This window comes from Cryptomeria japonica, chromosome 8, assembly GCF_030272615.1.
Source record: "Cryptomeria japonica chromosome 8, Sugi_1.0, whole genome shotgun sequence".
Classification (NCBI taxonomy): domain Eukaryota; kingdom Viridiplantae; phylum Streptophyta; class Pinopsida; order Cupressales; family Cupressaceae; genus Cryptomeria; species Cryptomeria japonica.
In genome coordinates this window covers 130,147,650-130,219,738 of record NC_081412.1, presented here as the reverse complement: position 1 = coordinate 130,219,738, position 72,089 = coordinate 130,147,650, and the positions used below count along the sequence as shown (strand labels likewise).

Sequence of the window (72,089 nt, the reverse complement as noted above, 5' to 3'; positions counted from 1 at the left end):
CATCTTGGACCATCCTTGCAGGAGATTCAACATTGAGTGGGGGCTTCATGGTTCTTCTTCTCTCTTGTGGGGGAGACACAGTTTTGTTCTTCTCATTCATCATTGAGAGCATTGTGTGCTTTCATCATCTCTCTTTTGGGAGAGGGTTTTTTCCCATTGGGTTTTTCTCTCTTTCCTCACTTTATGGGAGATTGCATTTGCATTTGTACATGGGTACCTAACATGGCCTCGTAGTCAGGACCCATCTTGCATTGCTTAGTTGCATTGTAGACTTAAGTGCATTCCCCTAAGTTGCACTTAAGGGGGGGTGTTGGTGTAAATAATTATTCATCATGGATATTATTACACTTTACTTAAGTTTACTTAGGAAATGAATTTCATAGTAGTTTGGGTATGAGACACTTGGGTGTTTGTGCCACATTGGGATAGTGTGTGTAGGAGAATTTCCACCTTTTATGGTGTTGATCTTGTTGTTACACTCCACATTCAGTGGGTGATCCACCTCATGTGGAATATTATATTGTTTCTCCTACCTACCCACACCTATTTCCTACCTACCCTTGTTTCTTATTGAGCCACATGTCATGTTTGTGTGCCCACATATCCATATAGCCTTGTCTATATAAGCAGGCTCATATTCATTGTAATTGAATGCTTAATGATCCAGTTGATCATATTTTTCATCTTGATAGAATATAGTTTATTTCTATCATCTATTTTGTTCTCTCTTATTTGTGTTTTCCATTGCCTCTTGATCTTGGCAGAATCTCACATAGACTGTGCATAGAAGATAGGTCTTTCGATTCAAGGTCCCGGTTGTGACCTATTCTACTATGCCTGAGCAATGGTATGTTGTAACCTGGTTGTAACCGATTGGATGTAATCAAATTTCATGCAATTAATCAATCTACTCTACATTGCCTACATCATATCTTTGTGTTTTTGTTGTGTTTACTTTTGTTGGTCGGTTCGGATTGATCTCTTTGAGGTCCCTCCTTGCCGATGACTTCTTCACATGTGCTCAAGCTAGAAGGAAGGAACTTTTACAAAATCGGGATGATGAAGAAAAGAATTCCCTTAAAGAACAATGTCAGAGGCTGAGTTGGGAGAATAGTGTCATGAAGAATGAAATGCAAGCCCTAACTATGAGGATGTCCAAGGAGATTGAAGACCGGAAGAAGAATGTAGAAAATCTTGGCAAATCTTTGAAAGATAGATTTGAGGAATGCATTAGGTTGGCACATGAGAATGATATGTTGAGAACTGAGCTGGTGCAATCCCTGAATAATGAGTGGGAGTTGGAAAGATTGATAACAGTCCTAAGGGGAGATCTAGATACTTCAAATGAATACAAAGACAAGTTTAAGGACAGTTCTGCAAAGCTTGATGAGCTACTGAAGGATCAAACGCGCAAGGGAGACACTAGAGGTCTTGGATTTGAGCATGGAGAAAGCTTTGGTACTACAAATGAATTTGAAGCAACCAATCAGAAGGAGAATTGACCTATCAATCAGAACCAGAAATCACTGGTAAGGCAACCCAATGCACAGAAAATTCAATGGTAGATGTTTTGTTTGCAATAAATTTGGTCATATGGCAAGACATTGCAGAAATAGAGCAAATCGAGATAATAATGCAGTTCTCGGTCAGTGTTCAAATTGTAAGAAGTATGGTCATAAAACAGAATATTGTAGAATGAACATGAAATGTCATGCATATGGAAAGTTTGGACATATGGCTAATCAATGCAGGTCAAGGAATGATCAAGGATACAGTAAATCAATTCAAAAAAATAATGTCACTTGCTATGCATGCAACAAAATAGGACATATTGCTAAATTCTGCAGAACCAAGAACAATCCGGTAGGAAATGATGAGAAAGGAAAACAAAAAGTTGATGATATTCGAAAGGAGCCTGAGAAGAAATGGGTTAGGAAACCTGAAGATCAACCAGCAAAGACAAACAACCCAGTTACTCAACCAACAGAGCAAAATGTTTCTGCATTGGCAAGAAACTCATCCAGTAACTAAGGCATTAGCCTTATGGGGAGGCAAATTAATGATAGATCTTGCATTGCCCCTAGTAGCAGTCTGAAAGCTTGTTTTGGATCTTGGAGAAGTCAGTTTGAAGGTTTTCTGGTATTGACATTATGGATTTTGAATCCAGTATGATAGGTCGACACGTATTTATGTCAATGTGAAATTAGGGTTTTTGCAAAATAAAAGGGAAATGTTGGTTCATTTATGATCATACAACATTCAGATCGAAGCAGAGTGAGTTTAAGGTGATTCAAGGCGATCAAGAGAATTTCATCAGCATAGGTTGTGATGTATTTTATCTGTTTCCGAGGTAACTTTTATTTGCAATGGCTTTTGAATCAGATCCTACTCTAGTAGGTGTGGCTACCCCTATTGTTGTTGACATCAAGGATCATCCATGCCCCGTTTTCAAGCAATGCCCTTAGATTGTGAAGGTTGATTATTCGGTCGGCGCGTTTTCTAGGGTTCCAAACAGAGTTATGTATATTGAAGATGTTTGTGCATATATCCACTGCACTCTAGAGGATTTAGGTTCTACTAAAATCAAAACAATGTACATGACAAATCTGCTAGACAGGAAGGGATCGATGAAACCGGAATTCCAAATTCTGAAGGATAAGGGTTTCACAGACATTTTGGAGATGTCAGAATTTGAAGATGAAATGATCTGGTATGTATTGAGCTATGTCCATAGGGAATTCATGTGGCTAGACCGACCTTACAAAATCACCAATGAGGCTATTCGTGCAATCACTGATTTGCCCCAGACTAGTCAGACTCTCAAAAAGAAGAAAATATCTAACAATGAGGTGGAGAAGTTAACTGGTGCAACTTTTGACAATTGGTCAATGAGGATATGCACTATCAGAGACAAAGCTATTCAATTTGCAAGCATGATCATCGGTTACAAGGTAACCCAATCAAATTGATTGAACTCTATTTCTAGTTGATGCATTTATTGTGCTCATAAGATAGTCAAATAAAATGATAGGTATGATCTTTGTCAATGGATGTGTGAAGAGCTAATTTTAAACCTAGGGAAGATTAAGGGTAAGAAGAAAGGTGTTTTCCGGTATGGCAACCTTGTTGTTTGCATAATGCTTTTTTTTTAATGAGTTACCGGGATCCGGTAAAACACAATGGGCAAATTGATATGCTAGTAGGGAAACAAATCAAAAATGCTATAAGAGGTTTGGGACAGGACAAGGAGAGATCATTTCACAAGATAGTGAAGAAAAGAGAAAGAGTGCCTAAACATATTGTTGATAAGTACTCTACAGAAATCTGCTTTATGGTGAAGAAGGATGAAACATTGATGGAGGCAGTGCAACCACGAAAGGTTTGGATCACTAAGATGGGCTATGAGGTTGATGTTAATATTTTGGACTTATATGCCAGGAGTCATATTGATGCCCCGGTTGATGAAGCTGAGAAAACCTTTAGGACAGCAAAGCAAAAGGAATCCAAAGTTTAGATAGGTTTTAAAGAATATAAGGGAAGGAAAAATCAATAAGGTTGGGGAAGTTGTGGAGAAAATGTCCTCTGAAATCAAACAAATCATTGGACTAGTAGAAGGGTCATCTCTTGCAGCAGTTAAGAATCCACTGACAGCAATAGCCAGCAAGGGTGTATTGAAGAGGAAGAAACCAGAAACTTATACTACCCTTGTTGAATCTGGTTCTGATACTGATGTTGTGCCTGGGGAGATTCCCCAGACTTACATCAAGATACAGAGGAAGAAGCTTGAGGAAGGAAAGAAATGGAAAGTAAAGGTCACCCCTCCGATAGCCCCAAAGAAAATTTTGAAGGAGAGGAAACCCATAGAGAAGAGAAAACCGGTTAAGGAGTCTACTTCTACTCCCGGTAAGAAGAAGAAATCAGATATAGATATAACTCTCAAATCCGGTAAGAGTATTGAAGTCATTCCTCCTCTCTCAATTGTTGTATTGATTGATCAAATAACTAAAGATGGAATTTTGAGCAATATCTTGCATTACTATGTACATATGGATGATAAGGAACAAATCGAGATTGAGGAAATAGTTTTGTTATACTTAGATATATACAAGAAAGCATTACTTGAGATTGAAAAACAAATACCAAGATATTTGTACAATAAGCTAGATGCTAGGAGATTGTTTGCAGTTGAAGAGGATAAATATATAAATATGCACGAGTTATTGACTGTTTGTGGTGCTATAACTGATGAGGAGATGCAGCAGTGTCTAGAATATGCAAATAAAAAAAAAATTCAGAGCAAACACCGGCATGTGAGTCTCATGGTAGGTACAATAAATAAAATAGTTAAGGAGACCCACGAGGCATGGGTAAACTTCTTTGTAGATAAACCTGATTTCTTTACTCCACCGGTATTCCCTCCTAAGTCTAGTATTCAAGACATCTCAGTTGATGGTAAGGGGAAAGTTATATTAGGTTTGGATTCACCAGTTTTGGAATAGAAACTAACAGAGGATATTCCTCCGGCAGTATCACCTATACATAATATAAAGAAACCGGTAGATAACATTGAAGTTGTACATGATAAGAATGATGAATCAATGATGAACAGTTAGTACCAAATTGATACTAAGAGGGGGGGTGAATCAGTACTGATAAAAACACTTTTCCTTGAACTGGTTTGACTGAGAACCCTGCACTGTGACTGGCAAGCAATAACACTGGTCTAAACCATATTACTACCAGTTAAGCACAGTGAGAGACATAAACCGGTAACTCAGCTTTCCACACAATCTACCATCTTATTTTCACTTCACCCATATGCATACACTAGTAATAATACAACAGAAATATAAAGACTTACTGGTTCAACATGCTTTACCGCTTAACAGAGAATAACAAAGCATCACATGATAAAGCATCACACATAACACAGATATTTTTTACGTGGAAAGCCAACTGGGAAAAACCACGGTGAGGATGAATACCCACAAGCTGTTCTTTGAACCCTTTTGAAGTCCGCTCTGTTAGGATCCTCGTCCAATTAAAGACTTTACAATAGGTTCTGTTAGGAACCGATCCTGCTAGGGATCACCCGATTAAGGGATGGCTAACATACCCGGTTAAGGGTTAAACCATGTTAAAGGTTACCTTGTTAGAGGATTTTTAGAACTCAATGATTTTAAGTCACCCTGTTAAAGGATTTACAGCAAGCCGGTTAAAGCTACCCTGTTAAAGGATTTTCCAACTGTTGAAGTAGTTAGAGGTCAACAGGTATTACAATGATCTGGTAACAGCACTCAATGCCAATGCAGATCGCTTTAGTTCCTTCCTTCTACACTCACACTCTGCAGGTATCTATTCTCATATCTGGTCTGGCAAGAATCACGTATCTTTGTACTTAGATACACACTTAACATTTGCCAACAACCTCAACATGAAAAACAACATCGACCTTATAGGAAACAGATAGGTCGGTAGCATAAACCCTAAACCCTAAACCCTAAACATTTAGGTTAAGCAATTTAGTCGGTTCAATCCTAACCGTTGATCATATTGCATTGATTACAACAGTCTTGAACAAATCTCAAGATGTTCTCCATCGTTCATTCTTCACCGCTTCTTGGAGGCTGATAACCCATCACACGTTCTCCACCGTTTGCAGAGACTTAGCACATTCTCGAGGTAGATAGGATCAATATCCTTCATGCAAGATCCTTCACATGCACAAGGCTAACGTGGCAACACAATCTGTTCTTCATTACAATGCTAACTCATCACTCAATGTCATCGGTTGAATCACACAGGCATAGAATACTTCAACTGGAAACCCTGAAGCTAAGACTACCAACCGGTAGTCATACCATATGAAACCTTGATATAAAAGATTCCATATACCGGTTCACATTCCAACATACTGGTTCACTTGGCCAAACATACCACTTCACTTTTTCATATATACCGGTTCACATTTCAACATACTGGTTCACTTGGACAGCCATACTGCTTCACTTTTCACATATACCGGTTCTCTTGCAAGTGCTTACTTCAATATACCGGTTCACTCTTCATCATATTGACATCAATGACAAAATACAATATCATCATGTCAACATACTCTGCACATATGCCAACAAAGAAGGATACACCGCAACTGAACATTTCGGATGTAGAGGTTATTAATGTGGATATAGACAATAAGAAGGTTGAGGATATTGAACCTCCGGCAACAAATATACATATAGAAGAGGCTAAGGTTGAGCAGGTTACTGCACCAAGTGGTGAAGCCACCGGTGCCAGTCAGTAGGTTGGAGAGTCTAGTCATTCATTGTTGGCACTTGGCTTATCCAGTCAAGTTGATTTTGGATAGAGGAATATTGAGCAACTGAGCAGTTTTGAATTGATGTTTGTTGCAGCTCAGAAGATAAGGAAGGATCGTAAGACAAGCAAGTCATTGAGTAGTCCATTCCGGTTCTGCAACAACTATTTCTAGGGTACACTAGTCTAGTAGCCAGCCCCTCTGGTAAGCTTAAGAGTTTGACAAAACACATTACAAAAGAGTTTCAAACTCTTCAACAGATATCAAACCAGCATTTAATAGAGAGGTACAATGCAGCTAGGAAGGTCACCTATGACAATATGATCACATAAGACAAGGTCAAGATGACAGAGGAACTAACAAAGATTGATGAGTCTCTTAATCAGTGCAGTTGTATATATAGGTCTTGTACTAACACCAGTAAACTTACAGCTGACTTGGAGGTTAAAATAAAAAGCGGGCAAAGGTCAGGTTGGAACATCTGGCTAACAATTTTGATGGTACTCAGTCATTGACCAACGCTATTGATGGTCAAATTTTAGTTACAGAATCTGAGATATCAGCCTTGGAGAGAAATATGGATAGATTAATCTGGAGAGCAAAGGAATTGAGAGGATTGGTTAGTCCCTGGTTAGACACTTTGTTACTTCATAAGCGAGAAAGTATAGAATTGATGAATAAACCCACACCGGCAGATCTAACAGAAGAAGAACTACATAAATACATTCTTAAAGGGTTTGTATCTATTTTGGGAACATTGAAAACCAGTTGGGATACTTAGGATTTTTTAAGGGTGCTTACCCGGATATATTCAAGTACATCTAGATCCGGTAAACACATTTTGATATCATTCTTTCATTTATTTGCCCTGGCCTTTGTCATTGATGTCAAAGGGGGAGAGGTTTATGTGAAAAATGTTAAGGGACATAAGAATTAATGTATAACTCAAGGCGAGTAGGGTCAGTTTTGGGAGGATCCAGGATAGCACTTCAGCGATCTATTTTTCACATGAGTGTTGCCATCAATGCCAAAGGGGGAGATTGTTGGCAATTGAAACTCATATGGTTTAGTTGTGTTGTCATTGATGGCAACACACATCATTTTGGGTTGGACACTTAACTGATACTCGTCGGTATTCATGATTCGGCAACTGGCATTCAGGAAAATCGGCAAACTAGGAACAGGTATATGAGGTCGGCATAGGAGATTGATCCGGCAGCAATCAGCGGCATCGGTCACGAAGTTTAATGCATTTATTTTTGTCTATGCCAACATGTAAATAACTTGTAATATCATTGTAAGCCGACATAAGGCATTTATGTTTGTGATTGGGAAGGGTATTTAAGTCAGTTTGGTTAGGTTATTTTGGATATATACAAAGAGATGTGATATATAGTGATATGATATTGTGCGATTGATGTTGATTGACTGAATGCGAATATAATATTTTGTAGTCAGTCTTGGTTATTGGTTTAGAGGTTTGGGATGCAAAGTAAATTACCGGTAAGGGAGGACACGGTGAAAACCGGTACAGACAGTTCTTGAACCGGAACTCATCCAGCATAGTAGATGAAATCTCTAAGTTCTGAATTTTGTTTGTAACTCCATATTTGGTGTTTGTAGTCAGTGAGGCTCCTTTTGTGATAAGTAGTGTGATCTAGGTTGTTGGCCTTCCTGCATGTGAAGGCCCCTATTGTAATATTTATTCATTTGGCCAGTGGATAGATATTGTGGGTCACCAATCCCACCGTGGTTTTTCCTCTTTGAGGTTTTCCACGTATAAATCTTTGTGTTATGGTGTATGCTCTTGTGGTCACTTCATTTATACTTACTATTATAGTCTTTTATGGTTACCAGTTACTGAAATACTTTGTTAATAAGGTTAAAATTGATCTCACTGGTAGAACACTGATTTCTCTCTCCCCCCCCCCCCCCCCCCCCAGTGTTCTTGGATTCCAACAATCTCAATTTCAAAATTTTCAACCACTTTTTTCGAGGGGGCATATTTACACTATAAGTGTTACCGAGGCATACTAAGGCAGAAAAAAAATCGTTTTCTTTGAAACAACGTCATTTCGACATTGTGTTAAAGAGGGGAAAATGTGGACACTGAAAAATGTCTTTTTCATCATACACTAATTATTTGTCCTAATTAATTAAGTAATTCTTTAATTACTTAACTAAGCTAATTATTATTCTAAACTAACTCAATCAGCTCATTCAACATTTCTAATTATCCGATTTCTATTCTGTAATTAATTAATCAATCAAACCCCTTTCTCAAATATTAATTAAATATTAATTATTTAATTAATTGTGATTAATTTCCATAATTAAATAATCTTTATTATTTAATTAATCTTATTTCTAATGTTTAAATTGTTTCATTTAAATGATTTCAATTAATTAACTTTATTCCTCCAATTCCCCAAATTCAAATTTCAAACATTTCTCTCAAATTCATAATTCCCCAAATTCGAATTTCAATTAATTTCATCTAATTTCAAATCATCAAATTCACATTTCACCAAATCTGAATTTCAATTAATTTCATGTGCATTTCAGCATTCGAAAGTCCAAATTCAAATCCAAATTGAAAATGAAAATCGAATTCAATTTCAAAATCCTATAGCACATGTTGAAATCACAATTGATTGATCAAATTAGTTGACTAATTAGTTAACTCAGTTAACTCTCCAATCACCCCTTTTCACTCCAAATCACTTTTTCTAACTGATCAATCAATCCACTTATCTCTCCAATCAATTCAGTCTTCTATTCAATCAACTCAGTCAACTGACTAATCAGTTGAGTCATTTGGCAAATCAATCTAGTTGACTATTCAATCTATTAAGTTAACAAATCAGTCAAGATGAGTTCACTGATCAATCTAAATCAGTTCACTCCCAATCAAAAATTGAGTTCGAAATCCCTCCCCATCTGTGTTGAAAATCTATACAAACAAGATCATTTTCTCAAATCAATCTATAATCACAGTCTTCAAAACAATTGTCTACTTTATGCAAGAATCCCAGTGCAATACCTAAGAGCCACCTTCATACACAATTCGGAGAAGAGCAATGGAATCCTTGTCAAATCAATTGAGGGAGTTTAATTAGAGTTCATTCTCTATTTCAATTGATTTTTCATTATTCTATTGTCATGTAGGATTAATTTTTAATTAGATTTGAGTTGGTGATTCGCTCTGATAATCTAATTATATTGTTTATGCTTAATTTACCCCTGAAAACAGATGGTACATTATTATGTATGAGTCATGGTTGGTAGAAATAGGGTATTCCAAGTAGATGGAATAGACTTCAATGATATTTTTTGTTCTCCTAAAGTAAATTGCATTAGGATGTTATTGTCCATAGCTACAATTTTTTATTTTGAAGTGGAGCAGATATATATTAAGGTGGCATTCTTGCATAAATATTTAGAGAAAAATTGTATAGTTTAGCCTATATAATTCAAGGTAAGGGGTAAATAAAATAAATCATAAAATAATAAAAAAAATTGTATGGGCTGAAATAGTCACCATGAATATGGTATCAAAATTTTGATTCATATGCATTACAATTGGGTTTTGTAAGGATTCAAGTTGATCACTTTATCTACTACAAGTGAGTAAATGATCAAGTGTTAATCATTATTTTATATGTTGATTATATTATCACTAGAAACAATAATACACGGATTGGATAACTTAAGGATCAATTGGATAGTAGGTTTGAGATGAAAAAATGAGGTGTTTCTAGATATTCTCTAGTGGTTCAATATGCATGACAATAATCATGTAAGTATTCCTTTACTAGTATGTGCTATTGGATGATCAAGTGTTAATGATTATTTTATATGTTGATTATATTCTTATCATTGGGAACAATAATACAAGGATTACAGAACTCAAGGATCAAATGGATATTAGTTTGAAATAAAAGACCTAGGTGCTTTTAGTTATGGAGTTGGTTGATATGGAGATCTATAGAGATAGGGCTAGCAATAATTTATGGTTAAACGAGAGAAGTATCTTGAGAATATTCTACAATGGTTTGATATGCAGACAATAATCATGTAAGTTTCCTTCACTAGTAGGTACTAAGTTAAGTTTGAAATAGTGTCATAAGTTTTAGTCTTTGGAGGACATGAATAAAATTCTACATTGTAGTGTAGTAGGTAGCCTTATGTATACAATTATCTATACAAGGTTAAACCTCACCTAAGAAATTGGAGTTTTAGGTAGCTTCCTGTCAAATCCTAGCAAACAACATTGGGTTCAAGTTAAGATTAACTATTTGAAAGGAACTCTAGATTATTATTTTTTATTTTGTGTTTCTACTAATGGTGTTAAGGTATCAAATATACAAGAATTTGTATATTATGATTGGGTTGGAGATTTTAATAACTAGCGATCAACTAGTGTATATGTCTTTGTTCTTTTTAGAGGAGTAATAAGTTGGATGAGTGAGCAAGAATAGAAATTTGTGTTTTCCATAACCAAAGTAGAGTACATGGTAGCAATCATGGTTGTAAACAAGTTGTGGCTAGGCAATAACTAATTGGTTCTAAGAGTCATATAATCTTGAAGTATGGTTCTCAAAGCGTAGTTTGTTTGGCTAAGACTCTTATTTACCATGTTCAAACTAAACATGTAAATGTGCAATATCATTTTGTTAGGAAGATTATTGAGATAAAAAAAGGTTTGATCAATAAAATTGACACTCAAGTAAATTCTTTGACAAAGCCTATGAGTACTACTACTTTAACAAAACATGAGTACTAGTAATTTTTTTATGGTTTAGGGATGAGATGGGTTAAGTTGAATCTCACGTGTGGATTTAACTCCTTGGGATATTATAAGTTCTCCTAAATTGAATATCAAGTGGGAGAATGGAACTTTGGTATGTTATTTATTTGTAAGAAGTCCTTGGTAAGGATTTGTTCGAAGAAGTTATTATACTTTGATCTATGTTCATGTTAATAATTGTCTTGTATATTAGTGAACAATAGTGATGATTTGTAGAAGGTTGTGGTAATTTTTAGGTGTGTAGTTTAGCATGGAGTTTTGTATAAGTCTGATGTTTCTATACTCCCAACTATAAAAAAATTTAGAATAGAACTCATAACTACAAAATTATAGTTATGTCATTATACATGTGAATGATATTGCAAGTGAACTTGTGATACTAAAGTGCATGTAGTGATGATCAAGAGCATGGTGTTGTTATAATAGAAGCATTGAGGTACCACAAGAAGCTAGAATCAAACAAGAATTTGTCTATGCTAACACAAGCCTTGGCCAATGTCTAGGTATAATATAGAAAGACATATACATATTTCAAGAGAAGTTGGTCAATATCATTTGGCCAAGTTTGAATAGCAGTGGCTTATTACATGTGTTCATTGTCTATTTGGAGGATTTATGTTACATTTAATGTACAACATATTCATGTCATGATATGGTTATGAGATGGTTGAATGATTGTTGGTATTCTACATGGTATTTAGATAATTAGATATTTAAAATTCCTTGTTAGATGGTTCAAATAGATATACCTACCTACTTGTAAAATTGGTTAAGGTTAGATGTTGGATGTGGTTGGATCCTAAGGGTGTGAAATCCTAAGTGGAGATTATATAATGCTAGTCTATAGTTTGAGATTGCATGAAAGGGACTCACTGTATTGGATGTAACTTTCCTAAATAACACAATTTTAAATATCCTTTCATTAGTGGGTTTTTCCAAATAGTCTCTCATAAATTCATGTCTTGTGTATCTGTGACTAGTGTATTTCCTCGTGTTTCCTTTAATGTTTCTTAATTGAATCATATGACAAGCATAATTATTTTCATTTCATGATCCTAAGACATTCAAATATCTTAGATATATTGATCATATGTCTTAGGGATTTATTCCCAATAGTTGGAAATACCTCTTTCATTGCACTAGTCCAGCTTAACATCTACATTGTATCCATTCTTGAATAACAATTGCAACCAATCTAATTTCTTCCTTTATAAAAAAAAAATGTTGAAAATGTTGACATAATATCTAACATCAATCATGTAAAAAATTAAAACATTTGATTGGTCAAAATCTAAAACTCAATTAATCTTTTAATAACTACTTCAAAAATAAATATAATGTCATGGACTAGCTATCTCACCAAGGCAATATTTATGGAGTAAAACATAAAATGACCTATCAATCATTGCCATCTATGGAGAGTAAAAGATAAAATGACTTATTAATTATTGCCATCTACGCTGGATATGCAAAAATTCATAGGAAATATTGAAAGACAAAACTAAAATTGTTATAATTGATTTTTTTTAAATGAATTGAATGTCAAAAAATTGAATAATAAAAACTATTCATTTAGAAAAATGTATCTAATAGCCAACTATAAAATTAAGCAAAATAATATTCATAAAAAATCTAAAATGTTGAAAATTTTGACAACACTTTTAGTAATACAAAAAAGTCAAGCATGTGACTGGTCGGTTCTAAAAATTTATTAAAATTCAATAAATGATCTAGTAACCAACTTCACATGATCTAATAATGGATGTTTAGATATTACTTTCTATTTAGATGTTGTGTAGGCCCTTTCCAAAACCCTACACTTTTAGAACTGAATTTAGGCATTATATTCAATAGAGATTTGTTGCCAGTAATGTATATATGTATGATTAATAGGGTGGACACAAAGAGAAGAGGGTAGAATTAGACAAAGTGATTCTAGGCTTGTAATTTCAAGTCTAAAACCCGAAATTACACTTTCTGAGCCTTTTGAAATTTTGAATCATTTAGCAAAAAATTGCACTTTGAGTTTTGAAACTTGAAGTGCACTTGTTTTCACATCGGGTTTCAAAACCTGAAGTGCACGTATAAATTGTGCACGTATGTAATTAATGTTAGGATTTGTTTGTTCAAATTGAACTCTTTTTATGCATTGTTTTAAGTCTTTTTGTGATCATTTGCAATCTTGTTTTCACATGAGTCAATTTTTCTTTATCCTCTTGTGCTCTTTCCTTGCCCGATAGTCGCAAAAGGTTTTTTGCATTTGTAGGTTGGCTTTCTATTTTTGCAGGCATCCTTCATTCTTTTTCGTTCCTCCTTCATTTTTCCTTCTTTATTTTCATTTGCATTGATTTATGTTTTTATTCTTCATGTTGGGCGGGATTTTCATCCCAACCAACATGCATTTCATGTTGGCCGGGGTGAAAATCCCATCCAACGCCAAGTTTATGTTTTTCCCTTGAAACACTTGTGTTGGGCAAGGTTCACATTTTGCCCAACACGTAACTTGTGTTGGGCGGAATGTGAATCCCACTCGACACTGTGTTAAGGTGTTGGCTAGGTTTTAAAACCCGACCAACAACTAAAGTCGTACTACCCATTTTTTTATGAAACATCAACACATTACATGTTGATCGAGGTTTGAAACAATCAACACACATGAGGTGTTGGTCAGTTTTCAAACCCTGACCAACACATGAACTGGTTTTCTCAATGATTAAATATGTTCACTGGGTTTCAAAACCCGATGAACATATATGTGTGGGTGTGTGTATGTGTTTTGGCTTATTCCAAATTGATCATCGGGTTTTAAAACCCGATGAGCATATTTTGTTGATTTCTAAATTGTTTCCCACATGTAAATCAGGTTTTAGAACCCGATTTGCATGTTAGACACCCCTAGGTGCAAATCGGGTTTTTAAACCCAATTTACACCATTTTATTGTTTTGCCATAGTAACTTGCAAATCAGGTTTTGAAACCCAAATAGCAAGCTTTAGCCTTGCTTTGTTGTAAATCGGTTTTTGAGACCCAATTTACAAGTTTTATCAAACAGTGAGTTTTTCTAACTCTATGAAGACTTTGTCAGACAAACTTGTAGCTCCAAATGTCAGAGCCATCTCCAAGCAAGAGCATGAAGTTCAAATACCAGAAATATTTGACTCAAATGTCAAAGACATCAAGGATGCTGAAATCGAGCATGTAGATATGTCTGAGTTCTTGGAACGGACATAGAGACAACCAAAAAGATTGAACATGCTAGTACTTGTTAACAGTGGCCTCCACTTAGCTGCATCATTCCTGGTTGCATCTCATGATTTAGAATTTGTCCTGGCAGCAGCGGCTCGTTTTGATAAAGAAACAAGAAGTGTGAAAAATTCAAATGGGAAAATGATTCTCAAATTGGATGTTGAATTCTTTGACAGAATATTCAAGTGCCTGGATGTAGAAGACTATGCAAACATCTTCTTTGAGTCCACTTAGGATTATTATGATAAGAATACAAATAAGTGCAAGAAGAGCATAAGCACTAACTCGCTAGAGGCATCTAGACCAACAATCACTAGATGGCCTAAGTTCCTCTACAAGAGTGAATTTAGGGAAGAAATAGGAGACATGGTAACTCTCCTAAGCAAGGTCAGAGGCCTGCATGATTCAAATGTCTTCTAAGAATGGATGTATCAGTTCATCCAAACAATCAGAAAGGGAAGGGATGTGATCTATTGGGGAGAGTTAATTAGTGAGTCTATTTGTGAACAATTGTCCCAAGTGACTACTACCCTAAAGTTCTATATGACTTCTTATCTAGTGTATGCTATTGTGTCCATGAGACACTTTCCAGGGTTTACATTAGAGGGAGACAAAAATGTTGTCCCTATTCATAGATATTATCCCCAGTTGACCTTCAAGTAGAGCCTAAATCATTTAAGGGTCAACGATACTTTATTTGGTGCACTCGTGTGCTCACTTGATAAGGGCTTGGAGAAAAGAAGAGTGTCAAAAGATGCATGGAACACTGTGCAGAAATATGGATGTCTTTTCCTTCAATTTCCTACATTTTCATACACATCGAGATTAGTTGTTATGAAGGATCCCCCTTTATGTTGCCAATGTATCCTAGTGACAAGATTATCCTCGTTGAGTTAAGTCAGCAAATCACAATTGTTCATGGTCAACAGTCTGAGGCACACAAAGTCGGTTTCAAATTCCCTTTCAATTGGCCGTTACATAGTGTCCACTTCATACAAAGCCAAGCAAATGAAGATTGACATGCAATGGGTCACCATGAAAAGATTCAAGAGGAGGGAAGATCTTGATTACCATGGCATGAGACTCAAAAAGAGTTACACTCATGTACATAAGATTGAAAATATCTGAGCTGAATGCAAAACAGATGAAGATGTGAGGAGATTAGACTATAGTAGACTCACACTGGAAAAAATTAAGAATCTCGACTTGGCAGACATTCTTGACACAATGGAGGAAAAAGATGATATTGTTGATCCTAAATATGTGCAAGGTTAGATTGTTGAGACCCCACTTCCCATGATCCAATGGTCTCAAAAGGAATCAACCTTTATCAGTGAAATATTCCAGTTTCTTGCCAATACCAACATTTGGAAACAAAAGAAAGAGATCAAATTGAAGCCTTTCAAGACAAGGTTAGAAGAAGGCACTACAAGACCTTCTGGGAAAAAATCAGTGCTAAGGACCAAGAATAGAGAAGATCCCTCTACTCCAAAGAAGGGACCTAAGCTCAAATTCATCGTGGGAAAAAACATGAAGAAAGCAAAGGGTGAAACATCTACTTAGGCATCGGAACAAGTTAAAGTGCAGGACATTGAGCAAAATATAGCACAAAAAGAACAAGAAGAAGGCTACCAAGGAGACCTCTCGGAACCTCCTGCAACAACAAAAATAGAACCTACCAATGAAGTGGTTTCAAAGGTTTTAGCTCCTCTTACTACAGTCATTACTTCCTCTATGGTCAATGTACAATATTTTCACCAAATTTCACTTGTTTCTTCTTTTCCTACCACTTCCATTGTTGTGTCCACACTCATTGTTCATATCGTTTACAATGTAGTTCCAATAATATATGTCCACTCTTCAACCTCAAGTGAGTCAATCTTGGATAACCCTCAGGATAATGTGGTGAATGTTTTTGGTTCTCTTTCCTCTTTCCCTAGTTTGTCAGAAGTCACTACTTTCATGCTTGATCCAGCCTACATTGATTTTGATAAGCTCATGCCAAACGCCCTCCCAAGTACTTTATCTTTAGAGAACCCATCTGCAGTCATGACACACACTAAACCAATTGTAGTTGCTACTGTGTCATAGCAAACCATGTCTATCCAAACTACAGGCACCCATGCGGAGACAGATCCTACCCTTCCTCCTTGGTTGCAACAGTGGCACCTAAAAGGAAAAAGCAAGTCATCTCTCCAAATGACTTTGACTTTGGTCAACTAGTTCTTGTGAAGCCAAAAGGTGTTATAAAGGCTAAAGCTCTCTCAAGAGTAATGGTGGATGAATCAAAGAACAAGTATGTGAAGGTAGCAATTCCACCTCTAGACAAACCTGCTAATAAAGTACAATTGGTAGATTATCAAATAAAAAAGATTGAGTTAGGGAAACAAACACATGAGAGCACCAAAGAAGATGCTCAAGCGGCACTTGAGGCTTTGATAGTAAGTGTAGTCACATAAATCTGTCCACTTAATTAAATGAATACTTAGTATTTATTTGATTATTTAACCATCAATTAATAATTAATTAAATTAATATTTAATTAATTCATCTTAACCCTCTTCTCCTATTAATTAAATAAATTATTCAATTTATTTGATTTAATTCACTTAACCAAATTCATACCATTAATTAAATAAATAAATCATATTTGTTTAATTAAATCTTCTCTCACATTTAAATAAATTAATATTTATTTAAATCCCCCAAAATCCCACCTCTCACATTTAAATAAATTAATATTTATTTAAATCCCCCAAAATCCCACCTCTCACATTTAAATAAATAAATCATTTATTTAAATCACCTTTGTCCTCCACCCACTTGTATTTTCCTACAAAAGCAAGTTGCACAACTATTTTAAATAAATTATTTATTTAAAATCCTATTTATCCTCACCCACTTGAAACCTTTAATGGTTTCCCTTAAAGTATTCAAACTTGATGGCTTTAAAGTCTTCAAACTTGATGGCTTCCTTCTAGAGTCTTCTTAAGACTTTAATGGTTTTCCTTAAAGTCTTCAAGCCTTTAATGGTTCCCCTCAAAGTCTTCAAGCATTTTAATGCTTTATCTTCCTTTTTCTCATTTAAATAAATTAATATTTATTTGAATATTTATCCAAATACTTGCACACATTTATTGAAATAAATGAATTTTTATTTTAATAAAATCCTATTTTCCCTCACCCACCAAATCCACTTGCAAAATCTAATCCCCTTCTAGATTCTTCTAACCCCTTCCTAATTAACTTAATCCATCCCCTAATTATTGTCACATTCCTAAGCAAAATGGAGTCACTTCTCAAAGACTCCAAAGTCTTTGAAAAGCAATTAATGCTTTGTGTGTTCAACAAATTAACCCTCAAAGTCTTGGATAACCTTTGAAAGCTTTCAACCTTCAACCACTTAATCCCCAAAGTCTCCAATAACCATTAATGGTTAATTCAACCCTCCCACATGGCTAAAACATTTGTTTTGACTCAACCTCTACCCAACCCAAAGGTCTCATCAGGCCATTAATGCTTTGACCATGATTATCTCTTAAACATTTGCACAAAGGTTTATCCTTGGATTAACTCTTAATCCAATGGGTAATCTTAATTTAGACTTGACCCTTACCTTCTAGATAACCATGATGTCTTCTCAGGCCTTTAATGCCTCCAACCTCTTCTCTCAACCCAATTCTATGTTGACACTTGTCACCATTTTATTGGTGCCAATTGTGCACATGGATCCCCAACTTTCAAACTTGGCCCTTGATTAAACCATTCAATCTTAACCCTTCATTTCCCCATTTCTTCTATAAATAGAACCCTTCTCCTCAAGCAAAAGGAAGCATTTTAGAGTATTGTTGTTATACTGGCATTAGCATAGAGCTTTTTCATAGCATCACTATCTACTTTTGCATAGTATTTGCTTATCATATTCAACCATCTTGAATCTCCATATGGCATCCATGGCTAGTGCTAAAAGCTGAGAGCTACACTCATTTGGGACTTGGAGAGGAGAGGAACAAGGGAGGAGCAACTATGAGCATCTTGATTAGCTATTTCATTCTATGTTTATATGCTTTCTATTTCATGCTTAATATCTCTCTTGATATGCCTGTTTAGGATAATCTTTTGTTGCTAACACTAACGTTTGTTTCTTGTGCTCTTGTGTGTGTTGCCATCAAACAGATTTTCTAATCCTTTTTGCAGAGCATCATTTGGTGAACCCGACGTGAATCCAAACACCAAAAAGATCAACTTTTTTTTTTTAACCAATAACATGTTTGAATGTTGAAAATGTCACACAGGTTGCGCTTTTGACACTGTTTTGGTGCGTTTGACATTATTTTGGCGCTATTCACTCTGTTTCAGTGCTTTTCCCTTCTCTGTCTTTCCCTTTCTTTTAGTGCGTTTGTGTTAAATAGTGCCTCTGTTCAAACGCAGACCAGCGCTATTGTAACAAAACGTTGTACAAATCACCTTGTAACCAAAAAAAAAAAAAATTAGGCTTGTAGAAGCCCACCAAATAGGCGGATTTTACTAACTATTTTTCTCTTTTGTGCAGATTTAAATTAGATTAAAAAGTAGATTTATATTTTTTACTAACTTGTTTTTTGAAGTTGGTTTTAAAAATGAATTCACTTTTTATTTTGGTTTAAAATTAACTTCACATTTCAAATTTGGGCTTTTAAAAAAAGAATCACACATTTGTTTGGGGCTCTTAAAAAGAATTTCATTGTTCCAAGGTAAAAAGAACCAGAAACTTATACAAAAACAACTTTTTTTTTTTGCAAGTTAGGAAACAAACTTCGTTTTGGTGCTTAAAATCAACAAGGCAAATTTTATTTCTTGCATCAAGATAAAACTCACAATCCACACTTCCATTTTTGGTGCAAATAAAATTCACAATCAACTTGTCTCATTTTCAAAGCAATTTTACTTCATGCAAACGTGTTTTTCATTAAGTTGACCAGGATTTTCAAATTCTAGTTTACTCAAACAATTGCCTTTGAAAATTAAAAAGAACACCATGATTGTTGGAGCAACATCTCCAAATAGTTAGATCACATTGCAATGATAGATTAAAAAGAACAAGTGTTTTTCGTACTTGGCACACTTGTGCAAAGAGTTGGTTGAGTGGTCCTACTTCTAACACACACTATCCTCTCCCTTGGCTTTCGTGGTCCTAGGTGCAAGAGAAAAGTGTTAGTAACACTCAAAATTTTATCTTTTTAAGAGAGGCCTGCCAAGAGACACATCACTCTTGGGAACGACCTTGAGCGGTAAATCCTTCGAGCCGCTATAGAAATCAGGTGTGAGCGAAAGCTGTAGCCTTGGGTATAGCTGTTCCTACAGTGTAACTGGTCGAAAGGACAAATGGGCCCCACCACTAGTTACAAGGCTCTTAAGTGAGTCACTGCAGAATGAACTTATGTCCAAAAACATCGAACATGACTAAACACCTTTAAAGTAGTAGCCCACCCGTTCTATTGATTGAGGATATTTGAGATATAATTTAGTGCAAGAGCATAGATGGTTTTGCTCCCAAGATACTCACCATACATATTTCCTTGAGTAGAAACATAGCTTTTTGAAAAGTCGCTTGTGGCTTGATAAAAGTGGTGACTCCCCCATCATAGGGATCATCTATTTGTTATGCTCGTGCAAGACTTAGTATATCACATCCTTACCTGCCACGGCGGGATTCATAAGGTATGTAGTACCAAAGTCGAAGAAATATCAAGATGTGGGCTAAATTTATCACAACTGGCCATTTGACCTTAGGGATAAAAAGTGTTTGAAGTGTGTTCGTTTTAAAGACCAAGTGCAAATTGAGCCGACTTCAGGCTTTGGAAATACACCTTAAAATACATCTAAAGGAAGGGTCAAAAACAAGTCCAAGGATTGGGTTGATCTAGACCCATACTCATTTGTGCCTTTGAGGCAACATTCTTGTGTTTGTGTGCTTGCTTTGTTTCCTTGTCAAAGAAAAATCAGAAAATCAATCCCAAAAACACAGTAGTCATCCAACATTTCTCAAAAACAAACAAAAATACCAAAAACAAAGTACAAACAACAAAGAGACAAAATTTATGACCATTCTTCACATCTTGCGAAAGAAGAAGTGTCATCAGAATATTACCTTGAAAAGAAGACCATTAAGCTCAAAGGCTTTGATCAAAAGGAGGAAATTCTTCTATCTCAATAGACAAATCTTTGTCTCACATAGAGTCTTTCTACATCGCATGCGTCTCTATCTTCAAGGTAAAACAAACGAGTTTGATTCCGAATCATTGAACCGCAGAGCTTTTATGCAATATAGAGCTCTGAGTTATCACAAAAATCAAGGAGGAAAGATTAATCCCAACTTCTTCCCAAACATCTGTATCACCTACAACACAGCTCGAGAAATGCCACCAACGCCTGAAAGGGAAGAAGTAGAGTTTGTTCCATTTGTAACACAAAGTTTTTATTGAAGTTGAAAACAAAACATCCATCATCTCATTCATACATCATTATTCCATCATCAATTCATCCCAAAACTCTCAAAACATTAAGAGGTTCTTGTCCCAAGTTCTCTTTTAGATATTGCTTGAAATCAAACACATCACATCACTTTTTAGATTGTTTCTACATCTAGGATAAGCTCATCCTAAGAGACACATCTACGCAGGTTAAAACTAGTTCATGAGTGAATCCTCTCATTGCTAGGTAGTCTAAATCTGTAACACATCTCAGATTTCTCTACACCTTATCACATCCAAAATCTATCAAAACAAGCAAGCAATTCAAAGAAGGAATTTTGGTTACATCTATCTCAAAGTGCTAGAGATCTACATACAAACACAAATCACCAACCATCAATCTTTCATTTCATCAACAACTCATCATCATCTTCAATCAACTTCAAAACCAAACTTGTAAACAAAATGGCTCAAACCCGATCCCGATCAAGGCAACGAGAAATAGAAATTGAGGAAGAAGAGGACAACCTCAATGAATTTCAAGAAGCACTTGGAGGAAATGTGAATGACAAAAACCCAAGTACTCCCACTCCTGCAACAATAGAGAGGGCCCAGCATAACCCTCTCTTTAACAGACTGTTTGACAAAATACTCAGGAGTAATGCGGATGCTCACTTCTTAAAACTCACTCAAGAAGGAGCCAAACTCCCCTCCGACTTTGATCTTTCCCAATTAAGACATGCATCAGAAAGACAAAGTCGCCATGAGGAGGAAAGAGGTAGAGATCACATCAGATATAACATTCCTCGAGGTAACCCACCACCTCCTCCTCCAAATGAAATGGAGATGTTGCGGCAACAAGTCGAGAATCTCGCCCAACAACTTCATAGTGGTGTTAAGACCAATCAATTCTCACTTAACGACATCTGTCCCTATCCGTTTGATAGGAATCTTTATATGCCACCCTTTCCACGCGGGTTTGAAACACCCAAATTTGAAAAATATAGAGGAAAGGGGGATCCCCGTGATCATGTCCGAGAATTTCATTCTGCTTGTCTTGAAGTGGCTTATGAGGACACATACCTAATGCGCCTTTTTCCCCAAAGCTTGGGAGGAACAACCACATCATGGTTTTCCCGACTTCCAGGTGGCATTAGAACATTTGAGGAACTCATCCAGAAGTTCCTATCTCATTACTCTTATAACATTGAACGCGACATCACCATGGCTGATCTGTGCAATACCAAACAAAAACCAGGCGAACTATTCTCAGTATTCCTGCAACGATGGCGCCAAATGTCTAGCAGACGTTCTCTTCAGTTACCTGAACGAGAACTAGTGGAAATTTTCATTTCCAACTTAAACGAAGAAATGGAATTTCACCTGGATGTCAAAGACACAGACTCTTTTAACGATATGATCACCAAGGGTTTAAAATGTGAAAGGGCACTCATCAAGAAAGGACTCATCAAAATCTTTAATGAGCCAAAAGATGGTCCTCGCCCGCGCTTCAATAGCGATAAACCAAACTTCTGGAACAAGAATAAAAATATCGTCAACGATGGGGTTGTGGATGCTCGAACTATCCAAAATGCACAACCTGTGGTTCGATTTGCAAGACAAAATCCTCCACCTCAAAATAACACAAATGTTCCTCCTAATCAAGGTCGCATCACATCTCAAGATGAACCAAGACCTCGTCAACAAAAACAAAAACGCACATATACTCCCTTAGGGGAACCCATTGAAACAGTGATGCGACAACTCATTTCTCAGAATTTGATCACTCTACCTAAGCTATCCAACTATGAACCTCAGGTCAAACCGACATGGTGGAGAGATACTGAATACTGTGAGTTCCATCAAGGAAGAGGACACAAGACAAGTAATTGTCACCGATTGAAAGATCTCATTCAGGATCTCATTGATCGAGGAGAAATTGAGATTGAAGGACATGACCCAAAAACAACCAATAATGATCATCTGATGTTCAAAAATCCACTTCCATCACAAGATCAAAGGGGTCCTTCCACTTCCAAGCGAGGTACTGATACCACTGATTATACGCAGGCTACATATAACTACACTGTAAATCACCTGTATGATGCCAGTGAACAAATTGCAACTATAACCTTCAAAAATCCCACCTCAAATTGCAATGTTGTTACACGTCGCGGCAAAGTCACCATCAAGGCAGCTCCACAAGGCACCACCTCCGCCCCAAAGCAATATAACCTTGTGGAACAATTAGATAAAACCCCTGCGCTCATATCCATTTTAGAGCTATTATGCCTATCACCATCTCATAAAACTATCTTGGATCAAGCACTCCAAGAGGCATCAGTCCCTGCAAACCTGAATACGGACCAGTTTCAAGCCATGGTTGGAAATCTAAAGTCATCACCTTGTCTCACTTTTTCCGAAAGTGACAACTCTTCTTTCCAACAACCTCATAATGCTTCCCTACACATTGAAGGCTTTATCAACCAACACAGGATCAAGCGAGTCTTGATAGATAATGGAGCAGGCCTAAACATTTGTACACTGCAATTGGTCACAGCATTGGGATATGCAATAGAATCAGTGGATCCTCGCAAGAAGATCACCATCAAAGCCTATGATGATGCAAAGCGTTCATCTAAAGGAGCTGTGGTCCTACCAATCTGAGTGGGCCCTGTGGTAAAACACATAATTTGTCAAGTTCTGGACCTTCCTCTGCCATATAATCTATTATTAGGGAGACCTTGGATACATGCCATGCAAGCCGTTCCATCTACCTACCATCAATGTATCAAGTTCCCACATAACGGTGCAGAGATCACAATCCTGGGCGATGCAAATCCCTTCGCATTTTGCCATAATATCAGCCATCAACCGGAGATTACTGTTCCTAATAATAAGGAAGCTATTTCTTCCACATCATATGTAAATCCCGCCTCTCTTGCCAGTTCAAACACTCCTATACCCAAGCAAGAAAAGCTTAAGATGAAAGTCGCAGAGGAAGGTCCTGGAGAATACAACTTAAGTCAGCTCTTTTGTGTGGGACAAATGCCCACTTCTCCTAGAACACATGGTAAACCACAACAGTTACTCTAGCAACCACTAATCACGCCTGCATGTTCCTTGACGCCTTTCATCCTTGGAAAGAGTCAAGAGGAAGAGACACAAGATGAGGACATAGCGGAATGGATCTATAAAGATCCCATCACCACTAAAAAACCGCAAGTTACACTTCCTACGAAACAGTATGGTAAAGGCCTCCTCATTATGCAAAGAATGGGGTATGATGGCCAGAGTGCTTTGGGATCCTGCAAACAAGGACGACATGAACCGCTACTGCCAGAGTTCAAGCCCAAAGGTAATACAGGCCAAGGCTTTGAAAAAGAAGTCCTTCCTAAACTCAGATTCAAAGGCAAAACCAGCAAACCATTTTGCCCACCTACTGCAAAGAGGACACCTTTCATAATCAAAGCACCATCAAGCCATATCCCCACTGCCCCATCGAGGCTCACAAACCCAACACCACCATCTATAATACCAAACATCCCACCAATCGAACCAATACTCCCATCCGCAGCACCCATCACATCAATAATACCAGTAGCAGCAGCAACTCTATCAAAACCCGCAGCAGCATCTATGGCACCGACAGTATCAGCAAAAGCAACTGAGTCAATATTACCACTACTCCTTGTGCCAGATTCCTTGATCCCCACCAAACTTCCTACAACACCGATTACTACAAAGGTCCATAAACCAATCACGCCTGCAGTATTCAACTCCAGCGACATCCCAGTATGGTATAGCAATCGGATGCTGGAAAGTGATTCAGAGACTGACTCACATGAGTGGGAATTTGATTCTGTACAGCTTAACACTTCAGATGAGGAAGACACATCACCACCTCCACCACGCAAAGACATCCCTGTTTACGGAGAAGCACAGATAAAAACCACTTGGGTACCTGAGCTGGAAACATCTTCCACAGACCCTACGTCTCATCCTACGCCGGATTCTAACAGGGAGAGTACCATCAATGACCTTCACCACACTGTCTTAACCCTCACTGATACATCTAATGAACTTAACTTAATCGATGAGGTAATGCCCATTATCCACCCTGAACTCATCGAATGGAATCAACCAAATCCCCCATGTCTTGACCTCTTCCAAAACAATGAGGCTATCATTGACTTTTTGGAATTAAGGGATAATCTACCAAGCGGGGATCACAAAGCTGGATTCACCATTGAACTTAATAGCGCAGCATACTTCGGGGCAGATGCCAAACCCTTCAGCTGCAAAAATATAACATTAAAACATGGATCTTCCAATGAAAACCACACTGTGGCACTGTTTGATCCAACAAAAGTAAAAAGAAAGAGCGTATCCAACGGTGAAAACCTCTCTGAGGCGCCTGAGGATGAAGGGTTTGACATTCTCCCTTCTAATACACAACAGGAACGATCAACGATCCTCATTGAGGAGACCAAAGAATACAATGTGGGGACTCCTGAAAACCCTCATATCATACATCTGGCATCTCTTCTCACTCCAGAGGAACAGCCTCAATTTATCGAGTTCTTCCAGCAGCGCCAGATCAACTTTGCATGGTCATATGCAGACATGCCTGGGCTTGATCCTGATTTAGTCATGCATCATCTCACAGTAGCAAAAGGAGCCAAACCTGTCAAGCAGAAGCTTCGTAAGATGCATCCTCAGATTGCCGTGCTAGTCAAAACAGAACTCAAGAAACTCCTGGATGTTGGTTTCATTAGACCAATTGATTATGCAGAATGGATCTCCAACATTGTACCAGTTGGCAAACCAAAAGGGGGCATCCGCATTTGTACAGACTTCAGAGATCTGAATAAGGCATGTCCTAAGGATGACTTCCCTCTACCAAATATCGACATCATAGTAGATTTGACAGCAGGACATGCCATGCTTTCACTTATGGATGGCTTTTCAGGATACAATCAAATAAAGATCGCACCAGAGGACCAACATAAGACAGCCTTCACATGTCCATGGGGCACATACTGCTGGAATGTAATGCCTTTTGGTCTAAAGAATGCAGGAGCGACCTATCAAAGAGCAATGACCACCATCTTCCATGACATGATGCATACTATGATGGAAGATTATGTGGATGATTTACTAGCAAAATCACTTACTAGAGAAGGACATCTTCACATCTTAGATAAAATCTTTGATAGACTGGAACAATACCATATTCGACTCAACCCAAAGAAATGTGTCTTCGGAGTGACCTCCGGGAAGCTTCTAGGATACATTGTCTCAAGCAAAGGTATTGAGGCCGATCCAGCAAAGGTTAAGGCAATCATGGACATGCCACCTCCAAGGAATATCAGTCAGCTAAGGACACTACAAGGACGGCTTCAATCCATCCGCAGATTCATTGCACAATTGGCTGATAAGTGTCACCCATTCACACACCTGCTACACAAGAACATCCGCTTTCAGTGGGATGCCCGATGCCAGTAAGCATTTCAGGCGCTTAAAGACTATCTCATGAATCCACCATTGTTGATGCCACCAGATCCAAGTAGACCGTTGTTACTTTATATCTCAGCGACAAGTACAGCATTAGGTGTATTACTGGCACAACATAATGCAGAAGGCAAAGAGTGTGTTGTTTACTACATCTCTCGCACACTGGTTGGCTATGAACTCAATTACACACCTATTGAGCGAGCTTGCCTAGCAGTAATCTTAGCAGCCACTAAATTGCGACACTATCTGTTGACACACAAGGTACAACTCATCGCAAAGATTGATCCACTCAAGTATTTACTCAGCAAAGCAGCATTGACAGGTCGCTTGGCCAAATGGGTAATGATTCTAAGTGAATTTGACATCGAGTATGTGGACCGTAAAGCTATCAAAGGGCAGGTCATTGCAGATCAGTTGGCCGATGCACCACTCATAGGCGATCATCCCCTCATTTCCAATTTTCCAGATGAAGAGATATTCATGATCACAGAAGTACAACCATGGAAACTATATTTTGATGGTTCATACACTAGGCACGGCTCAGGGGCAGGCATTTTGTTTATCACACCTCAGGGTGATAGCATCCCGAAGTCTTACAGGCTCACATTTCCATGCACCAACAACATAGCAGAGTATGAGGCCTTGATCACAGGACTCAGGCTAGCCATACAATGGAAATTACAAGAACTGCAAGTATATGGCGATTCCCAACTAGTCATTCGACAAGCAACCGATGAATATCAGACCAAGGATGATAAACTCATGCCATATAAGCAAATGGTGGACACTCTAAAGACATCATTTACTACTATCACTTTTGAGCAGATACCAAGAGATCAGAATTGGGCTGCTGACGCCATGGCTACCATCGCATCTCTCTTAGATCTTCCACAGAATTCAACATGCTACGAGTTCTTGGTAGAACAGCTTTGGATTCCCGCTTATGATATCCCCGAATCCGACATGATATGTCACCTTGTCGGTTCTGAATCCCCATGGTACGGTGAGTTCTACACCTATCTCCGCGATCACACCCTTCCTCCCAACCAATCAAATAACCAACGTAAAACCTTCATTCACCAAACTGCTCGATATACCATTATTGCCGAAACCCTATACCGACGCGGTCTTGATGGTACTCTCCTTCGATGTCTGGAACAAGGTGAGATAACAAAGGCTTTGGAAGAGGTACATGAAGGAATTTGCGGGACTCACTCAAGTGGTCCGTCACTAGCGAAGAAACTCATGCGAGCTGGATACTATTGGCCATCTATGGAAAAGGATTCCTACTACTTTGTCAGGAAATGCAAGAAATGTCAAGTTCACGGCGACCTGATACATGCACCGGCCCAGGAACTGCAACCAATCACAACACCATGGCCTTTCTGTCAATGGGGCCTTGACCTTGTGGGTAAGATTCATCCATCTTCATCCAACGGCCATAAATTCATTATTACCGCCACCGAATATTTCACCAAGTGGATCGAAGCTGTTCCACTTACCCAAGTCACTGGCAAGCAGATCGCCTCATTCATCCTCAATTACATCATCTGCCGGTATGGTGTGCCCATGTTCATTGTCACAGATAACGGTCTTCCTTTCAAAAATCAGGATGTCCGTGAGCTTTGTGAGAAATTTCATATCCAACACAGCTTTTCCACTCCCTATTACCCACAAGGCAATGGTCAGGCCGAAGCATCCAATAAAAACATATTGAGGATCCTAAAGAAGACAGTCAATGATGCCGGCCGTGATTGGCATGTTCAATTGAATCCAGCGCTATGGGCATATCAAACTAGCATTCGGACCCCTACAGGTGCAACTCCTTATTCATTGGTCTATGGTGCTGAAGCTATCTTACCTATTGAGGTCGAGATACCATACTTACGAGTTTCATTGCACAATCTCATCGATGATGAAGCATACAGAGTATCCTGTCTTCAAGACTTAGAGTTATTGGATGAGAAGCGACAAGCTGCATACAATCACCTCAAAGCCTATCAGCAACGCATGAGTAGAAGCTACAATCACCGAGTTAGATCTCGTACATTTGAGGTAGGTGATCTTGTTCTTCGAGAAAATCCTCGCAACCAACCAAACAGAGAACATCAAGGCAAGTTTGAATCAAACTGGTTGGGCCCATATGTTGTCACTGCTGTATTCGGGTCCGGGGCATATCAGTTGGCTACATCAGACGAAGAACCACTCGTAGATCCAATCAATAGCATGCACCTCAAACGGTTTTATACCTAAGGTATACAGAGCATCAGGCTCCCCTACATATCAGAAAATATCAAAAACATTCAGAAAATGTCCTAAAGAAAATACAAAACCATTCAAAACAAAAAAAAAAGTAAAGAAAAATCATGCATCCAAACAGTGAACAACCACTTCGGTTGCACCTTGGGTAAGTGCGATGGTGAAAACCTGGCAAACAGACGCCACTCGTAAGGGCTATGGCTCCATTATCTTTTCAGACTTGTTGCGATCACATTCACTTCATACATACATCCATCCATCCAAAGCCATGGCTTGTTATTCATCTGTCATTAAGAAAGTACTCCATGCGTCTAGCATCCCACCTTTTCATAGTCAGGTCTAAAAACTGGGGGCAATACCCTTAACCTATTGATGGAAGTGGATTCTACATTGTCTTATGTGTCATTACGCTCTTCATTCAGGCAATCATCAAAAATATCAAAAACATTCAAAAATGTCCCAGAAAATATCAAAAACATTCACAAACAATACAAAATCCAAAAACATTCAAAAATGACTCACAAAATCCACAAACATTCAAAAACTATTACAAAAAATCCAAAAACATCGGAAAAACCATCGAAAATCACCCAAAAACATGACAACACCTTGTACATATTCATCCGATCAGATACAAAACAAACATTAACACAGTACTCACACAATGACCATTTATCAATCGACCACACAATCCACATCCAACAAATCAGAAACTGTCTTTAAAAACAAGGATGCATCCTTCCTTACCAAAAACAAAGACAAAAGTGACGTTTTCTTTGACAAGAAAATTATGTTAAGCTATCAAATGCTTGGTTGATTCGTGAGTAATTCATTTGTTTATCTGTATCGGGATCTTTCAGCATTGTTTTGTATCGTGCATTACTTCCGATGAAGTTCTGGGGCATGTACTAATGGTGTCTACGTGGGAAGTTCACTAAGCTACGTAATCTTATGCCAAATAAAGTCATAGATCATTACGGCTTGCTGACTACAGCGTATACCTCGACCATATGAGCATGAACCATTACCAAGGATCCATATTCTTTTATTCTTTATGTATATACTATTTGTTTACAGGTACAATGCTCATTCTTTGGTTCCTCCTCATCCAATTTGGATAAAGGTTTTTATTTCTTAGTACGGTATGCACTTGTCTCAGGATATGATCAGCCTAAGATCAAGGAGGACGATCCAAGTCATGCATGAACGGTGATAATCCTTGTCTGTTCCGCAAGCAATACTCAGGTCAACTTGATCCATTATATCAAGTTGCTTGTATTAACTTGCTATATCAAAATCCATGTAAGAAATACTCTGGTCATCTTGAATCTTTATGTCAAGTTGCTTGTATTCTCTTCCAACATTTTAAAGCTCAATGATGAAAATAGAGCACTATGGATCGTCATTCCATCTCATCTGTATATATTGCATTTCGTTGCATTCCACCCATCCATACATTCATAAATAGCTGCATATCATTCATACATAGTAATGACAATGGATACTCTATTTTCCTCTTCTTCCATAGGAATGTAATAGGTTCTCCATTTCTTCTATCTAACATCGAACCCCCCCCCCCCCCCTCACCCTCCCCATCTCGATAATTAGCATCACATACCCTACATCGTGTCCCAATCAACCTAATCAAGCCACGTTCATCACCATCCATCTCTAAATAGGAGGGATTGTGTTTCCTATCCTAAGTCATCCAATAAGTCAAGCCAGTTACTCTGTCTACACAGATACATCGACTCACACACACCTAGACTATCAACAGATACTCTGATCAAGTATCTTCAGGTCTCAACAGGTAATCGATTATGGTAATCCTAGACTATATCAGGCATTTATCACAATGACCTAGTCTCAACGGGGCTGCCATGATTCCCCACAACCATCCATCACATGCACACACTATCAATTGATCAACCAATCAAACACAATCCAACGGACAATTACATCAATTGTCTATGTCTCAACGAGGATTTTGCTTCAGATACCTTGACTTCATCGGGCAATTACATCAATTGTCTAAGTCACCAACAGGTCACTTTGATTCACTTACTCAGACTTTATCATGTCCAAGCAACCAACTGACATCAACTGTCACGCTTTGACTTGACCGGGGCAATTAAACCGATTGCACCAGATTGTCCAACCATTTTGATCAATTGTATAGCATCAATCCAAACCCCACACTACATCTGCTATGTATCTCTTGCATGACCTCAGGATACCCACTGGCTTGTTATTTCTTCATATTCACTCCATTTTCTCCCATTCTTTCATCATTAGTTCTAATTTCTTCTATTCTACCTCCCCTCCACTTTTCATTCTTTTTCGAGAGATCGCCCGATTTTTCAAAAAAATTCGGCCCATCCCTCGAGGGGGCATACCACCCATTAAATTTACATTTTATGGGGCATTTCTTCACACCTATTTTTCTTTCTTTGAAACGACGCGATAAACTGCACCGTCTCAAAGAGGGGCAAATGTAGTCACATAAATCTGTCCACTTAATTAAATGAATACTTAGTATTTATTTGATTATTTAACCATCAATTAATAATTAATTAAATTAATATTTAATTAATTCATCTTAACCCTCTTCTCCTATTAATTAAATAAATTATTCAATTTATTTGATTTAATTCACTTAACCAAATTCATACCATTAATTAAATAAATAAATCATATTTGTTTAATTAAATCTTCTCTCACATTTAAATAAATTAATATTTATTTAAATCCCCCAAAATCCCACCTCTCACATTTAAATAAATTAATATTTATTTAAATCCCCCAAAATCCCACCTCTCACATTTAAATAAATAAATCATTTATTTAAATCACCTTTGTCCTCCACCCACTTGTATTTTCCTACAAAAGCAAGTTGCACAACTATTTTAAATAAATTATTTATTTAAAATCCTATTTATCCTCACCCACTTGAAACCTTTAATGGTTTCCCTTAAAGTATTCAAACTTGATGGCTTTAAAGTCTTCAAACTTGATGGCTTCCTTCTAGAGTCTTCTTAAGACTTTAATGGTTTTCCTTAAAGTCTTCAAGCCTTTAATGATTCCCCTCAAAGTCTTCAAGCATTTTAATGCTTTATCTTCCTTTTTCTCATTTAAATAAATTAATATTTATTTGAATATTTATCCAAATACTTGCACACATTTATTGAAATAAATGAATTTTTATTTTAATAAAATCCTATTTTCCCTCACCCACCAAATCCACTTGCAAAATCTAATCCCCTTCTAGATTCTTCTAACCCCTTCCTAATTAACTTAATCCATCCCCTAATTATTGTCACATTCCTAAGCAAAATGGAGTCACTTCTCAAAGACTCCAAAGTCTTTGAAAAGCAATTAATGCTTTGTGTGTTCAACAAATTAACCCTCAAAGTCTTGGATAACCTTTGAAAGCTTTCAACCTTCAACCACTTAATCCCCAAAGTCTCCAATAACCATTAATGGTTAATTCAACCCTCCCACATGGCTAAAACATTTGTTTTGACTCAACCTCTACCCAACCCAAAGGTCTCATCAGGCCATTAATGCTTTGACCATGATTATCTCTTAAACATTTGCACAAAGGTTTATCCTTGGATTAACTCTTAATCCAATGGGTAATCTTAATTTAGACTTGACCCTTACCTTCTAGATAACCATGAGGTCTTCTCAGGCCTTTAATGCCTCCAACCTCTTCTCTCAACCCAATCCTATGTTGACACTTGTCACCATTTTATTGGTGCCAATTGTGCACATGGATCCCCAACTTTCAAACTTGGCCCTTGATTAAACCATTCAATCTTAACCCTTCATTTCCCCATTTCTTCTATAAATAGAACCCTTCTCCTCAAGCAAAAGGAAGCATTTTAGAGTATTGTTGTTATACTGGCATTAGCATAGAGCTTTTTCATAGCATCACTATCTACTTTTGCATAGTATTTGCTTATCATATTCAACCATCTTGAATCTCCATATGGCATCCATGGCTAGTGCTAAAAGCTGAGAGCTACACTCATTTGGGACTTGGAGAGGAGAGGAACAAGGGAGGAGCAACTATGAGCATCTTGATTAGCTATTTCATTCTATGTTTATATGCTTTCTATTTCATGCTTAATATCTCTCTTGATATGCCTGTTTAGGATAATCTTTTGTTGCTAACACTAACGTTTGTTTCTTGTGCTCTTGTGTGTGTTGCCATCAAACAGATTTTCTAATCCTTTTTGCAGAGCATCAATAAGATATGATAAAGACCATCAAGCTCAAACTACAAGTGGAGCAGCTTACTTCAATGTTAATCAAGATTACTCAATCTTCTGAAGTGATTGAACCAAACGGTTCTTATATTGATGAAGAAGTTGTTAAAAGGGCCAAATGAACTGTAACACATGGGAGAGTTGTTGCTACATGAGCAAATAGAATGTTGTCACAAGGAACGCACCTCGTGAGTTCATCAGTCAAGTTGCTAGACAACTTGGACAATGTAAAGCCTCAACTGGACCAAACACTTGATCTACTAACACATGAATTACAAGTACAAGAAAAGGACCTTGATGCTTGGCTCAAGCTAGAGGATTTTGAATTGGATGTTCTAATGGACAGTGTAGTTATTCCTACCTGCCAAATGTATATTGAGCAATGGGAAGCCTTGGAATACAAGATGGATGCTTTTCAACAATTCATTAAGGATCTTCGAAAATCTCAAAAAGAATGCAATGATAAAAGGCTTGACATCATCAATAAAGTTTTGAATTTCCATGCAAGTTATTGGATCAAGATCAAAAGCTTCTACTCGTTGACTTTGTTATCCAGGAATTCAATCTACTAGTCACTACAAAAATAGCGAAAGAAGAATTTACAGTTTCTCCTATTGACAAACTAGTAGGTTTTCAGGTGATCTTAGATAATCTAGAATCCCTTCTGGGGAAATATAAGAGAGGATGTGTCAGCATAGGTGATTCGGTTACTGGAGTTCACGTTATCACCATCCGTGTTAATGGACCTGATGAATCATATATGAAGAAAGCCCTCCACAAATTTGAAGAATTCTGATGAAGAAGTGTCCCCCAACACTTAGTGGTTTTAACATGTTTTGTAGTTTATAATTTGCTTTTTGTTTTCAACATTTTACATTACAATGTGTATGCATGTAAAAAAAGTGTAGTCCTAAATCAAATCGAACTGTCCTTTGAATTAGTCAAATTAGTTGTAGAATCCCTAAGTTTTCTCAAGGCTCTTCTCTATATAAAGGAGATGCCTTGTTGTAAAAAAATCATCTTTTGGCTAATACATCAAAACTCTATTGGATTGTAGAGCTATCAAAGACTTTTGCTTTAAGTGAAAATCTGAAAATTCTATTAATAAAGAAGTAGAGTTGTTTTCCAATTTGTCATTCTTGTCATATTATCTTTAAGGATTGAATTGTGCAATGTGTGTAAGTTGTTAGATTGAGGGATATAAAGATATCATACACTTTGTGCTTATAGTATTTTATGGAGAACCATTTATCTATAATTGATAACAAGGTGGAGACTTGTGTGCCACATTAAGATATTTTGTTTAAAGTGGTAAAAGTTGTGATATATATGAAAGATTTTGAGCTATCTACATATCATAATTTAGTTTCAAGAATTAGTTAGAGGGGTCGTGCAAGACTTTGGGCTTACAAAGGTTTCTTAGTTATTGTAGATTTGTTGGTACATCTTTAGGTCATTCTTTTGTTTGGCTGGAAGTTATATCAATTATTATTGCTTAAATTAATATCTTGTACTTTTTGATTTGTTGTAAAAGAGAAAGTCCACTCTGAAGTAAGAGAGTTGGATAAACATTCGGAAAAGAAGAGAATGGAGTGATTATAACACCCCGAGAAATAGTATAAAAGATAGAAGTTAGATAGATCCTAGTGGTTAAATAGCAATAAGAAGGCAACCTCCCTTTTGCGAGGAGAGATTAAATCTCATCACACTATGGCTGAAAAACACATCTTGTAATCATCCTTTGATTACAAAATTTTTAACCAACAAAGCTAAAACTTTTTGGTTAAACCAAATATTCAATCAGCCCAAACCAAATATCAAATCAAGCTCAAATACCTAAGCCTCGCCAAATATCACATTGGACTCATTTTTTCAAATTTGGATTCCCCCCTTGTTTGGTCTAGTTTCAAGCTTAGACTTTAACTACAAGTCCATGATGACAACCATTAACAAACTCTACTTTTATAATATGACTAACAACTTTATATTACAACTTTTTTAACAAAATTTACATATTCAAAAAACTAGAAACACAATTCTACATTTCATATTATATCCAAAAGTACTCCAAATCGTTACCCCAAACACATTTCACTTTATTTTTCAAATGAAAATGTATCGATGTAATATAATTTTGACCCCTCATTAACTTATACTCGCCAATTAATATGTGATTCAAAATAGGGCATTTGCAATTGATACTCTAAGTGGTCCTATAATATAATGGATAAAACTATAACTGAAAATGCAAATCTTGTTAACAATATACATTAATGCTTTCATTTGTCAATATTTTCATGCATCAATAGTGCTGAAAAGAAAGAGTGCCTTGATAACATATTACTACATTTGTGTTGCATAATGTATGTAGTGCCAAGATGGGATGTACCCAAATGTAGAGTACCATGTAGTATTGTGAGATTTTGCTAATATCTAGAGGAAATGGAAAGCACAAATAAGAGAGAACAAAATGTGATAAGAATAAACTGTATTCCTATCAAGATGAAAATACTGATCAACTGGATCATCAATCGTTGTTCAATGAATGTTGTTAATTGTTCATACAAACAATGTAGATGGGTTTGCTTATATAGGCAAGGCTATATGGATATGTGAACACACAAACATGACATGTGGCTCAATAAGAAACAAGGGTAGGTAGGAAATATTCCACATGAGGTGGATCACCCATCGAAGGTGGAATTATCACTCAACAATAAGTGGATATGATAGAGTAACAAGATCACACCATAAAAGATAAAAATTCTCCTACACACACTACCCCAATGTGGCACAAACACCCAAGTGTCTCATACCCAAACTACTATGAAATGCATGTACCTAAGTAAACTTAAGTAAAGTGTAATAATATCCAACATGAATAGTTCTTTATACCAACACCCCCCTTTAAGTGCAACTTAGAGGAACGCACTTAAGTCTACAATGCAACTAAGCAATGCAAGATGGGTCCCAACTTCTAGGCCATGTTAGGTACCCATGTACAAATGCAAACCAATGCAATGAAATCTCTCACAAAGCAGGGAAAGAGTGAAAAACCCAATGGGAAAAAACCCTCCCCCAAAAGAGAGATGAAAGCTATACAAGAGAACTTTCATAAAAGCATGTGAGGAACAAAACCCCATGTGAAGAAAAAGTTCCCCCCATATGAAAGAAAAAGAGAAGCTAGGAAACCCCCCCTCAATGTAGAATCTACACCATTGATAGAAGCTCGATGATGAATGAAGAAACTGCTCCATGAATGTCGAACAACATTCCTCCCCTTAGGAAAAAACAAAACCAAAGGTGTATCCATGAAGTCTCCCCAATCATGAAGGGAAGATATAGGGAAAAAACTCATGATGAAAGGAATCTCTGAAAACTGCTCAAGTGTCTCCATGTCGATGCTGAAAGATACCCCCCCCAAAGGTGGTAAACTACTCCACGCTACTAAAAAAGGTACTCCAAGATCTAGTGGAGATGAATGTAGAACAATAGTCAAAGACTCACATGTCTCCTCTAAACATAAAGAGACCTCTTGCGACTGTTGTACATAAGTATTCACAATCATGTCAACCTCGAAAGAATGATCATGTAGAGAATGAACAAGAGGGTCAGAGTGTTCCCACGCAAAAATCGAAGAAGGGTTATCTTCATCAAAGAGAAGATGAATATCATCAATGATGTCTCCCAAATATGCAATGTAGGATTCCACAAACAAACCTGCAATGTATGTCAAGTAATCATCTCAAAAGTCTGAAGCTAGAAGACAAGATATATCATGTTGCACTTAATCACATGAAGGCAAAATTGTCGCACTATCTACATCATCAAGTGCAATAGGTGATGTGATATCAATAGGAGAAGATGAAACACAAGGCTCAAGAACGAGGTCACATGTGAGAATCCCCAAGTTCAAGTACCCAAAATTCTCCTCAAAATCTGAACCATCACAAGAAGTGTGATCATCATGTGAAGAATCATCATATGTGAAATCATTATCATCAACAAAATCTGAAAAGGAGTATAACCGAGATGCATGATCAACCACCCCAATCACAATGATAGCTCTAGTCTCCAAGTCTAATGAAAACTGACTCAGGTGTGAACTCCACAATTCTCCTAGTTGTGCCATGTGTGATTTGATAGATGGAAAGAAGATTGTTTGTCAAATGGGGTACACACAACACATCATTGAAGGAGTTATCCCCAATGGCAATAGATCTTTTCCCAATCACATCCATGTATGTATGATTGCTCATCAAAATCTGCAGCATGGTACAAGGTTCAAATGAAGAGAACATAGACTGCGAAGATGCCATATGATGAGAAGCCCCTGAATCTAGAAGGCATCTCCCTGAATCATGACTTGTAGTAGCACAAAGAACTTTTCTTTTTCTTGTCCCAAAAGAGTGAGTCTTCCCACTTGTAGAAGCCATGAATGCTTGCCCTTTTCTTTTTGAATGTGTGGAAGTGGAAGTTGATGAATCATCCTTCTTGTAGGCATTAGGCAAATCAATGTTATGCTTTTTGAGGATATGTGTGAGCTCATCAATCTTCTTAGAATGGCAATGACGCTCCTCATGACCAAACTTTTTACAATAGGCACAAGTAGGTCTCTCTCTCTTTGGTGAATTGTCCCTCTTGAAAGAGGATGAATCTCCTTGTTGTGGAGAAGATGGTGTTTTTTCCTTAGGCTTTGATTGTCATTTCTTCTTGTTTGAGTTGTCCTTTCATTGATTTCCTGTGTTCCCTTCATTTGCCACTAATGTTTGAGACTTAAAAGTCTTAAGAATGCCTATGCTTATCAACTTAGTTTGTTTCATCAACAACATTTCAACAAAGCATCAAATGTAGGCATCGTGTAGCTTGAACCCATTGTCATTCTATGGGTTTGAAAATTAGAGACAAATGTTGCATATTCTTGTGAAAATTTGCCCATCAAATAGAAGATCGAGTATCCTTCTTATCAATGCCAAAATCCTTGAGTGGGCACAACTCTTTTGCCTTAGTGACATAATCTTGTATAGTATCAAAGTTCTTAAGATCCAACATGGTAAGATCAATATCAATCTAATATCCCCTAATCTCATCAACTTGACCATACAAGTCTTGAAACTTTTGTCAAGCATCCTTGATTAGAGTACATTTCTCAATATGAAAAATGAGATCATTTGATATATATTTTCTTAAGGAACCAATTACCATGATATTTTTTGTGAGCCAATCCAAGTGACCAACAAGATCAGCAGGAGCAACAATAGTTCCATCAATATAATGAATTAGTCATATTTCCATAAGTTTACTCCATGCATCAATTTTTCAAGTAGCATAATTATAAGGAGTTAAAAGAGGAAACTTAGGAAAACCCACAGCGGCAAAAAGAAAAAAAAAACAAGATAGAGAGAAGCACAATCACACAAGACACCCCCCCAAATTACTCCAGCAAGAAACCAATGCAATCGAATTGGACAACTCAAAAGCCTATGCAATAGTGTTATAGAACTTACCAAGTTGAATGCAACAAGTCAATCTTGCTCATAGATTTCTTTAATTATATCCTTAAGTTATAGTTATTGATACTTATAGTTTTCCTTTAATCAAACGAACCTTCAAAATTAAATCTTCTAAATCAAATTAGTTGGCTTGAATGGTGTTACTTTATTGACATGTTTGAATAATAGCCCCATAAAAGTAAAACATGTTATCTTTGTTTGCTAGGCGAAGTATGTAGCAATTTGGGTTGTTCCATAGCCTCCAATCTTTACGTTTATGATAAATGATTTTACTGGGAATTCAGTCATATCCTCGAGATAAATTATAGAGTTTGGAATGCTTTTTATGTTCTTCATCACAAAAAGTTGCATGTGCCTTTGCAAATGATTTCAACCAAAAAAAACAGCTATCATGATATGGCTCTTTATATTCAACTTTAATGGTTTTATCTTGAAACGGCCTAATTACAATTCCCAAATCTGATTCTCTGCATACATCTTTGCACAAGAATCGGTAACTTTTGAACAAATCATCAATGTGAATTTATCGTGCATGAAAATCAAGCTGAACCAAAAAAACTGCAAATCTCTTTCTTAAGCTAATATTATCTAACCAATTTGAAGTCCAAACACTAATCAAATTGTATATACACTCTTTCAATATAAATTTCACATAAAGAAAATTTGATAAAAAGCTTGCCAAGAGTGAGGTCAAAATCCATTTTTTAGCCAAAGTGAAGTCCCATACTGACCATTTTCAAAAGATGCATATTCAACCTTCTTCCAAAAAGCACATATGTATCTCAGATAAGCAGGATTCTCACCTAGTGAGGAAGTCCTTAATTTTGTTTTACAAAACACAAGAATGGATAGCTGCTTTATAAATTATCCTTGCACATCATTTCCTACAAAATTAGTAACTTCTTATCTGCTACTTCTGCTTTAATAAGCTATAAATGTTGACTTGGTAATCGCCAGCATAAATCTGAAAAAAAAAATGGAAACTGCCTATATTAATACAACATTAAACGAGCAACTGAAATCTACCAAATAAATAGACCGATAGAAGAATTGACTTCTCAAAGTAAGCAGGATCATAATATTGTCCCCACTTGTGAACTTTTATTTATGGAATCTGAGCACACTTCTTGCCAGAAAAATACCTAGACGAGTAAAAAGTGGTCCAAGTTCTCGAAAAAATGAGTAATATGCAGGTTAATTGGAAATGGCTATAATTGAAACCTTAGTGGAACTTGAGAGGATAATTTCCTGGCATACTTGAGAGGATAGTTTCCTCGCATACAAGGTCTCCAGTACGTAATCAATTTCACTAATTTGTAAAGCCCAACAATTGATTCAACCCCACTGTTGACTGCATACACAGCGCAGGCAACAATGGTGTAATAAGTCAAAGGAAAGGCTCGACTCCCTGGAATCTGTATTTTTGACTTCTACAAGAAATAACAGTGAATCAATATTTAGATAATGCGATCAGAGTTTACCGTAGACTCTACAGTGTCCCACCCTCATCATAGTAAGCTCTGCCTAGTGCTAAGATCTAGAGAAAACAATATTTGGTCTCTATAATCAGCCTAGCACAAGATCAGGAAAGAAACAAGTTTGTACATTTTATGGACAAGATTCTCTTTGACCTGCCCCCCTTAAATTTGAAACCATGGCAAAAGTCTGAATGAAATATACACAGGTTAGCAATGAAAAAAAGAGCAAACACTAGAAAGTCATATATTTCTCAGCCACCATAAAGAACTTCTAGTATAAGAAACTAATCAATGTAGAAAGCCTAAATCAAATACATACAGATTAGAAATGAAAGAAAAGAACAAACAATAGAAAATCGTATATTGCTCAGCCAGTCCAAAGAACTACTAGCTATAATAACTAATCAGTGGGAAATCATGCAAGTCAACAGCTATCTGTGTAAGAGTCGTGCTAAATGAAGATCAACAAAACAAATAAAATGACTGTCAGATCTCTCTCCCCTTGAAATACTGAGCTCCCAACCAAATGAAATTAACATAGAGAGCATTAGAGGTAAACATCAGGAAATTCCAAACCTCACCACGTAAAGGTAAACAGCTAATGGTTACCATCTGCCAGAGCTCTCAATTTAATTTATTGAGAAAACTCATAAGCTATCAACAGTTCTCCTACCTCCCTTGTGAGAGAAAACAACAGATGTTCAAGGCACACAAGCAAGACAAAGATCACGATTGCCATTTCAAAGGAAGCACAAACTCTTGCATTTTTCACTTCCAGACATAATCTTGAGGTTCGAGAAAAATCAGAATCACTTTCCATGTAAAAGATTCACCTCTTTCATTTATTTCAAAAGCGAAATCCCTTTCCACTAGAGGCTTGTTAACATTACCCCAATTTGACATTGGCAATTATAGAGATGTGTTGAGTCTGCATAATCATAGGGAATAAGACGCGCTGAATCAAATTTGTGCCATCTCTGCAGGAAGAAGCCCCCACTTACCATTCTAACAGAGACTTACAGGCATAACTTCAGCTCTTAATTGGACTTTGAAAATGTGGAAACAGGTGATGCAATGAAATAGATTATGGAAATAAATGATTATTAGACCACCCTTCATGAACATAAAATATTGTACCAAACTTGTAATTAGAAATCACGGAGAGCAATGCGCAGCTTCGTTAGCATTCACTGCTTCATTGGACCTGCGCCTTTGATATGGTAGACTTCAGTCCAGAAACAATGTGTTAATAAACTGACCTGTATCTTATCCCTTTTCTCCTTTGACAGGGGGAAGGAAGTCAATAATAGATGGCACTAGGGCACAGGGTGAACAGAGAAGTCCCACACCTTGTATCCTTCTTCACAGATGTAGTTTCCACCTTTGTTCCTTTCACATACACTTGCCAACGAAATCCTCATTCTGCAGTTCACAGGGCAGGAACTAAAATTTTCTCTGATACCAAATTAAGAATAATGAAGAGCAGTGAGCAGTTTATTCTTTATTAAAAGGTTGTTATATATAATAATATATGAGAGGATGTCAACCACCTATGTTAACAATAATAATATTTATTATTAACTCTTATTCTTCTTAATGATGTTATATAGTTATTGTACTTTAGCACATAGAACCATATCATTTGCAATGTCTTCCATTGCTGCCACACAAAAATGCTTCTCTTCCACTCCTAACCCTAACCCATCCACCTGCGCCAATGATGTTGACAGTCTGCAAGTTATTTTTCATCACATTCTCTGAAGGTTATTGTCATTGAGATAAATCCAGGGGGTTGAGCAGCAGATGTGAACTGAGTTTTAACTGCTCTATGGATGTTGACATGGCAGCAAATTCTTCTTTCAGGATATTTAATCGTTCCAAAACTTCCTCTGATGTTTAACCCTAATCTGACTTCACCTAAATCCTTTAGTGCTGGGAATTTACTTTGAAGTTTGAGGTATGGGAGATTGAAAGGGCATTGACAAAAATTCTGATCATTCTGCCCAGGAATCATAGTGGGATGTTTCTAAAGGTTGAAAATCTCAAATCTGGAAATCTCCAGCAAGAAAGGACTTGTCATCATGTGACTTTGAATCTTCCAAAAGTATGAGGAAAAGGCACATTAAGGAATTTTATTTTGTGTATAATAAAATTCTTTAATTAGATTCAAATGAATCTAGCATTGAATGCCATATTTTTGGGGGTTTTGGGTCCCTTACCCAAGTAACTATAGGCAAAAACTATATACCCTTGTCTCTATCATAAAGACATTCTAGAAAAAATTTAATAAACCAATGCTCCATGCCAAGAACAATGAAAATGTTAAACAAAAAAGCTTTTTAGCCTTTCAAGATGCACATAGATATGAAGGTTTCACTCTAAAAATGAATAGTGAATAGTATAACAATAACAATTATAAGGAATAGTCAATAAGTATTGCCCAAAACACAGAGCCTGACAAAAACAAAGACCTCAAGGATTATATTATGATAATGCAAGGACACTCACAATGGTATCAAATTAATTGACTGCAATCTTTGATAACAATGTTGACATGTAAAGTAATAATGTCTTGAGAGGGAAACAATTCCCTAGTAGGTTTAAAAAAAAAAATTTAAATCAAAGGCAAAGACCGTGGTTCAGGCAGGAAGCTCCTTGGCATATGCTGCATGCTAGACCATTTGCATCCCAATGGCAAGGGAAGCTGACTCCTGCTGTGAGATTGTGCATGGACCCTGTAGTCTCAGATTTTAATGGGATTCTGTCTTTTGAAAGAGGTGAATCCTCGGGTAAAGGCAAGGAAAAGACCCAAGTGCAGTATAATGATGATCCCTTTCAAAATCCACTTAACTCTGGGTGCAATGGTTTCTTCCCGAAAAATGGCTGGTGTGGATAGCAGATCATCAGAAATGCTATTGGATGCCCTATAAGTGATCAAAAATGAGGAGATATTCCTCTCAATGGCAGAGAATGGATTTTGTGAAGACAAAAAATGACTTACCAGGGAAAAGGTTTTGGACTGGGTAAAGCAGGAATAGAAGGTAGAGGAAAAAAAAAATTTGCTTTACCCAAATGTCACTTTTAAATTCTTCTTCCATCACAGGAGCTTCAAAAAGAAATCTTGGAGAAACTCATATGATCATACCATCACTAAGTAATCCAGGCTAATCCCTACAAGGTATGATTCTCTAGTGTCCCTGTTTTCTCCTCGTATGAAAATATATGGGTACATTTCTACAGTCTCCCGCTGGATTACTGGACTGAGAAATGTTTGAGGATATTCACATAGAAGGCATCTAAAGAAGTAATGGAGATTGATCGAGGAACTTTAAACAAGTCACAAATGGTCTTTGTGAGAGTACTGATTAATAGGGATATGGATCCTCCACTACCTAAAAGTATATGCTTAAAGGCAGGGGGGAGATCTTTCATGCAAGAACTAAACTACAAAAGAATTATTTTTTGGTGCTACAAATGCCAAAAGATTGGACATTAGCCAAATTGTGTTTCTCAAGCTGTCACTATGCTGCTATGAACACAATTCAAGGACAATGGAGAGTGAAAAGTGCTTCATAGTTGAGGAAAATCTTTATGCAGGATCACAACCATGATTAGTTTTTTTCAGTAAATCTGAACCACCCTACTTGGCAATCCTGAAAAAAGCAACATCTCAGGAAAACCTCTAGGTCAAATCTGGCTCCTACCCACAATCCAACACTCAATAGGAGAGAATGGAATCAAACCTTGCAGAATGTGAAGGAGGTAAGTAAGAATGAGGATGAAATCATAAGAGAAGAAGAGGGAGACTATCCAGCTAGCCGGTGGTTAAATGGCTTCTTTCTTGAGTGAGATTGTGGGTATCTTGGGGAAGCAGTTTGAAAAAGTAGTTTCTTCACAATTTGCAAAAAAGAAAAAGAAGATAAGATCAGAGCTAGAAGTTCTTGAGGAAGTGAACAATGAAGAAATAAGGGTCGGATCTCAGGCCACCATATATGAATATTTATCCAATTCACAATGGAGGATAAGGGTCCAATTCACAATGGAGGATAAGGGGTAATCCTCCAAAGAGACAAAGGTCCTCTCTTGGAATGTTGTCAGCCATTCAGAAAATTAAGTCTGGACAGAAATCCTGTAATGTACATCTACAAGAAACTAAATGTTCTGGGGCAGGTTTTGAAAGCACGCTGGAACAAATGACAATGTTTGTCTGTAGATTCTATGGAAGCATCGGGAGGTCAAAGAATTCTTTGGAATCCTTGCACAGTGTTAGTCAATCTTCTAGACCATGGTTCCTGCTGGATGCAATGTTTTGTTTCATTGCTTTCAAGGGAGGATTGTTGGTTTCTTCTTCAACATTTATGATCTGAACTCTCCTATCTGGAAGAAGATGTATGGGCTGAAGTAAAAACACCGATTACTTCCACTATCAGATCAACCTTATTTCTTGGGAGGTAAATTTCATGCTATTTTATTTCCATTACAAGATCTGCTTCTGACTTCTTCAAAGAGTTTGTTAAAGACTGTTTATGATATTTATTCTGAAAAGATCTTTATGATATTTATTCTGAAAAGATCTTTATGATATTTATTCTGAAAAGGGTGTGTTCACGTGGAATAAAAGGAGGGAAGGTTCATGCAGTATAGCAAAGTGCCTTGATAGAGTCTTCTGAATGATTCCTTAAGCAATGGATTTCTGCTTACATGATACTGCCGATGGCTGATTCCAATCACTTCTATATTTGGCACAAGGTTTCTGTGGATCAACACCCTATAGTAAGTCCCTTCAATTTTTAATTCATATGGCTTCAGCATCTAAACTTTTTCACCACTATTTCTGATAAGTGGAATGATCACATGATTGAAAACTCCTCTCCTATGTATCGCATATCCCAAAAAACTAAAATAGACTAAAAAGAAGCTAAAAGCCAAGAGTTAAAGAGGGTTTTTGGGAACATTTCTATCAAGAAAGCTAAAATCAGTACAGCCTTGGAAGTTGAAAGAACTTTGTATATAATTCCAAAGGGCGGCCTAACAGATGATTCGCTGGAAAAAGGATAAACTCTTATGAGCTCTCAAGAGGATATGGTACTAAAGAAAGAAATATATTGGCAACAATACTTTCATGACCATTGGCTACAAACGGGTGATAGAAACACTAAATGTTTCCATGCTATCACCCATGCTAGAAGGACAGCCACAAGAATATCAGCCATTTCCAATAGTCAGGGAAAGGATCTTTCTTCTCCAGAAGATATCAGTTGGAAGTTGTGAATATTTCTCTAAACCTTTGTCTGAGAAAGCTGTTGATACAGGTTATTCGTCTACTGTTTTAGAATGCATTCCTAAACTCATCTTGGAGTCGGACAATAAAGCACCCATGGCCCTGTTCTTGCAGAGGGATATTCAAGAGGCTATTGCTATGAAAGAGGACATTGCACCTGGATCAGATAGACTCCATGCCAGTTTCTTTCAATCCGGGATATTGTGGGTAAGAATGTTACTGCAGCTTTGAACAAGTCAATAATTAAATGTAATGTTCCCTTTTTCGGAAACCCTAGAATTTGCCCACAAAGATAACTAACAATGCTAATTTCTGTTCTGTATAATAATTATGGGTCTGATCTGCTATGTGCCTGATCTCGGTTTGCTCTTATTGCTTAATACTGTCTTCTTTGATCGGTATTGATGTTCTCTTCAATTGTTTGCTGAAGATGTTTTCTAATTTTTTCTTGACCTGAACAATCTATTGCCTCAAAAAATAAGGCCCTCCTTTGCATGTTACCATGATATTTAGTGGACGATTTCTAGCATCTATCCAACCATCCTTCTATGGACCATACTATTTTCATTGGTATGGTTTGTTGCTCTAATCGAACTTTTTCTTTATCAATTAGAGTAGCGTAAAGCTTTTCATACCCAAGTGGTTTATATGCTATTAATCCATTATTGATAGCTTGGACCATCTCCCTACAGAAAGGTGAGTGAGTAATCTAAATGGTATTCCATTTGCATAAAAAAGTGTGTGATCGCTACATCTATCACATCTCAACCTTGCACATCAAATAACTTTCCAATGGGGTTTGAACTACCAATGTGCGTCTTTTGCAAGAATATTGTCACATGAACATTTAGAAGACACATCCAGGTCTTGAAAAAATGATTGCTCACAATAATCAGATAATCTATTCAACAATATACAAGCGTATATATAGAGATTACAAGACGATGTTCTAAATTAAGAACAAGTCGTTTAAGTGAAAAGTAAAAAGCTTAAAAAAGCTTAAAATATTAAATTAAGCTTAAAAAGCTAAATAATATAAAGCTAACTATGCGTCTTTAATAAAGAAGCAATAGTTTCACTTAACACACTAAAAAAACTAAATAAGTCAACTAAAAAGCTAAATAGCTAAATAAGTCAACAACTAAGATGACCATTATAGAAGATATTAATATTATTTTAACAGGCTAACTCTCTGTTTTGACTCTAAGTTGTAGTAATTGCCCCTATTGTTGAAGTGTGAGAGCTAAAATGAGACACTTTCCCCTCGACCTTTTCTTGATCCCTACGTGTGTCATCATCCTAACTCATTTGGAGAATGATTGACACCTTTTATAGGTATGTGAAGGAAATGAGCCCTCACCCTCATGTAAGTACCCTGCATTGATATTTGACAAAGCTTACATGTGATGGTGGTTATTCCACTCAAACCCTTTGGCCTTGCAACACAATCACAATACTTCCACAATGGGTACAAAACTTGTCTTGGCCCACCTAACATATCTCGATCTATAATAGAAAGATAAACAAGAAAATAGAAATTGATTTGACTTTTGAGCAAAAGTAAAACCTTGTTTCATAAAAACAATGACGAATGAAGTTATGAACAAAAAGACTGACTATTATACACCTTTTGAGGATAAAAATCCACCATGAAAGCATGCAAAAAGGAGTCTAGGAACTTGTAAATTGATGTTTTAGCACTATAACCATTGTCCAATACAAATAATTCCCCCACTAAAAACCTAAAAAGATTGTATGTTATAGTACACTATCTATAAGCACGTAAAGCTTATTGCAATACACGTTAAGGTGGGGATAAGTTTGGCAAGCTCCACAAGAACGCCAAAAGGATTATTCTAGCTCTACTTCACCATTTAATCGTAGAATGTATAATCTTAAAAGCACCAAACACAAATGAGAACCACCTCACCATTCTCTTTATAATATACAACTATCTAGGTGTATGTGTATCAAATTTATTAAGGCACAACTTCAAAGAGTTATGAAAAATAGTTATATCACCTGCACATTCTTCTAGAACCATGGTCAAAGGTAGAAGGCTAACAAATCGCCATTGTTGAAGGTGAGAGCATGGTTGTTGACATCAATATGCAAACATCTACAAGATGACAATCAACAATTCACAACACTCTAGAATGGTGTCGTATATGATTTGTCAAGGACAAATGAAAGAGTGTGGTTCATATTATTTGCAAGGGCTATCATATTAGCAAGAGGATGACATAGATAGCCAAGTTTTCCAACATTGGCCAATCACTTTTGAATGAAAGCTTTAAAACTAGATAAAAGACGAGCTCAGTGGCAGCAACAAACACCATTTGAGGCCATGATTTTTCTTTATTTAAATATTGTTGGAGTAATTAGGACAAGTATCTAATTATTTAAATTAGGTCATTTAATTACTTTATTCACTTAAGCTAGACTTAGGTGTTTTTTCCTTTTATTAAATTAGGCTAATAATAGCTTAAGTTGTCTCATTCACTATGATTGTGACACTTGGCACTAGTGTTGTGACCTTTTTACACATTGCCCCATTGCAAAAGGGGGACCCCCTTTTTCACCTTCCAACGACATAGGTCTCATAGATTAAGGTGGCTAGCAGTTTGAGTTAAGCTCCAAATAGGATGTTTTGCCTTGGGAAATAATCAAGATCTCTTTTGCAAGCAAGAAAGGTCTTAGGGTTTTGAGATGGTGAGAATTAGGGTTTTAGAGTGGCATGGGTTAAATTGAGAGACTGGTCACCAAAGTTGCTTTCAATAATAGACAAATGATGAAGCATGAAAACATTGGGCACATTAAAGTCTTGAGGCGAAAATTTGGCTAAGGCAAGATCTGGATAAAGGTGTGGCCTTGCCATGGGTTTGCTCAATATGAAGTAATTGTACAAATGGAAGGTGGAATTGCACCTAGGTTAGAGGTGGTTTGAGGCAAAGATGCATCAAATTGACTATCTCAATGAACAAACCTTCTATAGCAAAGATGAGATGCAAGTTCATATCGTGCAAATGAACCTTCACGTGTCACCTATCTTGTGCAAATGAAGAGAGAAGATCCGCCCAATTTGTGCAAATGGACCATCAAATGCCACCAGACCAAGCTTGATCCAGGCAAGAAATCATTGTGCAAATGAAAGGGCAAATGCTGCCCAACTTGTGCAAATGGAAGCATAAAAGCCAATCTAGCAAGGAGAGATTTTGATTCAAACAAGGATAAGGAAGTGCACTCATCAAGTTTGCCTTGTGCAAATGAAAGGTCAGATGTTGCCTCAGACAAAGCGATCTAGTGCAAATGAGGCCCTAGATGCCGAATCGGTTGTACAAATGAAGCAATAAATGCCAACCAAGTAAGATGCCTTGTGCGAATGAAAGATCAGATACCACCTAAGACAAAATGATCTAGTGCAAACAAAGGTCAATTTACCACCTAGATTGTGCAAATGAAGGGTTCAATACCAAATTCATTGTACAAACAAAGAGATAAATACCGCCCAAGACAAAGCATGATACTGCAAATGAAGGATTCAATACCGAAATTAGTGTATAAATGAAGGATTCTAAGCCGAAATAATTGTGCAAACGAAGCACCAAATGCCGCTAGCTTTGTACAAATCAAGCACTAAATGCCGACCTCTCCAATACCTTTTCAAGGAACAATGATTATGTCGGCCACCATGAGGAGGATAGAGAGCTTAGCAAGGAGATTTAAAAAAGAAATATTTTATTTTATCAAAAGCAAGTCAGCCTAAAATGAAGGTGAAGAGACACAACCTTCACATCAGCGCCTACAAGAGGGTGCTTTGTTTACCTCATTTCAAACATCATTCAATAACAATCAGTGAATTTTGATCCAGACGTCCAGCAGAGCAGGGCGAATTTTACAAAGGGCAGCGATTTTGCAACAATTTTTTATCATTTCATTGATCAAAATATACTTTAAAGAAGGGCGACTCTGATTAAGAGGGGTTTTGAACTCAACTTGGAAGGATTTTCAGTCCATTTTTTAGGATAATCTGGACAGAATTGTGTGAAGATTCACATACCATCAGACCTGTAGCAGCATTAAAACAAGCAGTAATCAAGATCAGATTACTGCCACTTGTTAAAACTTCACTTACAAATCATATCCCAAGGCAAGATCGCTTTATTGTCAATCTCAAGAAACCCTAGGTCTGAGATTTTGTTATAAGAGCTTAAAATCTGAGTTATTTATATCACTTTCAGGTCTGATTTACTTGTCCAAGTGCTGTAACTTCTGATTTTTCAAAGACAAGTTTAAATTTTTCATCTTCACCAAGATATGTGGAGTGGTTGATGGGGTTGTTCTTGTTAGAGATGTCATGTCATAAAAGTTGTTAAAACTTTTCTTCTCATATTTCTGCCAGCAACCTCATTTGCATTTCAGTTAAGACTTAAACATCAAAAGTTGAAAGCTTGGTTTTGACATCAGTCAATCACTAAAACCCAAAGCTATATCCATTTCGTGACAAAAGTTATCTTTCTTGCAGGTAGATGTCTGGAGCAAAGACTGGAGGAAATAAAAGGCAAGTCCAGATGAAGGATGAATACAGGGGTGTTCTCTTTGAATCCAAGCTCTCCTCCAAATGGAAGAAGGTTGGTAAAACCAACCTTGGTCACATTGATGTCAAAGGCTTCCGGGATCGAGTGTTCGGGAAAGGCAAATACAACACCTCCAAGATAGCAAGGAAACTCACAAGGAACGGTATTTCTCACATTGTTGGCTTTCCACCAGCGATCCAATGCAGTGAGCTGATCATTAAATGTGCTAGGCACGACAACCCCAAGCGGAGGTAAATCATAGCACCCGATGGCAAGGTGTTGGCTCACCTCTCCGAGATATCAGTGGCTGAGGTATTCAATCTACCTACATACGATACTATGGTTTACATGAGCAAGGAGGACGCCTTAGCCTTATGAAAGCAAACCTGAGATGTGTGCTGAGATCCTCAATAAGGATTGGATCAAGGAGCCTAGACACCATTACAAGAGATTACCCAAGAAGCTCCTCAAATCAGATTTCAAGGATGGGTTTGCTGAGTTGGTAATGATGTTGAACCAAGTCATGGGATTGCCTCAAGCTTCATCATACAAACATTGGATGTGGTACTACATCGAAGAGGTTGCTAGGGTGCTAACATCATCAATTGGGCAAGGTTAGTAAGTGATAATTTGCATGAACAATTGAGGAATGTGGAGCAAACAAAAACCTTCTATATGAGTTCATACATGGTGAACATCTTAGCTAGATTTGGTAAATACAAAGGATTGAATTGTAGAGCACCAGTTGGGCCAGCTAAAGGGCAAATGTTAGCATATGATGCATATCAACAATTACATTTGAGTAGTATTGCTCACTATAAAAGAGTGAATGATGCCTTCACGATGTACATTGTAAGATTGTTACAAGGAGGCACTTGTATCAGATTATCTAAAGAGGCTATGAATTTGATCAAGAAGTATGGTTCGTGGTATACTCAATTCCCAAAATTCACCTATTTGAGAATACAAGGATGCTCCTCATATGCCTATCGTCTTCCTAGATATCCTACGGATAAAATGGTATTGTTAGAAGTATCAAGACAACTGCTGGAGTATGACCCAATTGAAAGGAAAAAGAAGAAAGCAAAAACCACCTTCCCCATCATGATTGGGAAATCACTTGAAACATGTTCCACCATATTAGCGGCACAAGGATCAGAAGAAGAATTGCAATATTACAATCTCAAGACGCATACATCAAGGAGTAATTTCAATCCCTACCACAACATTGGGACAGTGAACAAGGAAAGATTTCATCATTTCATGCATATTGAAGATCATTGGGCTAATGCAACTGATGACTATGAGATAAGAAAAAAGGCATATTCAAGGCTATCTCTTAAATTGATTAGACAAACAAAAGTGTTGCGAGTGTCGGATCAACTGGAAAGGGATGAAAGAGTTGTATTGCCACATTTTGATAAAGAGAAGGGTAGACCTCTTCCTTCATTAGATTGGTCTGGCCCTGAGGTTACTTAACTTGATGTAATCAATCAATCAGTGATAGAAAACACCAAAAAGTGGATACTTCATCAAGCTGACAAGTTAAGGGAGAAGCGCATCACTTTGACCTATGATCAGATGGAGAATGAAGAATCATCATCTTCCAAATATGAAAATTCAGAAAAATCCAAGGATGAAAGCATGGAGAATGAAGCAAACACACAAGAGGAAGGGAATCATAGTATAGAGAAGGATATTCCTAAAAGTTCACAAACTCAAGGAAAGGAATACATGATGACCCAGACCAGAAATAGAAACATAAATCAGCAAGCACTCAATCCACTACTAGCACCCCTTCCATGAGAGAAGTGATTCTCTTCGTAGATATGAATGTAGCTTCAAAAGAAAGGCATACATCACAAGAAGAGGAAGGAGTAACTCAAAATTTGCAAGATAGAAGAAGCATCAAAGAGTCCAATGAAACTAATCAGCAAAATGATGGGGAAGTCAATTCACCACCCCGCAATGAAGAGCCTCCCCATGATCAGCAAGCTAATACAGTTGGAGAGGTGCAAGGCATGAACATTGACGATCAAAACCAAGAACCTCGTGAAGATCCATTCATAGCCCTGAAGGAAATCAGCAGCAATCTGAATTAGAGGAAGATGATGATCAAATCAGCCAAGTGCCCAAATGGTTGAGAGAGAATGAAGAAGAAGACTGTAACAGTGATTGATGAGGTAAAAGATTTGGATACTTTGCTTGCAAGGGTAAAACAGAATAAAGAGAAGAAGAAACCTAAAAAGTATTCTAGGATTGTGAATGATGGTTCTGGATCTCAGGTGGTGCAAGTGGCTATTCCCAAGGTTGACAAACCAAGAGATTAGATTACAGTGGAAGACTCTGACATAAGGGAAGTTGATATTGGTCTTTATCACTCAAGTGCAAGCAGTTGAAGAGTTGAGAGGTTCAGTCTCTAATATGGAAGAACAATTAAGGATAGAGACTGAAAAGAGGAAACGATTGAAGGAGGAGAACAAGTAATTGTTAGATTATATACAACGCTTGCCATTTCACAAGGAGGATGAGACATCCGTCCCATCTCAAATACTTTCAAAAGAAGCAATTGAAGGGGTAGAAGAAACAAGGGTGATAGCACAAACTACCAAACCATGGATTGAGGAGGCCTTCAAACAGGCAAGCATATTCACTCAGGAATTCATGCAAACATATGACAGGGTCACAACATTCCTATGCCAAATTCAAAACATCATGGAGTTATGGGAAGAGTTTCAAAGCATTCAAGACAAGACCATACCGCATTTGCAAGTATTGAAAGAAGTTCCCAAGCAAATGCTAATAGATGGAGGAGTCATGGAAGCAAAGGCAATATATGATTTTAATCAATGGTATTGTGTTTTGATGACAAGGAAAGAGACTCTTGAGAAGGCAAAAGATGATTGCATTAGGATAGAGGAAATACTCAAAGGAATTCAAGAACAGTTCATTGTGTCAACCAAGGAGATTTTTGTACAAGACATGCTTGATGAAGAAGGTTTTAGTGTTGATGACTTGCACAGCAAAGTGAAATCTATTTTCTTCCCGGCTACAGGCTTCTCAGCTGATCTCGAGTGGCGTGTGTTCATTCATGGTCTTCATGGAAGGATTTCAAAAACAGGAGGTAGAATGGCAAAAGGTCTTTGCCACTTGTTCTGATACATTGGAGCTCATCAAGTTCAAGTTTGACAACATGCCTAGCTTGTCTATGGAGGAACTCAACGCAGTTATGTCCAAGTTCATTGCATTTGTCATCAAGGAGAGAGACAAAGGAAATGATCTTCTAGAAGAAAATTTGTTACAAATGTAGTTGGCATGAATTTTGCCATTTGTTCACTTTTCATAGAATTTTGTGCCAAAAGATGTTCATTTCCTATTGGCTGATTTTAGAAACTAGTTGGTTGGCTACAACTAACCCTAATTAAGGTTTAGTTGTCTCAATCTAAGCCATCCATTTTAAGGCAATCTTGGCCCTCTATTTTTCATTTGGAGCTCTATATAAGTTGTCATTTCTCATTTGTAACTAATGAGACAGACTTGAAGAATTGTTGCTATTTTGCTGCTAGATTAATATAAAGACATTGAAGTGTGGTGATCTTATATTCTATCCTTGGAGCATTTGCATGGTTATTCATCTTCTCAATTCAAAACTTTGAATTTGCTTTAAGTATCTTAGTTGAATGATAAGAGCGTTGTGCATGATTTATGGTGAAACTCTTATATTCATACTACTTGTGCTTCGTTGATTGTTAAGTGCTTTGTGTGGTCAACTGAATCTTCATATAAACATAACTTCAATTACTATTCAATCGTTGATATGCATTCAAGTGATGGTGTCTATGTTTGTTGACAGTAATTTGAAAATCATTTAATTCCCTTTGGAGATTGAACTAGCCTTTGTGAAGTTGTTCTTTGTATGTTGAAGCAAAGACTAGTTGAGTTTCATCAGAATTGTCCTTCGTCCTTGCATTCTTAGGTTTATTTTAGTATCCCTCAAACCTTTCAACCTTTTGCAATTTTTTTATCAATCATCCATTAGTAATAGTAAGCAAGAGAGCAGCATTGCATATTATTCAAAAAACCAAAAATATTCCTTGAAATCAAGAAGTTTATCTCCTAAAGAACATATATGTAAGACCCCTTGGAGGAGCAGCAAATACATCAACCAATTGAGCTATCTACATGTCAAGACCTGACTATAGAAACCTTGGAGTCATCTTGGTTGATCATATAATTCAGCATCCAGGAAGATTTTGATCAAGAGAAGATAGAATACCTTTGGTATTTAATTCTATGTTAGAGGTGTCTACAAAACACGTCAACAACTAGCTAATTTAATCTAGCTTTAGGGTTTGCATCTAGGGTTTCATTCATCCTTTCATTTATAAAATATCGTTTGTGCAATCAATACAGAATTCTCAGGTTGTTGAGCATATTATTCTTGCTTTATCTCCATATTGTGGCAGGTGGTGTGCTTGCAGATGATTCTTGGCTTGTGAGGTTAAATCATCAACTTCTACAAATATGTTATTGTTTTCCCTGAGCAGTCCTATGGGCTTACCTAGGGCATTCCCAAGTGACACAACTCATCCAATGCATGCCTCAAGTGGACCATCAAGGAACCCATACCTAGACCTAGATCCATTTGTGCTTGATACAAGAGCCTCTAAGGACAAACCCAATAACTTGGTCGAAGAAGTAATTACCCATGAATTGAAAGGTATATGTCAAGTGGGAAAACAAAGAACTTGAAGCTATAATGGAGATGCATACATAAGAACTCATAATAGAGTTGCTACCACAAATTATACAATCCTATGAAATTAAACTATACTAAGCTTGTTTGGCAAGCTTTAGAGGCATCAAAGTTATGATGTTTTCCATGCATGTGAACCTTAATCATGCCATAACAATACCTGATTATTCAATATTCTAGAAAACAAAGTCCCGCTACTGCCAATGAACCCAAAATAACATGGACCCACAACACTTGTTGATTTCAACACACACAATTGGGAACGAAACAAAAAAGAGTGCACGAACAATTCACCCTACTACAACATTAAGGCAAATATTGGTCTCCAACTGAGATATGGTCCAGTAGTTGAGAGGGGTCATCATCGAGAAGAAGACTCAAGTTCAAACTCAAATGGTCTTATAGTCCTATGTGTGTCCACCACAATACTTGGAGATGCAAGAGTGCATGGACCAAAATATACTAGAGCCTTTCAATCACTATGGTGTATTTAGTAATATGGCCAACAAAGATTTAGACCTCAAATTGGACTCCAACCAAGTCATAATCCTCCAATATAATCAAAGGGTATTTTCCAACAAAGCAAACCATAGGCAGCATTTAACAATAGACTAAGGCAACTAAGAATTGGTTTAAGTCTATGTTACGTCACAGTACTAGTTCAAATTTGAGTTCATAGGCTTGGCCCAAGAAAAATTGGGGAGTTGGGTTCATTTTGAAATTGAACATAACAAAACATTAAAAAAATCAGAAATGTATACATACTTGCAAAAGTAATTAAAATCAAAATATCACATAACATCATATAAATAACAAAACTACCTAAAAATTAAAAAATACTACAATGCCAATTAGTGAAACTCAAATGTCATGATATGTAGTAAAATTAAAAAATAATAATGGGAAGTGTCAACAATCAAGAATCAATGTCATATGGGTTTTCAAAAATATTGTCATTGCCATCTATATGGAAATGGAAATGGATCCTTTCATAGTCCACAATACCAAGCGGTCTGTTTATAGGTCTATAGATGGCTTATAGCAATATGGGACTACTCCATATTCCTTGTGGAAGGCATCTAACTGTGCTACAAACGAAGCTTACATAACTTACCCCTACGGGATTTGAACTTGTGACCTATATTAGATTATGTAGGTACTAGTATATTAGAAGAACAACAAACAATGACCCTGGGACTATCACTAGCACAAGCACTCTCATGCTCACTCTTTGTCTTGTCTTCAACATCAAGTGCAACATGGTGGGATGTGGAAGTATCCAAATTAGTATGCACTTGAAATGAAGGGAAATAGATCTCTAGACTAATCATTGCAATCTAAAGATCTCAAATCTTTTCATAACATTGAAACACCAATAGGTCTAACTACTATCCTCAAAGGAGAGCTAAGCATTGAGATTCTGTTCTAGGCTAGCAATGGCAAAATGGTTAAATTTACAACATGCAACTAATACAATATGAAAGACAGAAACAGCAAGATAGATCTAAGATGAAGATACAGAAAGGAACCTCGCACTGAAATCTAAAGCTGACTATCCAAGACAAAAGCGCTAGGCACCCTAGTTTGAAGGTGACAGAAGCTTCAAAAGACAACCAAAAATTGAATCAAGAGGCTCTGAACATCCATCTCCTAAAAACCTGGGTCACTGTAGCAAGACAAGGGCGCTTGGCGTTCCCACCTCCGCAATAGTGATAATGATGGAAACAGAGCTTATCTCTGTAGAGACGAAGGCTAAGTAAATGATAAATGTTGAAATGACAAGATTACCTTAGGTATGAAACCCTTTCAAGGAATTCCACATAAAGGTGGTGATGCAATGCTCTTTGGGAAGTCCTGCAAGTGTTAGTACAATAACATGATAATTATAAATGAGAGACATGAATCCATACTGAGTGTGTAATGTGCTTGAAGTTTGTTGCTCTATAGATTGGTAATCCATTCCTTGTATAATTGCTCTATATTAGATAGTAATGAGCTTGCTTTTTTAGACCTTATAAAGGATAGAAGATGTTCTTTATATAGGGATCACAAGGTTATTTCAAGTATAGGCCAACAAATAATGATCAAATGCAAAGATCAAGACCGGATCACAAAAGGTAAAATCTGACACTCGCAATACTCAAAATTTGGGCCCCTTTTGGAGGGACTAGGGCATTGGGTGCCTGGATACACCCAAAAAGGGGCCTCTAAAAGAGAGACATGTATCAAGGCCCTTAATATAGGACCTAGTCTCGAATTTTACATTTGACAACAATTAAGTTGTAGGCTTATCAATAAAGCTTGGAGAGTAAATGGTCTTAAAATGAACTAAGGGAAACCACACTAAAGTAGGTGCAAAATAGAGCATGAAATTGTTAGGATACGAGAGAGCTCTAGCTTGAAATCCCATTTCCTTGTGTCCCCTTGCTTGTAGCCACTTTGTTCATGAAAAGTGAGCTGGAATGCACATACACTAGGTCCTCTACCTTTTTTGAGTGCAATCAACTGCATTTTACTAATTGGATAAAGGTGTATATGCTCCAATTCCTCTCATATGTAAATGAACTAGCAACCTATTAAAACAAGATTAGAGAGTTGAGAGTTATAAATTTAAAAATTTAAATTATAAATGAAACTTAAAGATAAAAGTTTTTTTTGTAAAACTTACTTGCAATAAAATTTTGATCGGAGGAGATTGTACATGTGTAATGATTGGCCATGGAAGTACCACTAACTATGAGCATCGATCTTTTGTCACAAAGACCATCAATACTAAAGTCATTGGAGCTTATCAAATCCATGAATTCAATCTTAATTGCATCCCACATGTCAAGATCAATGAAAAGTCTACAAAGTATTTCCTTGTACCCTTGACTAACTTCAACATCTCTATATCACGCAATCCATGTCAACATAGAAAGCATCTCAACACTATAATATTTGGGACTCAATGCAAAAGCAAGATGTAACAAGGTGGTCATTTTATTCCATCTCTCTTCAATAATTTGAGTAATTGTTTGAAGAAAATTTCTTCAAGATCCTGCTCTTTCTCATTTATGATGGTCTTCATCTTCTCCTTCACTCGATGCCATCATATATTCATGTATCTTTCCCAAAGGAAGAGGACTAGCCATGTCATTGTAATGAATCATATTCAATAGGGAATCGATGAAACTAAGGAGATATGAAATATGATCCCACCAAATGTCATTTAAGATCATCCACTTAATATTTGTTGCCCTTGTAGTGCTAAATTGCATCCATATGGACCAATTTTAATGATGACCATAGAAAGTGCCTCCTTTTACCTTCACAAGTCATCTCAAAACAATTGTGTTGGAAGCAAAATGATTCTAAGCAACTAACTTGACAATCAAAATTAAAAAATAAAAATCCTTAAAGAAAAAGCATAAATCTTTTAGTTAAAAAAAGTTTATCTTCAACAACTCCAATTTCAAGAATGTTCTAAATATGCCTTGTGACATAAAAGTGGTTGGCTATGAACATTTGGATCTCTTCAACCTCAATATTCACTTGTTTAATCCAATCAATTTTGGTGCCAATTTTTGGTAGCATGAGGAATATAAAGATGTGTGACTAATGCTCCTCAACCAATAAACCAGCTACTCTACAATTTTTGGCATTGTCAATTATGGTTTGAACAACATTTCAAAACCCCACTTTCTTAATGGCTATCATAATAATGTTAGCATTAAATGCACCATCCTTCACCTCCCCCTCACAATCCACTACTTTCAAAAGTATTGCCCCTTTAGAGGAAATTGCAATTACATTGATCAATCCCTAATTTCTTGTATCCTTCTATCAATCAAAAATGATGGACACCCCTATCTCGACCCATGAATCTCTTATGGGCTTCAATGAATCCTATACAAACTTCACCTTATTTGGAGTCTCATTAATTGTTTTCGTTATTTGTTGTCACTATCATCAGTGAATAATATTGAAAAACACTCCACTTGCATAGAGACATCTCATAATGTGTTGATCAGCAATCTCTCAAGACTCATGAAATGTCATTTCCAGCATTCCCTTTGATCTCTTATGTGTAAAGGCCCTAAGTTGTTCTTCACGTGGCCAAAAATAGGTGGCTCTCTACAAGTTGAAGATTAGAAAGCAATGGAGGAGGTTTCATTCCTTGTCACACTTTAACAAAGAATGATTTAATTTGCAGCTTGTTGCTTGATCTACTTTTCCCTACCCATTAATATACATAATGACTTGCTCTTGTAGAATGGGTACATTGTATTTTCCTAGGCAAGTTTTGATGCCTAGTCAAGGATGTGGCACAAATGAGCTTTCACCCAACTATATGAAGTTGAATATTTGATACCACACCCATTGCTAATCCAAGTTTAACCCCCACCACCTGGAAGCTATTGTAACATATCAAAGTAATTCCAAAGGGGGAGAATTTGGGTATATTTTGAAGCAAAATCAGCCCATAGAGCTAGAACTAGTTGTCATTGCAATCCCCATGGCAACAAGTTCAATAAACAACACATTCAAAACAAACGGAAACCAAAATATATATACACAACTTAACTCATTTGAAAAGATAGCAAAAACGGAAATGTAGAAAATAAAAACCAAAATCTTGAAAAAAATCTACCTTTTTTGCAAAAATCTTCCTCTACAATCTCCTTAGCAACAAATGCGCTCTTGCACATGCATAGGAATATCAAAACAACCACCTTGAATCCTTCTCCGATTAGTCTTTAACTCTATTTGTGCAATAGCAAGCAACAATGAAAGTTTAGCATGGATAAATATTATTTTTGTTTTACATTCACAATAAGGGAAATCAATTTGTTTTTGTCTTTAAAATGTCTTGGAATCCACATTTTAGGGTTGGGAGGTGTTTTTAGGCAATATGGTCAAAGTCAAATGCCAAAATAGAAGGGGAAAAAATTAAAAGCAACAGATTTTGTCACAACGAGACTGGTTGGGCATCAAATTTGGCTGGGTTCACCCAAAATCATCTTGAACGAACCCTCAAGGCATTTACAGTACCCTATACAGAGCCCCCTGCATATTCAACCCAGATCCATATCCAAGCCAAGAAGGGGTTAAACCAGTAACTCAGGTTTAAGTTGCTGACTTAAGAAATGTCTTTTGGGAAAAAAATGTAAATGCAGTATTTCATTACTCTCACTCTCGAATTTTAACTTTGGCTTCATAAGTGAGGAGGGTTTCATATAGTTTATATTGCAGAATTCTGAAGTCCAGTGAATGAATAACAGACATGGATACAGACAAGACAAATGCATGACAATCTATTCAACTATTATAAAAAGCAAACTCTGAACTGAAAATGATCATCTTCACCACTGGCATTGAATTTCTTTTAATAGGTAAACAATGAGAAGGATCCATTGAAGCAATCCTCACTCCGTCTTATGTGCCACCAACACAGGAAGTACAACTGCTGAATTTAAGACCTATATCATTGATATGAACAGTCCCTCACCTTTAGACCATAGTCTGACAGAATAGATTGAATTAATTAGGAAGCACATCCCTTATAAAAGCAATTTCCAACCCATAAGATGGCTTGAAAAATCAACAAGGAGAATCATATATAAACTATGTTCGACAGCATTTATATGTATGGAACTTCAATTTTTCACAAGTTTAACTGTACATGACAAAGATTCAATTTTAGACATTCAAATAATGTGTCAATTTTGAGATTCAATGCTCATTGGTTCAGATATAGTAGAAATAAAAAAGAGAAATATTTCGCATTTCCAGCAATAGACATTTTTTCTCCTTTCTCCAAAATTTTTGCTGGTTTCTTTTTTAATTCCAAAAAACATTAGGGAAGTTTAGATGTCCCCAGGACAAGCAAGGGATGTTCCAGACCTCCTTCAAACGTAAGACCTCCAAAAAGAACATTTTGAGGACATATCCCTAACAATCTCACAGCCAAGGGATGTCCCCTGCTGTCAGTGTGTCCCAGGGATGCCACAGGGTAATGGGAACACAGAATTTGGAGGGGAACGGGGGCATGTGTCCCGTGTAACATATAATAAAAGCATAAAAAATGGATAAGGATTCTAGAAAATAAAAGGTTTACATTATTTTGGTAGAGAAAGAAAATAATTTAGCTTTGAACCAAAAAAATTGCATGATAGCAAGATGATAGATTTCTACCTTTGTTATGATTTAGACTTTAGTATTGTTTACTTCTTAATCCAGGAACTTGGCTTTAGTGTTGTTTAATTTTTATTCCAGGAACTTAGATTTGTCACGTTGGTTAGGTTTGTATAATTTAAAACATCAGCATTTTTGGCACAGGTTGAAACTTGTAGGCGGACTACTCCCAAAAAATGGGAAAGAAGGTTGAAGAGAGATTTCTTGAGCAATATCCATGATCCTCAAACAAAAAAATTATTTACAAAGACTTAAAAGGGCATAAAACAAAACAAAAAAACTGTTATCTTGCTGAAAACCTTTGATGCCTTTCCTGAAGATCCTCAAGCAGAGCCTGTCTCAAACTCTCTCCAAAATAATGAAAAGACTTCTCACTCTCAAGTGGCCTGGCAACAGGCCCATTTTCCCTGGGATCCATCCACATGGGTGGCTCTGGTTCTCCAGCCTTCTGACACATATTGTGGAGCACACAACATGCAACAACGGTCTGAGGTGCATGACTCAAATCTACATTCAAATCCTGCAAAATTCTCCATCGGCCCTTGAGCAATCCTATAGCCTGTTCTACACTTGACATCCCCCTCATCAAGGCTGCATCGAACACATTCTGGACATGGGCACCAGATGCATTGAGTGAAAAGGGGGTTAACAAAAATGAAAGCAACGGGTAAGACCAGTCCCCAACTAGGTACGGCCTAATGTGATTGCCCCGAATTGTAATCACGGATTCCATCAGAACATTCCCTGAAATCAGTTTATTAAAAAGAGAACTCTCCCTGAAGTGGGTTGAATCATCAGTACCCCCAGGGGCCCTAACACAGACATCCCAGAATATTTTTCTATGATCCGAAACTGCCTGGAGCAGGATTGCATAGAAATTATGTCTGCATTTGTAGATAGATTCATTATTAGGCCTCTTATGGATTTTGATATGGCTGCCATCTATAGCGCCACACATGTTCGGTAGGCCTGTAAGATCCTTAAACCCCTGAATATTCTGGAGCATCCTCTGCCCATTTGGCATTCTGATCCATTTAGAATAGAGCTTGGTAGAAAGAATTCTTGTGACCATGTTTGTAATTTTGGCTACCATAAATGGATTGACCTTGTATTGGGAGGCCAAGGTTCTTGTGCCACATCCCTGCGAGAGCCTGCAGAGGACCATTGCAAGGGCAGAATGAAGAGGTATACGTATCGATTGAGGGTCAATGTGGTACCTGAGCTGATCGAGAAGGCGGGCAAATATTGGGTATGAGACGCCATACGTGCTCCTCCATTGAGTATCTCTGACTTGAGGGTCCATTGCCCACGCCTGCTCCTGAAACAGATTGTGGTACACAGATATGCTGGCGTTAGGAGGAGGTGAATGGTTTTCACAGTTACCCTTGTCGTCATCATTGTCTGGGTCTGTGGTGGCGGTATAGATTGCAGCGGCATGCGAGAGAGCAGTTGCCACCATGAAGAAAAAGAGAGGGGCATTGTCGTCAGTCATGGAGAAAGAGGAGGAGGATTGAATGTTGTTTTGCATTTGCATGAGGCTGGAAAGCATGAGAAGCAAGACAGGGTCCATCTTAAAATGTCGGTTAAAACTTGCTCCGAGTAAGCAGAGATTAGTTTTTAACACGATAGCCCAGAACCAGCAATCTTATATAGCCAATTAAACTAGAACATACCTTAAACTTCATTGCCAATTTGTTTGTTAATCTCCTAAAGACTGCCTTTCACTTGGCGTCAGACCTCCAAAATACTAAGGAGCAGTAATTCGCTGTCCCATTCTGAATGTGCATCTTGCAAGGGCAATGCATACTTACTGGGTTATCTTCCAGCACAAATTAGGTATATATGCGTGGGGTTGGGGTGTGTACCAAAACGGCATATCAGAACTAGTTTAAATTTGTCTTACTGTACGTTTCAAGTAGATTAAAAAAAAAAGTTATGACTTAGATTTATTTTTGTGTATTCTTATTATGTCTTTTTTATATTTTCAAATATTATAATCGATGATTATTAAGAAGTTGAAATTTTTGTAGTGTCGTGTGACGGGAAAGATTGATCATTCTTATGTAATCTTGATGGTGGTTTAATAACCAGATATATGTGCTAAGGTAATTAAATATCGGAATTCCCTTAAATGACTCAAAATTCCTCTCTTAGCACCTCCCCCCACATATTACCTCCATGTAGCTAAACCCCTTCCTTCTTAGCACCTTACTACATCAAGAAAAATAAATTGCATTTGGTTGCACATAAATAAGGTGTCAAGTCAAAACTATTAAATGGAATGGCGTACAAACCAAGTTTCATGGAATGAATCAATAACTTGTACATTTTAGAAATTTGAGTTATTTTATTTATTTTGAAGTTATTTATTCAAAGAGATATCTTATAGTAGCATAATAGAGCTTCATAACATGTTATTGTTAAAAAAAATAGTATTGAGAGCTAACATTTTTATTTTTTTTTATAAAACTATAAATTACCAATGTGTATGCTAAAATGATATACAAAGCTTTGTGTAATAGTAATGATATGATTGGTTATCTTTTTGATGAATAGGCAGCCATGCTTATTAAATTAATAAAGAGTTACACTATTCACAAAAAAAGGTAGGGGGATACAGGATCACCCCTCAGAGTTCAAACAAGCAAAGCCCAGAAAAGCCAAAAAACACGAGCAACGCTCGAAAACTAAGCATAATTAAACATAACAACTGTCGCTAAGCGGCTAAAGCAATTCTAGTGGGAGGTGGAGGTGGGTCTTTGTCATTTTTAGGACCCCATACATCAACGAGGTCCAAAGTATCATACGAGAGGGTCCAACCCTCATCAACAGCAGCAACCTTCTTAGTATTCTCGGCATAATGAATAGGAGAGATAGCTAGAGTCGAGTGTGGAAAAGCCTTGAACGAACTGGGCCACTCAGCAGCATCTCCAGTGGGCCACCCCACTACCTCCGCCAACAGAAGGAGAAGAGCCACCAATACCCCACCCATTGGGAGCTAGAGAAGGAGAGCATTGATGGTGGAGGTCACAACCACCAGACTAGCGGCGACCCTAAGACCTCAGGGTCTGAGAATGACAGGGTGAAGAACTACGCCCACGGCGCCGCCCACGTAGAGGCAATTGACCCCATGAGGGGGGGAGATCAGGAGGCACTCCGGCAACCATACAAGGGGCATTACCCCAATGATCAAGAAGCACTTGGAGGTAGGCCACCTCAAGGGCGACCTTGTTAGCTTGAACCTGAATCTGCAACATGACATTATTACATATACAAGCTTTAGCATAAAGTGAAACTTGAGTATCAATAGAGCTATGAGAAAATAAAATAACATTTCTTTTTTTCCATATAGCAAAGAGAATTTCCATCCTGAAAGCATGCCAAATCTGGGTGAAAGAATGAGGGAAGGGTCCCCGACCAAGGCCATATGCCAAGAAAAAAATTTCAACCTAAAAGGTTGGAAGAAATCATGAATCCATCTCCAGAAAGATTGAGCCCTTCGACAAAACCCAAAAAGGTGCATATAAGTCTCTGGGTGCCCACAAAAAGGGCAATGGGGATCCAAAAAACCCATGTGTCACAGGTGAGAGCCAAGAGGCAAGCCTTGGAAAAGAATACACCAAAAAAAGGGGCAAGCTTTGGCTCCACAATGGCAAACCAGACACTAAGAAATCTATGTTGCCAAGTGGTTGAAGCTGGCTACAAGTGTCATCTGAAATTTGGCACCATGGGAAGATGCAGAGAGAGCCATTTGTAACCTAGAGAGGGTTTGTAGCGAATGAACAAAGTTTGAGGGTACCCCAACCAATATTTCCACCAGGGCCTCACAGAGTGGATGCCCAACTTATGTATCATCTCAATGGGCAAAGTCAATAAGACAGTATCAAATGTTTGTCGATCTGGTTGAATGAGTTGGTATTGCACTCGAAGATGCTCCTAGGAGTGAATGCTCATGGAAGTTTTGGAAAAGAGATCTTTAGGAGTACGAATGCCACATTTGTGAAAGCGAAGAGCACTCACTCCAGGAACTTTGGCCAAAGGATGGCCTTGAATCTGAATGAGGGGTGACCACCAAAGATTGTGATGGTTAAAAGAAAGACCATCACGAAAACTAGAACCGTTCCATTTGAGCCACGACTTAATGGCTTCCCTGACACGCCATATGCTTTTGACAAAAAAAAGTGCCCTCTATGAAAACAACTGTAGACGTATAAAAATGACCACATTCCTAAATGAATATTTTTATGTTCATTTCTCTATTTAATTAAATCCAATTTAATTAAACTATCCACATTCCTCTATTTAATTAAATAAATTATTCAATTTATTTGAATTAAATTCACTATACCATTTAATGAATAAATCATTTTATTCAATTAAATCCCCCCTATCCACTTTTAATTAAATTCAAATTTAATTAAATAAGTTATCCCAAATTGAATAAATCTAATTTATTTAATTTCTCCAAATTGTAACCAAATTGAATGAAAATCATTTAATTCAATTAAATCCTATTATCCCTCCATCCACTTGCAAAATCCCAAACCCCTTCCTAATCCCTTCTAGAATCTTCTAATCGCTTCTAATTAACCTAACCCTCCTCTAAATTTTGTCACATCCCTAAGCAAAGGGAAGTCACTTCTCAAAAACCTTAAAGTCTTTGATAACCATTGAAGGTTTTCAACTTTCAACCACCAAAACCTTTAAAGTCTTTGAAAACCATTGAAGGCTTCCAACCTTCAACCACTTAATCCCCAAAGTCTCCAATAACCATTAATGGTTAATTCAAACCCTCCCACATGGTTAAAACATTTGTTTTGACTCAACCTCTATCCAACTCAAGGGTCTCATCAGGCCTTTAATGCTTTGACCATGATTATCTCTTAATCATTTGCACAAAGGTTTATCCTTGGATTAACTCCTAATCCAGTGGGTAAGCCTAACTTAGACTTGACCCTTAGCCTTTAGATAACCATGAGGTCTTCTCAGGCCTTTAATGCCTCCAACCTCTTCTCTCAACCCAATCCTATGTTGACACTTGTCACCATTTCATTGGTGCAAATTGTGCACATGGATCTCCAACTTTCAAACTTGACCCTTGATTAAACCTTTCAATCTTGACCATCCATTGCCCTGTTTGTGCTATAAATAGAGCTCTCATTCCTCCATTTTAAACAATCATCTTTCAAATTTGAAGCATCACACTTATGCTCAAATTCTTTCAAAGCTCTCATTTCATATATGCTCCCCATTTAGCCTCTTTTAAAATAGAAATTAGACTAAATATGCATGCTAGAGTACTTTATTTATCATTTTAGCTCAATCATAGACTAAATATAGTATGCTAGGATAGTATTCATACTAACCTCGTCATCTTATCATCTAGTTTATTGCATTTTAGTATCATACATAGCTTAACATCCATCTCATACTAGAATCAATTAAAAGCATCTCTCGTTCTCATATTTGCCATCCCCAAACCATTTTGCTCAGTAATCTGAGAGCAAAAACGTTGGTTTGAGGGACATTGTGAGATAGAGAACCATGGGACCCTCCTTGGGAAGCTGAGTAACACTACGTTACTCCATAGCTTGCATCAAGAAGTCCTGTGTGTGTGTGTGGACTAGTATTCTAACATATTTTCATATATTAAGTTTTATTCGCCCACTTTTCCTGCATACATTTATGGCGCCCACCGTGGGGCTAGACCCCATATAACAAATCAGTTTTTGAAATTAATCATTTTTGCAAGTCCATGGGAAACAGGAATCGGCGCGTCGGAAACATTACTTAGCGCATCCGCCTAACAGTATAGTGTTTCTAGCCTACTGTTTAGCGCGTGAGGTCTCTGCTATAGCGCATAAAGTTTTTCCTTTAGCGCATGACTTTTTTTTTTAAAAAAAAATTCTGTAGGTCTCGACGCGGGCAAAACACAAAGTAGCGCATAAAGTAAACAGAGTAGCACATCTAATCCACTGTTCAGCGCGTGGAGACCATCATCTAGCGCGTGCAGTTCAAACATTAGCGCGTGACCTCCGTTAAGTTTTTCCTGTAGGCCTCAACGCGGAAACAAAACAGAGTAGCACATCCGGTTAACAGCCTAGCACATCTAGTCCACTATTTAGCGCATGGAGTCTATCATCCAGCGCGTGAAGTCAATCTTTTAGCGCATCAAAACAATAATATTTTTCTGTAGGTATCAACGCAGGAGAAAAATAGAATAGCGCATCGAGAAAACAGCTTAGCGCATTGGGGGCACATAATAGCGCGTAGGCGCTTTTTCTTAGCGCATAGACATCATTTCTTAGCGCATAGAGTTGGCAGAGCCAAAAATTTACGACAGAGTAAAAAATTAGGCTTGTGGGAGACATAATATATATGGAATATAACATTTAAGTATAAGAAAGAGAAAAGAGACTTATACTTTAAGTTATATTCCATATATACTTTCAGGATGTTTGAGAGGGGTTTCAGACCTCTAGGAGTTGTAATGCAAAATCTAGTTTTTGGAAGATCTTCCAAATTTCAGACTTAGTCAAATTTCAGGGCATTTCAGGATCAAGATTGTAAAATTTGTAACCAAGATCAGAATTTAGGCTTGTGTGAGCCCACACTAACACTTGATCACTGACTGTGTGCAGGTTCTAATCTTTTTTGTGCAGGGGAAGGAGTTAGTTTAGAGGGTTTAAGTCTCTTTTTTTACTTCCTTTCAACAAAAGTTGGTTAAAAAGAACTCACTCTCATTTTTTTGCACAAGTTAAAATAAACCTCATCATTTCATTTGGATGCATAAAATGAACTTCATGCCTTCCTTTTTGGTGTTTTAGAATAAAACTTCATCTTTTCTTTATTGCAAGATAAAAAGAACAACAATTTCATATTTGTTTTCTTGCAAGATTAGAGGAAAAACACTTCATTTTGGAAGCTGTAAAAAGAACCAACAATCTTTACTTTGGCAAAAGTTTTAAAAAGAACCTCACCATCCTTTGGTGTTTAAAAGGATTTACTTCATTTTGCAAAGTAAAAGAACCTCATCTTCATTTTGTGCAAGGTAAAGAGGGAAAGTTTTCCCCTATCGACTTTAATTTTGCTGACCCAACATCACGATTTACTTTGTTGACCAGGCTTGTTTTACAAAAGTTTTGGAAATACACACTTTGCTATGAAAGGTTAAAAAGAACATCATGCTTGTTGGAGCAACATCTCCAAATAGAAGTTAGCAAATCATTGTCTTGGAGGCTAAAAAGAACAAATTGATTGCCTTGTCTCGAAAGTGGAAGGTATATGCTCTCCCCATAACTGGGTGACCAAAAAGCCAAGCCACTCTTAAGCTTTCTGTACTTCAAGTATTTAAATCCTTTAGTAGGCCTGCCTTCCCGAGGGGTTGAAAAACTCTTAAAGCCATTCTTTGGCCGGTGTGAAGGGAACGACCTAAGTGGGGAACGACTTTGAAGCCAAGTGTTCCAACCCACTATAATCAAAAGTGGAGGGTGACGAAATTCCCTTTCAACGGTTACGCGCAGCGATTAGCCTTCCCCTAGTATCTTTACGATACGTAAAGCCTTTGTTCTAAAGGTTGGGAAGCCTCCTGAGGGAGTTTATCACTAACGGTCGAACAGGAAGCCTGATTATGAACCTTAGAAATAGAAACCTTGAACCGGGTCAGTCGCCAAACATTGGCAATATCATAGTGCAAGGGTGGGGAAGAATCCGCCCCCAAGATTACTCACCATATATCTCCCAAGATAACTACTCAATTGTGAAGCAATTCACTTTGAGTTAATTTCTGGCAAAAAGCAAAAAAACGGGCACCCTCTAGGGGGTGACAAGGCTGTTTGAGCTGACGGAGTATCGAGACTAGTGGGCTATGATATTGTCAATGACCTTTGAATAAAGAGTCTATTTGATGTGTCTTTTGTTGCAAATCAAACCAGTGATAACATCGAGGATTTGAACACATTCTCAAAAGAATATACACTCAATGTATAGCATTAGGATGATCATTGTCTTCATGTGTGCTATGTATTCTTGTCACAAATGTTAAAATATCTTGCAAAGTATCCAACAATCAAACTCAAAAGTCAGTTCAAACAAGGAAAAATCATAAAGTGGAGAAGATTTCCATATCCAACAAAACATCTTTTGAGATGGCTATCAACATTTCAACTATCTTTAGGAAAGACTTTCATCCAACAAGATTAGGGGAATACCAAACCAAGTAATCCTTTCTAGAAAAAGTTTTCAAACTTCTTGAGTATCCTTTCAGGTCCAATATCAAATGGGGTCACAAGAAATCAAATCCAAACACTAGAGAAATCATTTCCAAATCAAACAAGTCAGTCTTAGAACAAAAGTTGTCAAATCCAAAACTAGCTAAAGATAAGACTTTATCCTATCAAAATCAGGTATTATCATCACCTTGATCAAAAGGTCCATCATCTAAAGGGTTCTATCAAACAACATACCAAGTTTAAACCTTAAGTTGTCAAATCAAGTTTCTATATCGGGAGACTTTATCCATATCATTTGACACACTTTGTCATGAGGGGGCATCTAAACCTTCATTTGATAAAAGTGGACTTAAGTTTCCAAACGAAGTATCTCAATCCAAACATCGAAGGAAACCATTGATCATTCGTGTATGACCACTCCTCATATTTTGAGATGAACAAGTCTTCATCACAAAACTAAGTTAAAGAAGAGACAACCTAGTCCTAGGACCCTTATCAACAGGAGTAAATTTCTCTACATCAAACTATCAAAAACATCAACTTTTATCATTCGTATGACCATTCATCATCAAACCGAGAAAAAGGAAACTCGGTCAAAGGAAATGAGTCCTAGCCTAAATCAAGATCACAATATCATGGCTCTCCAATCTGATCCCATCTTCAATCAAGATCCCACCTGTCAAGAATCTTATGATGATCCCCTAAAATTTTGGTATTCCATCCACAATGACCCTCTTTCATCTCAAGAGCAGAGTCCCATTCAACATCCATCTCTTAAGCAAAATCATGATACTCCTTCCATATCCTCCACTATTCTAATTCAAAATCAAGAGAAAATCACAAACTCAAATGATCCTACTCCAAGTCAAGATCAAGATCAAGGAATCTCTTCATCCTCTAAATCTATCTTAGGTCCTTTCATTCCACAATCGAATTCTCCATCCCTTCCATCCATCTTGGGTCCTTACTTCCCTCCATCCACAAATCCATCACCTCAAATGATCCATAAGAAAGATCAATGAGGAGCAAATCTTTGAAATTCTTTCAATCCTCTATCTAAACATCTTTCCAAAACTATTATTCTATCATTTCCTCTATCTATTTTGGGTCCTTCTGTCCCAAAATTCAATTTTCCTCCATCTCTTCATCACTTCTCACGTACCAACACTCATCCTGAATACATTTCTATCTATCCTTGCACAAATCTTCAAACATTCTATCTATTATCCAACACCTCTTTTCTATCCTTCCATCCCTTTCATTCAATCCTTTGCATACATCCTTCATCTGTGAAATAGGCATTTATGTCATTTTGTCACATACTTGCCCATGCTCGAATCTCATGTTCAGTCCTTTTCCTAGATATCTATTCATGAAATGCTTCAAAATCTGAGGTTGTTCCTCTTTAACATTTTCTTTGGTTGGGATACACACTCAATCCAGAAAAGAACCACTTATCGTATCTTGGTATCGACATCTTTTGATTCCTATATCTCATACACTTAATCGATTGCTCTAAAATTCATTGTGATCTCTTAAATTGAAGACATGGCTAGTGAAAAATCTAAAATCTTGCTTCAGCGCCACTGTAATTATCAGACCCATGTAAGTTTCATCACTTACAAGCCAATGCAAGAAAAATACAGAGAAAAAAAGAAATATCAAAAGCATGAGCAAGAAAATGAATATCAAGAAAAGCAAAATGCAATGAAATGCAATATCAAAATGATTGGCTATGGGAACATGCAAGTAACTCCATCGGGGCTATGGACGCCTGGCTGGCAATGGAGCAATATTTGTGAGATTACAGCGATAACCTCGTCGGGGCTATGGACGCTCGCTGGCAGCGAGGCTCTATCCAGGATGCTTTTGAAGTTAAGGTAACTCATGTAGCTAGCCATGTTGGATTCTGAAGATTACAATGATCATATGAGCCAGAATGAACCCACTTGCACACACATGGGTAGTCAAAGAACTAAGTACCTTGATCCAGTTTGGGATTCTTCTTCCCTTTTGAGTCTGCTTCCTAGTTGCTAGAAATGTTCAGTTGAATTTTCCAGAGGTTCTAAGTGTGGGTTGGGTCTCTATCTTTGAAAAGTTCGAGAACACTTATTCAGATGGTGCTAAATACTATGACAATCTTACATATCACCTTTTCGCAAATGGAAACCTCTATGCTTGGGGGCAAAGTTCATCTACTCTATTCTTCCTACCATATCTCCCAAATCCTCTAATCCATATCCCTTATCCTATCTATTCATTTCTTCTATCCTCCAATTCTTTCTACAATCTTGCTTCACTCTAATCCATATCTATCTATCCTATCTATTCATTGCTTCCATCATCCAATGCTATCTATATCCTATCTCTATCCATATCCACTTTTTCATCCTTGATCTTGATCAAAACTATGGACAACAAATCTATTTCCACCTCAATGGTTCATTCATTCATTCATCCATTCCTCGTCTTGATATACATTGGGGCAACCAAATACATCTTTCTTCTAATCCCAAAACTCAAAAAAATCAAAATATCCAAAAACTCAAAAAAATCAAAATATCCAAAAACTCAAAAAAAATCAAAATATCCAAAAACTCACAAAAATCAAAATATCCAAAAACTCAAAATCGACAAAAATCAACAAAATCAAAAAATAAAAATAAAAATCAAAGCATGAACACATGGACCATCCATCAAATCAGATCAACAATAGGAAAACTCTCAAAGGCTACAATCAAACTTATCACATGTCTTGTTAATCAATTCATTACTTGAAATCAACATCAACATCAAACATGTCTTATACAGGGATAGGTACACTCGAAACCAGACAGATCGGTCTTATACGGGGTACTCACTCTTTGAAACTAGACATTTCTATCAATCATCAAGTATTGATAATCAATCCATCCATCAACATCATTTCTCATCAAAGCAGAGTGACAAACAAACCATTAAAAACTTTTCTCAAGCTAAATTTGTGCCAAAACAAAAGTTGTCAGAATCCTAAACGAATCGCACGATAAAGGACGTCTCTCCTATCATAATCCGGAAAATTTTCATCATCAGTATCAACAGAATCCTTTACCATCTTATGGATTTTTATCTCAAAACACTTGTTTAAAATTTTCAAATTGTCAAATCCAGTTTCCAAATCAGGAAGCTTTTATCCATATCATTTGACACGCTTTGTCGTGAAGGGA

General features: G+C 37.1%; 1 protein-coding gene across 2 annotated transcripts; it reads right to left on the bottom strand.

Moving 5' to 3' along the window:
• Nucleotides 1–39,065: 39,065 nt before the first annotated feature.
• Nucleotides 39,066–62,529, bottom strand: LOC131041627 (protein ANTAGONIST OF LIKE HETEROCHROMATIN PROTEIN 1). 2 transcript variants are annotated; one of them, XM_057974765.2, is made up of 3 exons: nucleotides 62,326–62,529; nucleotides 60,952–62,190; nucleotides 39,066–39,347 (listed from the first exon to the last, which is right to left on the bottom strand). In XM_057974765.2, the coding sequence occupies exons 2-3, from the start codon at nucleotides 62,184–62,186 to the stop codon at nucleotides 39,305–39,307; spliced, it is 1,278 nt and encodes a 425-aa protein (XP_057830748.2). In that variant the 5' UTR covers nucleotides 62,187–62,190; nucleotides 62,326–62,529; the 3' UTR covers nucleotides 39,066–39,304. The 2 variants fall into 2 exon arrangements, with proteins under 2 accessions (XP_057830748.2, XP_057830747.2); XM_057974764.2 differs by having other exon boundaries at nucleotides 39,067–39,347; nucleotides 60,952–62,529.
• Between the last annotated feature and the right edge of the window lie 9,560 nt (nucleotides 62,530–72,089).

Coding starts and splice junctions, on each gene's coding strand:
- LOC131041627 (XM_057974764.2), bottom strand. CDS start 62,222: ATGGACCCTGTCTTGCTTCTCATGCTTTCCAGCCTCATGCAAATGCAA. Junction 39,348..60,951: donor CTTCAGGAAAGGCATCAAAG/GTTTTCAGCAAG, acceptor TTTTTTTTTCAG/ATTTATGCTGGCGATTACCA.